Raw genomic sequence first — 72,089 nt, 5'->3', positions numbered from 1 at the left:
TTGGCAAAGAAGTAGTCAAACTTGCCCTCTTCACCGATGGCATGCATGGTACTGTACCCGGAAAACCCAAAAGACTCCACCCCAAGATCGTAGAACTCATACAGCAAATTCGGCAGCGTGGCAGGATCCTAAATCTATGCCAAGAAATCAGTCACCTCTCTATACGCCAACGATGACTCTGAAGAAAGAGAAATTAAGGAGTCGGTTCCAGTGACAACTGCACCCAAAAGCATGAGATACCCAGGAATACACCTAACCAAAGAGGTAAAGGATCTCTACCCGAAAAACCACGGAACACATCTGAAAGAAATTGAGGAGGACACTAAGAGATGGAAAACTATCCCATGCTCCTGGATTGGAAGAATTCATATATTGGGAAAATGTCAACGTGACTGACCCAGGGCAATTTACACATTGATTGCAATCCCTATCATCAAAAATACCAAAGGCTCCCTTCAGAGAGTCGCCACAAATCATCTGAAGATTAGTGTGGAATCAGACAAGACCCCGAATGCCCAGGGCAATATTAGAAAAGAAAACCACAGCTGGCGGCATCACAACGCCGGACTTCAGGTTGTGCTACAAAGCTGTGCTCATCAAGACAGTGTGCTACTAGCAGAAAAACAGACACACGGATCAATGGGACAGAAGAGAGAAATCCAGAAGTGGACCCTCAACTCTACGGTCAGGACCATATATTCGACCAAGCAGGAGAGACCATCCACTGCAAAAAAGACAGCCTCCTCACTAAAGGCTGCTGGGAACGTTGGACAGCCACATGCAAAAGAATGAAACTGGACCATTCTCTCACACCATACACAGAGATAAAGCTCAAAATGGATGAAAGATGTAAATGTGAGATGAGATTCCATCAAAACCCTAGGGGAGAACACAGGCAACGTCCTTCCCGAACTTGGCCACAGTAACTTCTTGCAAGATACACCCGTGAAGGCCAGAAAACAAAAGCAAAGATGAACTATTGGGACTTCATCGGGATGAGAAGCTTCCGCACAGCCAAAGAGACACTCAACAAAACCAACAGACAACCTCCAGAATGGGAGAAGCTACGTGCAAATGACCCGTCAGATAAAGGGCCAGCATCCACGATCTCTAAAGAACCCATTCAACTCAACAGCAGAGAAACCAACCATCCAATCCGGAAATGGGCAAAAGACACGAACCGAAATGGCACAGAGCAAGACGTCGACGTGGCCGACAAGCCCATGAGAAAATGCGCCGCATCACTGTTATTTCCATCAGGGAAACACACGTCAAAAGCACAACGAAATCCCACCTTACACCGGTGAGAATGGGGAACATTGGCCAGACAGGAAACCACAAATACTGGACAGGATGTGCAGAAAGGGGAACGATTTCAAAATTCAACAATTTCAGAGGTAGCCATATTCACCTGAAAGGGACCAAGGGGGAGGGGGGCATGCTGCCGGCCAGGCTGGGGAGCTTAGGGAGGGACCTGAGAGCGGGGAGGGGGTGGGGGGAGGAGGAACAGCCAAGGGCCTTGGGGGGCCTGGGGGGGCCCAGCAGCCCAGGCCCTCAAGCCACCGCCCCAAGGCCCTGCCCTGACATCGCAAGGTGCCTGCATCCTAACCCCTCTGAGCAGCCGCGGATGGGTTCGGCGGCACCTCCCCGAGCCCCGGTGGAGGGGCCCCACACCCTCCCTGAGCCTCTCCTGTGAGACCTGACCTGACACGTAGGAGGCCCCGCCGCCGCCCCCCTCCGAGAACAGGTGCCACCACTCCTCCCCCGCGCAGCCCTCTGCCCGGCACCCTGGCGGCCCAAAGGGTGTCCGCCGGGCTCGCCACGGGGGCGCCTCCATGCGGCCCCCAAGACTCACTGTCCCACTCCGGTCCCTCCCAGGCACCCGCCGCGCCACCAGCGAGGGCCAGATGCCTCTCGCACAGCCACCCCGGGGCCCGTCACGCCTCCCGGGGCCCACGCTGACCTGCGCGCCGGGGGCCGAGGCCTGCAGAGCCGCTGCCGCGAGCCCGGAGCGCGGGGAACCGCGGGGAACCGCGGGGAACCGCGGGGAACCGCGGGCCTGGACTGGGGGCGCGGCCGCGCAACCTCCGGCCGTGCCCAGGTCGCCGCATCTGCGCACAGCTCCTCCTGCGGCCACGTCCCGGCCCCCTTCAGGTCCCGCTCGGGCTCAGGCGCCTGGGCAAGCTCCCGCCCCGCCCCCGCCACGCCCCCCGCAGACCTGCCACACAGAGGCCCGCCCTCCGCGGAGCCTACAGGGGACCCGAGACCGCCTCTGCCTCCCCCCGCTAGTCTAGTCGGGGCGCCGGGGCCGAGGCCTTGCGCCCCGGCTCAGTCCCGAGGGACACCTGCTCACGGAGGCACGGAGCCTCTCTCTGGCTCTGTGTCTCCATCCCTGTCCCTCCGTCCCGGTCTCTGTCTCTCCCTCACTGTCTCCCTCGCTCTCCCTCCCGGTCTGGCCCTGTCTCCCTCCCAGTCTCTCTGCCTCTGCCCCCACCCCCATCTCTCTCTCTCTCCCTCGCCCTCCCAGTCTCCGTGTCCCTCCCAGTCTTTCTTCTCTTACTGCCTATCATGGCCTGTCCCTCGCTGTCTCTCTCTCCCTGTCTCTGTGCCTACCTTCTTGTCTCTCGGACTCTCACTTGTCTCCCTCCCTGTCTCATTCTCTCCATCCTGTCTCTGTCTCGCTGTCTCCTCCCTCCCTGTCTCTGACTCTCCCCTCCTGTCTCTCGGTCTCCCTCCCTGCACCTTGGTCTCTCCCCTCTGTCTCATCTCTCCCTCTCTGTCTCTTGGTCTGTCTGTCCCTCCCTGTCTCTGGATCCTTCCTTCCCTGTCCTGTGTCTCTCCCCCATCTCGATCTCTCACCCCCGTCGTCTAAGTCACTCCTCCCTGTCTCCATCTCTCTCTCCCTGCCTGTCTCTCGGTCTCCCCCTCGCTTTCTCTCCGTCTCCCTGCCCACCTCTATCTATCTCTCCCTCCCTGTCTCTGTCCATCCCTCCACTTCTGTCTCTCCTTCCCTGCCTCGGTCTCTCCATCCCTGTCTCTCGCCACCCGTCTCCATCTGTCCCTCCCTGTCTGTGTGTCTCCATCCCTGTCTCTCTCTCATCCTGTCTCTCGGCCTCTCCCTCACTGTATCTCGGTCTCCCTCCATGGCTCTGGCTCTCACTCCCTGTCTCTCTGTCTCCCCCTGCCTGTCTCTCTGTCTCCCCCTGCCTGTCTCTCGGTCTCTCCCTCCCTGTCTCTGGGTCTGTCCCTCCCTGTCTCTCGGTCTCCCTCCCTCTCTGTCTCTCCCACGGTGTCTAGATCTCACCCTCCTTCTCTCTGTGTCTCGGTCTCTCCCTCCCAGGCTCTCGGTGTCTCCCTACCTGTTTCCCTGCCTCTCCCTGCCTGTCTTTCTGTATCTCCCTCGCTGTCTCTGTCTCTCCATCCCTGTCTCTCTGACTCTCCTTCCCTGTGTCTGTGTCTGTCTCTCCCCGCTGCCCCATCTCAGTCTGTCCCCGCCCTGCCCCCCACCCCGTCTCCTCTCCCGCCCTCTCTCTGACTCTCGCTCCCTGTCTCGCCGACTCTCCCTTCCTGTGTCTCTGTCTCTCTTTGCGTCTCTGTCTCTCTGCCAGTCTCTGTGTGTCTCCCTTCGTGTCTCCCAGTCTCTCACTCCGTCTCGTTCTCTCCATCCTGTCTCTGTGTTCCCCTCTCTGTGTCTCAGTCTCCCTCCCTTTCTCTCTGACTCTTCCTCCCTGTCTCTCAGTGTATCCCTCCCGGGCTCTCGGTGTCTCTCTGTCTCTGTCTCTCCCTCCCTGTCTCTCTGACTCTCCTTCCATGTCTGGCTCTCTCCCTCCCTTCCTCATTCTTCCTCCTTGTCTCGGTCTCTCCCTCACCATCTCGCTGTCTCTCCCTCCCCATCCCTATCTCTCCCCCACTGTCTGTGTCCCCCTCCCTGTGTCTGTCCATCCCTCCAGTTCTGTCTCTCCTTCCCTCTCCACGTTAATGAAACAAAGGATGAGAACCGTAGGATTCTCTCAATAGATGCAGAAAAAGCATTTGACCAAATAGACCATCCTTTCATGATGGAAACCTTCTGCTGGGTACGCATACTGGGAAAAAAACCTCAATTATCATAAAACCCATGTACAAACGACCCAGAGAGGGAACGTGCTCTTCATTGGGAAAAACCTGGAGCTTTTCCCTTAAGGTCAGGAACACGACAGGGTGTCCACCCTCAGCACTCTCGTTCGGCAGAATAGTAGTGGTCCTCGCTTTCCCAGCGACATTCCGAAACAGAAAAAAAAGGCATCCGGATCGGCAAAGAAGTCAAACTCTCACTCTTCACAGAGGACATGACACTCTATGTGGGAAACCTCACACAATCACTAGACTAGATCGTACATAAGGGATCTATCCAACAAGACGACCTAACTAACGATCGTGGGTATCTATGCCCTGAATGTGGGAGTTGCCACGGATATCAATCAATCGCTAAGCAAAGTTAAGACATACTTAGATAATAATACCCTTTTACTTGGAGACTCGAATACGGCGCTTTCTGCAATTGACAGGTCTTCCAGGCACAGCATCTCCAAAGAAACAAGAGCACTAAAGGATACAGTGGACCAGGTGGATCTCACAGATATTTACAGAACTTTACATGCAAATGCAACTGAATTCACATTCTTCTCAATTGCACGTGGAACTTTGTCCAGAAGAGACCACATACTGGGTCACAAATCAGGTCATAATCGATACCAAAACTTTGGGATCGTCCCCTGCATATTTTCAGCCCATAATGCTCTGAAACTAGAGCTCAACCACAAGAAGTTTGCAAGGATTTCAAACACGTGCAGGTTAAGGACCATCCTGCTAAAAGGTGAAAGGGTCAACCAGGACATCAGAGAAGAATTAAGAAAATTCACGGAAACCAATGAGAACGAAGATACAACCAACCGTTCAGAATCTCTGGGATACAGCAAAAGCGGTCCCAAATAGGGGAAAGACATCGCAATACAAGCATCGATCCAAACACTGGAAAGAACTCAAACACGAAAACTAACCTGGCACCTAAAGGAGCTGGAGAAGGACCAACAAATGAAACCTTCACCCAGCAGAAGACGACGGTTAATAAAAATTCGAGCAGAACTCAATGAAATAGAGAGCAGAAGAACTGAGGAAACACATCCACAAAACCAGGTGGTGGACCTCTGAAAGAACCAATAAGAGAGAGAAAAACCATGAAGCCAGCCTTATTAAAAGAAGAGAGAAAAGACTCCAATTAACAAAAACACGAATGAGAAAGGAGAGATCACCACCACCACGTAGGAAATACAAGCGATCTGAAAAACTCATCCTGAGCAGCTATACGCCAATAAATTGGGCAATCGAGAAGAAACGAACGCATTTCCGGAAAACCACAAACTACCAAAAACGGAACAGGAAGACACAGAAAACCCCAACAGGTCAATATCCAGGGAGGAAATTAAAGCAGTCATCATCAAAGACCTCCCAGGACACAAAAGTCTAGGGCCGGGTGGCTTCCTGAAACACTGTGGAACACGTCGGAAAGAAACTGAGGAAGACACAAAGAGATGGAAAAGGGTTCCACGCTCCTGGGTTGGAAGAATTGATATTGGGGAAAATGTCAACGTGACCCAGGGCAATATACACAACTAATGCAATCCCTGTCAGAAATAGCACGGACTCTCTTCAGAGAGCTGGAGCAAGTCCTCTGAAGGCTGGTGTGGAATGCGAAAAGACCCCGAACGGCCACGGGAAGAGTCGCCAAGAAAACCACTGCGGGGGCAGCACAATGCCGGATTTCACGTTGTGCCACGAAGCTGTGACGGGCAAGACAGTGGGATACTGGCACAAAAACAGACACGCCGATCAATGGAACAGAAGAGAGCATCCAGAGGTGGACCCTCAACTCTATGGGCAACTAATATTCAGCCAGGCAGGAAAGACCATGCACGGGGAAAAAGAAAAGACAGTCTCTTCAATAAATGCTGCTGGGAACACTGGACAGCCACACGCAGAAGAATGAAACTGGACCATTCCTCTCACACCATACACAAGGATAAACTCAAAATGGATGAAGGATCTCAATTTTGCAAGACAAAATCCTAGGGCAGGACAAAGGCAACAACACCCTTCTTGAACTGGGCCACAGCAACTTCGTAGAAATGACATCAGCCACGAAGGCCAGAGAAACAAGAGCGAAGAAAAGGATTGCTGGGACTTCACCAAGATGAGCAGGTTCCACACAGCAAAAGAAACACCCGACAAAACTCAAAGCCAACCCACAGAGTGGGAGAAGACATGTGCAAATGACCCTGTCAGGTAAAGGGCCAGCATCCAAGATCTCTGAAGAACTTCTGCAACTCCACAGCAAAGAGACCAACGATCCAATCCGGAAGACGGGCAAGAGACATGAATGGAAATGTCACAGAGGAAGACTAGGCATGGCCGACAAGCACGTGAGACAATGCTCCGCATCACTGGCCGTCAGGGAGATATGGGTCAAAAGCACCACGAGATCCCACCTGACACACCAGCGACTGCGGTGAACGTTAACAAGATAGGAAGCAGCGAAGGTCGGCGAGGATGTGGCGAAAAGGGAACCCTCTTGCACTGCTGGTGGGAATGTGACCTGATGCAGCCACGCCTGGAAAACCGTGTGCAGGTGCCTCAGAGAGGTAACAACGGATCTGCCCTGCGATCCAGCATGGGGGTGCACTGGTGGAGATGTACCCCAAAGATACAGATGCGGGGAAACACCGGGACACGTGCACCCTGAGGTTTCGAGTTGCAATGCCCACGATAGCCACACTGCGGAAGGAGCCTCGGTGCCCATCGAAAGATGAATGGATAAGGAGGGCGAGTGGTCTCTGTACACGATGGAAGATTACTCAGCCATCAGAAACGACAAACACCCACCATTTGCTTCGATGTGGATGGAACCAGAGGGTATTATGGCTGAGTCAAAGAAAAAGAAGGCAGTCGGCGAAGGACAAACATTCTATGGTCTCGTTCTTTTGGGGAGTATGAAAAAAATAGTGAAAGGGAACAGAGGAGAAAGAAGAAAAAAAATGAGTGGGAGATGGCAGAAAAGGAGACAGAACAGGAGAGACTCCTAACCCTGGGAAATGAACAAGGGGTGGAAGAAAGGGAGGAACGCGGGGGGCGGGGTTGACTGGGTGACGGGCACAGAGGGGGGCACTTGATGCGATGAACACTGGGGGAGTTACACTCGATGTTGGCAAAATGACCTCCAATAAGAAAGAAACCTATAAACAAACACACAAACCTCCCAAGACACAAAAGTCCAGGGCCAGATGGCTTCCCAGGGGAATTCTATCCAGCGCTTCAAGAAGAAAGACTACCTATGCTACTAAAGCTGCTCCGAAAGATAGAAAGAGATGGAATACTTCCAAGCTCGTTCTTGGAGGCCAGCATCACCTTAACTCCAAAACCCAAGACCCCAAAAGGGGACAATGCTGGACCGATGTCCCTGATTAAGGCGGACGCACACCTTCTCCACAAGATATGAGCCAACAGGATCCGACGGGACATGATTAAGAAGTTACTCACCACGACCCAGTGGGGTTAATCGCCAGGGTGCAAGGCTGCTTCAGCACTCGGAGAACACTCGATGGGCTTCATCAGATCTGCAAGAGAGAAAACAAGAACCAGATGATCCTCTCAAGAGACGCAGAGGAAGCATTTGACAAAATACGGCATCCATGGCAGATCCAAACCCTTCAGAGTACAGGGATAGAGGGAACGTCCCTCAGCATCTTCAAATCCATCTACGAAAAGCCCGTGGCAAATTATCATCCACAATGTGGAAACACTGGGAGCCTTTCTTCGAACATCAGGAACGAGAGACAGGGATGTCCACCCTCACCACGTCTTCTCAACATACTACTAGACATCTCGGCCTCAGCAATCAAGCGACAGAAAAAATAAAAGGCATTCACATTGGCAAAGAAGTAGTCAAACTTGCCCTCTTCACCGATGGCATGCATGGTACTGTACCCGGAAAACCCAAAAGACTCCACCCCAAGATCGTAGAACTCATACAGCAAATTCGGCAGCGTGGCAGGATCCTAAATCTATGCCAAGAAATCAGTCACCTCTCTATACGCCAACGATGACTCTGAAGAAAGAGAAATTAAGGAGTCGGTTCCAGTGACAACTGCACCCAAAAGCATGAGATACCCAGGAATACACCTAACCAAAGAGGTAAAGGATCTCTACCCGAAAAACCACGGAACACATCTGAAAGAAATTGAGGAGGACACTAAGAGATGGAAAACTATCCCATGCTCCTGGATTGGAAGAATTCATATATTGGGAAAATGTCAACGTGACTGACCCAGGGCAATTTACACATTGATTGCAATCCCTATCATCAAAAATACCAAAGGCTCCCTTCAGAGAGTCGCCACAAATCATCTGAAGATTAGTGTGGAATCAGACAAGACCCCGAATGCCCAGGGCAATATTAGAAAAGAAAACCACAGCTGGCGGCATCACAACGCCGGACTTCAGGTTGTGCTACAAAGCTGTGCTCATCAAGACAGTGTGCTACTAGCAGAAAAACAGACACACGGATCAATGGGACAGAAGAGAGAAATCCAGAAGTGGACCCTCAACTCTACGGTCAGGACCATATATTCGACCAAGCAGGAGAGACCATCCACTGCAAAAAAGACAGCCTCCTCACTAAAGGCTGCTGGGAACGTTGGACAGCCACATGCAAAAGAATGAAACTGGACCATTCTCTCACACCATACACAGAGATAAAGCTCAAAATGGATGAAAGATGTAAATGTGAGATGAGATTCCATCAAAACCCTAGGGGAGAACACAGGCAACGTCCTTCCCGAACTTGGCCACAGTAACTTCTTGCAAGATACACCCGTGAAGGCCAGTAAACAAAAGCAAAGATGAACTATTGGGACTTCATCGGGATGAGAAGCTTCCGCACAGCCAAAGAGACACTCAACAAAACCAACAGACAACCTCCAGAATGGGAGAAGCTACGTGCAAATGACCCGTCAGATAAAGGGCCAGCATCCACGATCTCTAAAGAACCCATTCAACTCAACAGCAGAGAAACCAACCATCCAATCCGGAAATGGGCAAAAGACACGAACCGAAATGGCACAGAGCAAGACGTCGACGTGGCCGACAAGCCCATGAGAAAATGCGCCGCATCACTGTTATTTCCATCAGGGAAACACACGTCAAAAGCACAACGAAATCCCACCTTACACCGGTGAGAATGGGGAACATTGGCCAGACAGGAAACCACAAATACTGGACAGGATGTGCAGAAAGGGGAACGATTTCAAAATTCAACAATTTCAGAGGTAGCCATATTCACCTGAAAGGGACCAAGGGGGAGGGGGGCATGCTGCCGGCCAGGCTGGGGAGCTTAGGGAGGGACCTGAGAGCGGGGAGGGGGTGGGGGGAGGAGGAACAGCCAAGGGCCTTGGGGGGCCTGGGGGGGCCCAGCAGCCCAGGCCCTCAAGCCACCGCCCCAAGGCCCTGCCCTGACATCGCAAGGTGCCTGCATCCTAACCCCTCTGAGCAGCCGCGGATGGGTTCGGCGGCACCTCCCCGAGCCCCGGTGGAGGGGCCCCACACCCTCCCTGAGCCGCTCCTGTGAGACCTGACCTGACACATAGGAGGCCCCGCCGCCGCCCCCCTCCGAGAACAGGTGCCACCACTCCTCCCCCGCGCAGCCCTCTGCCCGGCACCCTGGCGGCCCAAAGGGTGTCCGCCGGGCTCGCCACGGGGGCGCCTCCATGCGGCCCCCAAGACTCACTGTCCCCCTCCGGTCCCTCCCAGGCACCCGCCGCGCCACCAGCGAGGGCCAGATGCCTCTCGCACAGCCACCCCGGGGCCCGTCACGCCTCCCGGGGCCCACGCTGACCTGCGCGCCGGGGGCCGAGGCCTGCAGAGCCGCTGCCGCGAGCCCGGAGCGCGGGGAACCGCGGGGAACCGCGGGGAACCGCGGGGAACCGCGGGCCTGGACTGGGGGCGCGGCCGCGCAACCTCCTGCCGTGCCCAGGTCGCCGCATCCGCGCACAGCTCCTCCTGCGGCCACGCCCCGGCCCCCTTCAGGTCACGCTCGGGCTCAGGCGCCTGGGCAAGCTCCCGCCCCGCCCCCGCCACGCCCCCCGCAAACCTGCCACACAGAGGCCCGCCCTCCGCGGAGCCTACAGGGGACCCGAGACCGCCTCTGCCTCCCCCTGCTAGTCTAGTCGGGGCGCCGGGGCCGAGGCCTTGCGCCCCGGCTCAGTCCCGAGGGACACCTGCTCACGGAGGCACGGAGCCTCTCTCTGGCTCTGTGTCTCCATCCCTGTCCCTCCGTCCCGGTCTCTGTCTCTCCCTCACTGTCTCCCTCGCTCTCCCTCCCGGTCTGGCCCTGTCTCCCTCCCAGTCTCTCTGCCTCTGCCCCCACCCCCATCTCTCTCTCTCTCCCTCGCCCTCCCAGTCTCTGTGTCCCTCCCAGTCTTTCTTCTCTTACTGCCTATCATGGCCTGTCCCTCGCTGTCTCTCTCTCCCTGTCTCTGTGCCTACCTTCTTGTCTCTCGGACTCTCACTTGTCTCCCTCCCTGTCTCATTCTCTCCATCCTGTCTCTGTCTCGCTGTCTCCTCCCTCCCTGTCTCTGACTCTCCCCTCCTGTCTCTCGGTCTCCCTCCCTGCACCTTGGTCTCTCCCCTCTGTCTCATCTCTCCCTCTCTGTCTCTTGGTCTGTCTGTCCCTCCCTGTCTCTGGATCCTTCCTTCCCTGTCCTGTGTCTCTCCCCCATCTCGATCTCTCACCCCCGTCGTCTCAGTCACTCCTCCCTGTCTCCATCTCCCTCTCCCTCCCTGTCTCTCGGTCTCCCCCGCGCTTTCTCTCCGTCTCCCTGCCCACCTCTATCTATCTCTCCCTCCCTGTCTCTGTCCATCCCTCCACTTCTGTCTCTCCTTCCCTGCCTCGGTCTCTCCATCCCTGTCTCTCGCCACCCGTCTCCATCTGTCCCTCCCTGTCTGTGTGTCTCCATCCCGGTCTCTCTCTCATCCTGTCTCTCGGCCTCTCCCTCACTGTATCTCGGTCTCCCTCCATGGCTCTGGCTCTCACTCCCTGTCTCTCTGTCTCCCCCTGCCTGTCTCTCGGTCTGTCCCTCCAGGTCTCTCGGTCTCTCCCTCCCTGTCTCTGGGTCTGTCCCTCCCTGTCTCTCGGTCTCCCTCCCTCTCTGTCTCTCCCACGGTGTCTAGATCTCACCCTCCTTCTCTCTGTGTCTCGGTCTCTCCCTCCCAGGCTCTCGGTGTCTCCCTACCTGTTTCCCTGCCTCTCCCTGCCTGTCTTTCTGTATCTCCCTCGCTGTCTCTGTCTCTCCATCCCTGTCTCTCTGACTCTCCTTCCCTGTGTCTGTGTCTGTCTCTCCCCGCTGCCCCATCTCAGTCTGTCCCCGCCCTGCCCCCCACCCCGTCTCCTCTCCCGCCCTCTCTCTGACTCTCGCTCCCTGTCTCGCCGACTCTCCCTTCCTGTGTCTCTGTCTCTCTTTGCGTCTCTGTCTCTCTGCCAGTCTCTGTGTGTCTCCCTTCGTGTCTCCCAGTCTCTCACTCCGTCTCGTTCTCTCCATCCTGTCTCTGTGTTCCCCTCTCTGTGTCTCAGTCTCCCTCCCTTTCTCTCTGACTCTTCCTCCCTGTCTCTCAGTGTATCCCTCCCGGGCTCTCGGTGTCTCTCTGTCTCTGTCTCTCCCTCCCTGTCTCTCTGACTCTCCTTCCATGTCTGGCTCTCTCCCTCCCTTCCTCATTCTTCCTCCTTGTCTCGGTCTCTCCCTCACCATCTCGCTGTCTCTCCCTCCCCATCCCTATCTCTCCCTCCCTGTCTTTGTCCCCCTCCCTGTGTCTGTCCATCCCTCCAGTTCTGTCTCTCCTTCCCTCTCCACGTTAATGAAACAAAGGATGAGAACCGTAGGATTCTCTCAATAGATGCAGAAAAAGCATTTTACCAAATAGACCATCCTTTCATGATGGAAACTTTCTGCTGGGTACGCATACAGGGAAAAAAACCTCAATTATCATAAAACCCAGGTACAAACACCCAGAGACGTAACGTGCTCTTCATTGGGAAAAACCTGGAGCTTTTCCCTTAAGGTCAGGAACACGACAGGGTGTCCACCCTCAGCACTCTCGTTCGGCAGAATAGTAGTGGTCCTCGCTTTCCCAGCGACATTCCGAAACAGAAAAAAAAGGCATCCGGATCGGCAAAGAAGTCAAACTCTCACTCTTCACAGAGGACATGACACTCTATGTGGGAAACCTCACACAATCACTAGACTAGATCGTACGTAAGGGATCTATCCAACAAGACGACCTAACTAACGATCGTGGGTATCTATGCCCTGAATGTGGGAGTTGCCACGGATATCAATCAATCGCTAAGCAAAGTTAAGACATACTTAGATAATAATACCCTTTTACTTGGAGACTCGAATACGGCGCTTTCTGCAATTGACAGGTCTTCCAGGCACAGCATCTCCAAAGAAACAAGAGCACTAAAGGATACAGTGGACCAGGTGGATCTCACAGATATTTACAGAACTTTACATGCAAATGGAACTGAATTCACATTCTTCTCAATTGCACGTGGAACTTTGTCCAGAAGAGACCACATACTGGGTCACAAATCAGGTCATAATCGATACCAAAACTTTGGGATCGTCCCCTGCATATTTTCAGCCCATAATGCTCTGAAACTAGAGCTCAACCACAAGAAGTTTGCAAGGATTTCAAACACGTGCAGGTTAAGGACCATCCTGCTAAAAGGTGAAAGGGTCAACCAGGACATCAGAGAAGAATTAAGAAAATTCACGGAAACCAATGAGAACGAAGATACAACCAACCGTTCAGAATCTCTGGGATACAGCAAAAGCGGTCCCAAATAGGGGAAAGACATCGCAATACAAGCATCGATCCAAACACTGGAAAGGAACTCAAATACGAAAACTAACCTGGCACCTAAAGGAGCTGGAGAAGGACCAGCAAATGAAACCTTCACCCAGCAGAAGACGACGGTTAATAAAAATTCGAGCAGAACTCAATGAAATAGAGAGCAGAAGAACTGAGGAAACACATCCACAAAACCAGGTGGTGGACCTCTGAAAGAACCAATAAGAGAGAGAAAAACCATGAAGCCAGCCTTATTAAAAGAAGAGAGAAAAGACTCCAATTAACAAAAACATGAATGAGAAAGGAGAGATCACCACCACCACGTAGGAAATACAAGCGATCTGAAAAACTCATCCTGAGCAGCTATACGCCAATAAATTGGGCAATCGAGAAGAAACGAACGCATTTCCGGAAAACCACAAACTACCAAAAACGGAACAGGAAGACACAGAAAACCCCAACAGGTCAATATCCAGGGAGGAAATTAAAGCAGTCATCATCAAAGACCTCCCAGGACACAAAAGTCTAGGGCCGGATGGCTTCCTGAAACACTGTGGAACACGTCGGAAAGAAACTGAGGAAGACACAAAGAGATGGAAAAGGGTTCCACGCTCCTGGGTTGGAAGAATTGATATTGGGGAAAATGTCAACGTGACCCAGGGCAATATACACAACTAATGCAATCCCTGTCAGAAATAGCACGGACTCTCTTCAGAGAGCTGGAGCAAGTCCTCTGAAGGCTGGTGTGGAATGCGAAAAGACCCCGAACGGCCACGGGAAGAGTCGCCAAGAAAACCACTGCGGGGGCAGCACAATGCCGGATTTCACGTTGTGCCACGAAGCTGTGACGGGCAAGACAGTGGGATACTGGCACAAAAACAGACACGCCAAAAAAAACAAAAAAAAAAATTAAAAAAAACAAAAAAAAAAAAAAAAAAAAAAAAAAACAGACACGCCGATCAATGGAACAGAAGAGAGCATCCAGAGGTGGACCCTCAACTCTATGGGCAACTAATATTCAGCCAGGCAGGAAAGACCATGCACGGGGAAAAAGAAAAGACAGTCTCTTCAATAAATGCTGCTGGGAACACTGGACAGCCACACGCAGAAGAATGAAACTGGACCATTCCTCTCACACCATACACAAGGATAAACTCAAAATGGATGAAGGATCTCAATTTTGCAAGACAAAATCCTAGGGCAGGACAAAGGCAACAACACCCTTCTTGAACTGGGCCACAGCAACTTCGTAGAAATGACATCAGCCACGAAGGCCAGAGAAACAAGAGCGAAGAAAAGGATTGCTGGGACTTCACCAAGATGAGCAGGTTCCACACAGCAAAAGAAACACCCGACAAAACTCAAAGCCAACCCACAGAGTGGGAGAAGACATGTGCAAATGACCCTGTCAGGTAAAGGGCCAGCATCCAAGATCTCTGAAGAACTTCTGCAACTCCACAGCAAAGAGACCAACGATCCAATCCGGACGACGGGCAAGAGACATGAATGGAAATGTCACAGAGGAAGACTAGGCATGGCCGACAAGCACGTGAGACAATGCTCCGCATCACTGGCCGTCAGGGAGATATGGGTCAAAAGCACCACGAGATCCCACCTGACACACCAGCGACTGCGGTGAACGTTAACAAGATAGGAAGCAGCGAAGGTCGGCGAGGATGTGGCGAAAAGGGAACCCTCTTGCACTGCTGGTGGGAATGTGACCTGATGCAGCCACGCCTGGAAAACCGTGTGCAGGTGCCTCAGAGAGGTAACAACGGATCTGCCCTGCGATCCAGCATGGGGGTGCACTGGTGGAGATGTACCCCAAAGATACAGATGCGGGGAAACACCGGGACACGTGCACCCTGAGGTTTCGAGTTGCAATGCCCACGATAGCCACACTGCGGAAGGAGCCTCGGTGCCCATCGAAAGATGAATGGATAAGGAGGGCGAGTGGTCTCTGTACACGATGGAAGATTACTCAGCCATCAGAAACGACAAACACCCACCATTTGCTTCGATGTGGATGGAACCAGAGGGTATTATGGCTGAGTCAAAGAAAAAGAAGGCAGTCGGCGAAGGACAAACATTCTATGGTCTCGTTCTTTTGGGGAGTATGAAAAAAATAGTGAAAGGGAACAGAGGAGAAAGAAGAAAAAAATGAGTGGGAGATGGCAGAAAAGGAGACAGAACAGGAGAGACTCCTAACCCTGGGAAATGAACAAGGGGTGGAAGAAAGGGAGGAACGCGGGGGGCGGGGTTGACTGGGTGACGGGCACAGAGGGGGGCACTTGATGCGATGAACACTGGGGGAGTTACACTCGATGTTGGCAAAATGACCTCCAATAAGAAAGAAACCTATAAACAAACACACAAACCTCCCAAGACACAAAAGTCCAGGGCCAGATGGCTTCCCAGGGGAACTCTATCCACCGCTTCAAGAAGAAAGACTACCTATGCTACTAAAGCTGCTCCGAAAGATAGAAAGAGATGGAATACTTCCAAGCTCGTTCTTGGAGGCCAGCATCACCTTAACTGCAAAACCCAAGACCCCAAAAGGGGACAATGCTGGACCGATGTCCCTGATTAAGGCGGACGCACACCTTCTCCACAAGATATGAGCCAACAGGATCCGACGGGACATGATTAAGAAGTTACTCACCACGACCCAGTGGGGTTAATCGCCAGGGTGCAAGGCTGCTTCAGCACTCGGAGAACACTCGATGGGCTTCATCAGATCTGCAAGAGAGAAAACAAGAACCAGATGATCCTCTCAAGAGACGCAGAGGAAGCATTTGACAAAATACGGCATCCATGGCAGATCCAAACCCTTCAGAGTACAGGGATAGAGGGAACGTCCCTCAGCATCTTCAAATCCATCTACGAAAAGCCCGTGGCAAATTATCATCCACAATGTGGAAACACTGGGAGCCTTTCTTCGAACATCAGGAACGAGAGACAGGGATGTCCACCCTCACCACGTCTTCTCAACATACTACTAGACATCTCGGCCTCAGCAATCAAGCGACAGAAAAAATAAAAGGCATTCACATTGGCAAAGAAGTAGGCAAACTTGCCCTCTTCACCGATGGCATGCATGGTACTGTACCCGGAAAACCCAAAAGACTCCACCCCAAGATCGTAGAACTCATACAGCAAATTCGGCAGCGTGGCAGGATCCTAAATCTATGCCAAGAAATCAGTCACCTCTCTATACGCCAACGATGACTCTGAAGAAAGAGAAATTAAGGAGTCGGTTCCAGTGACAACTGCACCCAAAAGCATGAGATACCCAGGAATACACCTAACCAAAGAGGTAAAGGATCTCTACCCGAAAAACCACGGAACACATCTGAAAGAAATTGAGGAGGACACTAAGAGATGGAAAACTATCCCCTGCTCCTGGATTGGAAGAATTCATATATTGGGAAAATGTCAACGTGACTGACCCAGGGCAATTTACACATTGATTGCAATCCCTATCATCAAAAATACCAAAGGCTCCCTTCAGAGAGTCGCCACAAATCATCTGAAGATTAGTGTGGAATCAGACAAGACCCCGAATGCCCAGGGCAATATTAGAAAAGAAAACCACAGCTGGCGGCATCACAACGCCGGACTTCAGGTTGTGCTACAAAGCTGTGCTCATCAAGACAGTGTGCTACTAGCAGAAAAACAGACACACGGATCAATGGGACAGAAGAGAGAAATCCAGAAGTGGACCCTCAACTCTACGGTCAGGACCATATATTCGACCAAGCAGGAGAGACCATCCACTGGAAAAAAGACAGCCTCCTCACTAAAGGCTGCTGGGAACGTTGGACAGCCACATGCAAAAGAATGAAACTGGACCATTCTCTCACACCATACACAGAGATAAAACTCAAAATGGATGAAAGATGTAAATGTGAGATGAGATTCCATCAAAACCCTAGGGGAGAACACAGGCAACGTCCTTCCCGAACTTGGCCACAGTAACTTCTTGCAAGATACACCCGTGAAGGCCAGAAAACAAAAGCAAAGATGAACTATTGGGACTTCATCGGGATGAGAAGCTTCCGCACAGCCAAAGAGACACTCAACAAAACCAACAGACAACCTCCAGAATGGGAGAAGCTACGTGCAAATGACCCGTCAGATAAAGGGCCAGCATCCACGATCTCTAAAGAACCCATTCAACTCAACAGCAGAGAAACCAACCATCCAATCCGGAAATGGGCAAAAGACACGAACCGAAATGGCACAGAGCAAGACGTCGACGTGGCCGACAAGCCCATGAGAAAATGCGCCGCATCACTGTTATTTCCATCAGGGAAACACACGTCAAAAGCACAACGAAATCCCACCTTACACCGGTGAGAATGGGGAACATTGGCCAGACAGGAAACCACAAATACTGGACAGGCTGTGCAGAAAGGGGAACGATTTCAAAATTCAACAATTTCAGAGGTAGCCATATTCACCTGAAAGGGACCAAGGGGGAGGGGGGCATGCTGCCGGCCAGGCTGGGGAGCTTAGGGAGGGACCTGAGAGCGGGGAGGGGGTGGGGGGAGGAGGAACAGCCAAGGGCCTTGGGGGGCCTGGGGGGGCCCAGCAGCCCAGGCCCTCAAGCCACCGCCCCAAGGCCCTGCCCTGACATCGCAAGGTGCCTGCATCCTAACCCCTCTGAGCAGCCGCGGATGGGTTCGGCGGCACCTCCCCGAGCCCCGGTGGAGGGGCCCCACACCCTCCCTGAGCCGCTCCTGTGAGACCTGACCTGACACGTAGGAGGCCCCGCCGCCGCCCCCCTCCGAGAACAGGTGCCACCACTCCTCCCCCGCGCAGCCCTCTGCCCGGCACCCTGGCGGCCCAAAGGGTGTCCGCCGGGCTCGCCACGGGGGCGCCTCCATGCGGCCCCCAAGACTCACTGTCCCCCTCCGGTCCCTCCCAGGCACCCGCCGCGCCACCAGCGAGGGCCAGATGCCTCTCGCACAGCCACCCCGGGGCCCGTCACGCCTCCCGGGGCCCACGCTGACCTGCGCGCCGGGGGCCGAGGCCTGCAGAGCCGCTGCCGCGAGCCCGGAGCGCGGGGAACCGCGGGGAACCGCGGGGAACCGCGGGGAACCGCGGGCCTGGACTGGGGGCGCGGCCGCGCAACCTCCTGCCGTGCCCAGGTCGCCGCATCTGCGCACAGCTCCTCCTGCGGCCACGCCCCGGCCCCCTTCAGGTCCCGCTCGGGCTCAGGCGCCTGGGCAAGCTCCCGCCCCGCCCCCGCCACGCCCCCCGCAGACCTGCCACACAGAGGCCCGCCCTCCGCGGAGCCTACAGGGGACCCGAGACCGCCTCTGCCTCCCCCCGCTAGTCTAGTCGGGGCGCCGGGGCCGAGGCCTTGCGCCCCGGCTCAGTCCCGAGGGACACCTGCTCACGGAGGCACGGAGCCTCTCTCTGGCTCTGTGTCTCCATCCCTGTCCCTCCGTCCCGGTCTCTGTCTCTCCCTCACTGTCTCCCTCGCTCTCCCTCCCGGTCTGGCCCTGTCTCCCTCCCAGTCTCTCTGCCTCTGCCCCCACCCCCATCTCTCTCTCTCTCCCTCGCCCTCCCAGTCTCCGTGTCCCTCCCAGTCTTTCTTCTCTTACTGCCTATCATGGCCTGTCCCTCGCTGTCTCTCTCTCCCTGTCTCTGTGCCTACCTTCTTGGCTCTCGGACTCTCACTTGTCTCCCTCCCTGTCTCATTCTCTCCATCCTGTCTCTGTCTCGCTGTCTCCTCCCTCCCTGTCTCTGACTCTCCCCTCCTGTCTCTCGGTCTCCCTCCCTGCACCTTGGTCTCTCCCCTCTGTCTCATCTCTCCCTCTCTGTCTCTTGGTCTGTCTGTCCCTCCCTGTCTCTGGATCCTTCCTTCCCTGTCCTGTGTCTCTCCCCCATCTCGATCTCTCACCCCCGTCGTCTCAGTCACTCCTCCCTGTCTCCATCTCTCTCTCCCTGCCTGTCTCTCGGTCTCCCCCTCGCTTTCTCTCCGTCTCCCTGCCCACCTCTATCTATCTCTCCCTCCCTGTCTCTGTCCATCCCTCCACTTCTGTCTCTCCTTCCCTGCCTCGGTCTCTCCATCCCTGTCTCTCGCCACCCGTCTCCATCTGTCCCTCCCTGTCTGTGTGTCTCCATCCCTGTCTCTCTCTCATCCTGTCTCTCGGCCTCTCCCTCACTGTATCTCGGTCTCCCTCCATGGCTCTGGCTCTCACTCCCTGTCTCTCTGTCTCCCCCTGCCTGTCTCTCTGTCTCCCCCTGCCTGTCTCTTGGTCTCTCCCTCCCTGTCTCTGGGTCTGTCCCTCCCTGTCTCTCGGTCTCCCTCCCTCTCTGTCTCTCCCACGGTGTCTAGATCTCACCCTCCTTCTCTCTGTGTCTCGGTCTCTCCCTCCCAGGCTCTCGGTGTCTCCCTACCTGTTTCCCTGCCTCTCCCTGCCTGTCTTTCTGTATCTCCCTCGCTGTCTCTGTCTCTCCATCCCTGTCTCTCTGACTCTCCTTCCCTGTGTCTGTGTCTGTCTCTCCCCGCTGCCCCATCTCAGTCTGTCCCCGCCCTGCCCCCCACCCCGTCTCCTCTCCCGCCCTCTCTCTGACTCTCGCTCCCTGTCTCGCCGACTCTCCCTTCCTGTGTCTCTGTCTCTCTTTGCGTCTCTGTCTCTCTGCCAGTCTCTGTGTGTCTCCCTTCGTGTCTCCCAGTCTCTCACTCCGTCTCGTTCTCTCCATCCTGTCTCTGTGTTCCCCTCTCTGTGTCTCAGTCTCCCTCCCTTTCTCTCTGACTCTTCCTCCCTGTCTCTCAGTGTATCCCTCCCGGGCTCTCGGTGTCTCTCTGTCTCTGTCTCTCCCTCCCTGTCTCTCTGACTCTCCTTCCATGTCTGGCTCTCTCCCTCCCTTCCTCATTCTTCCACCTTGTCTCGGTCTCTCCCTCACCATCTCTCTGTCTCTCCCTCCCCATCCCTATCTCTCCCTCCCTGTCTGTGTCCCCCTCCCTGTGTCTGTCCATCCCTCCAGTTCTGTCTCTCCTTCCCTCTCCACGTTAATGAAACAAAGGATGAGAACCGTAGGATTCTCTCAATAGATGCAGAAAAAGCATTTGACCAAATAGACCATCCTTTCATGATGGAAACCTTCTGCTGGGTACGTATACTGGGAAAAAAACCTCAATTATCATAAAACCCATGTACAAACGACCCAGAGAGGGAACGTGCTCTTCATTGGGAAAAACCTGGAGCTTTTCCCTTAAGGTCAGGAACACGACAGGGTGTCCACCCTCAACACTCTCGTTCGGCAGAATAGTAGTGGTCCTCGCTTTCCCAGCGACATTCCGAAACAGAAAAAAAAGGCATCCGGATCGGCAAAGAAGTCACACTCTCACTCTTCACAGAGGACATGACACTCTATGTGGGAAACCTCACACAATCACTAGACTAGATCGTACGTAAGGGATCTATCCAACAAGACGACCTAACTAACGATCGTGGGTATCTATGCCCTGAATGTGGGAGTTGCCACGGATATCAATCAATCGCTAAGCAAAGTTAAGACATACTTAGATAATAATACCCTTTTACTTGGAGACTCGAATACGGCGCTTTCTGCAATTGACAGGTCTTCCAGGCACAGCATCTCCAAAGAAACAAGAGCACTAAAGGATACAGTGGACCAGGTGGATCTCACAGATATTTACAGAACTTTACATGCAAATGCAACTGAATTCACATTCTTCTCAATTGCACGTGGAACTTTGTCCAGAAGAGACCACATACTGGGTCACAAATCAGGTCATAATCGATACCAAAACTTTGGGATCGTCCCCTGCATATTTTCAGCCCATAATGCTCTGAAACTAGAGCTCAACCACAAGAAGTTTGCAAGGATTTCAAACACGTGCAGGTTAAGGACCATCCTGCTAAAAGGTGAAAGGGTCAACCAGGACATTAGAGAAGAATTAAGAAAATTCACGGAAACCAATGAGAACGAAGATACGACCAACCGTTCAGAATCTCTGGGATACAGCAAAAGCGGTCCCAAATAGGGGAAAGACATCGCAATACAAGCATCGATCAAAACACTGGAAAGAACTCAAACACGAAAACTAACCTGGCACCTAAAGGAGCTGGAGAAGGACCAGCAAATGAAACCTTCACCCAGCAGAAGACGACGGTTAATAAAAATTCGAGCAGAACTCAATGAAATAGAGAGCAGAAGAACTGAGGAAACACATCCACAAAACCAGGTGGTGGACCTCTGAAAGAACCAATAAGAGAGAGAAAAACCATGAAGCCAGCCTTATTAAAAGAAGAGAGAAAAGACTCCAATTAACAAAAACACGAATGAGAAAGGAGAGATCACCACCACCACGTAGGAAATACAAGCGATCTGAAAAACTCATCCTGAGCAGCTATACGCCAATAAATTGGGCAATCGAGAAGAAACGAACGCATTTCCGGAAAACCACAAACTACCAAAAACGGAACAGGAAGACACAGAAAACCCCAACAGGTCAATATCCAGGGAGGAAATTAAAGCAGTCATCATCAAAGACCTCCCAGGACACAAAAGTCTAGGGCCGGGTGGCTTCCTGAAACACTGTGGAACACGTCGGAAAGAAACTGAGGAAGACACAAAGAGATGGAAAAGGGTTCCACGCTCCTGGGTTGGAAGAATTGATATTGGGGAAAATGTCAACGTGACCCAGGGCAATATACACAACTAATGCAATCCCTGTCAGAAATAGCACGGACTCTCTTCAGAGAGCTGGAGCAAGTCCTCTGAAGGCTGGTGTGGAATGCGAAAAGACCCCGAACGGCCACGGGAAGAGTCGCCAAGAAAACCACTGCGGGGGCAGCACAATGCCGGACTTCACGTTGTGCCACGAAGCTGTGACGGGCAAGACAGTGGGATACTGGCACAAAAACAGACACGCCGATCAATGGAACAGAAGAGAGCATCCAGAGGTGGACCCTCAACTCTATGGGCAACTAATATTCAGCCAGGCAGGAAAGACCATGCACGGGGAAAAAGAAAAGACAGTCTCTTCAATAAATGCTGCTGGGAACACTGGACAGCCACACGCAGAAGAATGAAACTGGACCATTCCTCTCACACCATACACAAGGATAAACTCAAAATGGATGAAGGATCTCAATTTTGCAAGACAAGAGTCCATCAAAATCCTAGGGCAGGACAAAGGCAACAACACCCTTCTTGAACTGGGCCACAGCAACTTCGTAGAAATGACATCAGCCACGAAGGCCAGAGAAACAAGAGCGAAGAAAAGGATTGCTGGGACTTCACCAAGATGAGCAGGTTCCACACAGCAAAAGAAACACCCGACAAAACTCAAAGCCAACCCACAGAGTGGGAGAAGACATGTGCAAATGACCCTGTCAGGTAAAGGGCCAGCATCCAAGATCTCTGAAGAACTTCTGCAACTCCACAGCAAAGAGACCAACGATCCAATCCGGACGACGGGCAAGAGACATGAATGGAAATGTCACAGAGGAAGACTAGGCATGGCCGACAAGCACGTGAGACAATGCTCCGCATCACTGGCCGTCAGGGAGATATGGGTCAAAAGCACCACGAGATCCCACCTGACACACCAGCGACTGCGGTGAACGTTAACAAGATAGGAAGCAGCGAAGGTCGGCGAGGATGTGGCGAAAAGGGAACCCTCTTGCACTGCTGGTGGGAATGTGACCTGATGCAGCCACGCCTGGAAAACCGTGTGCAGGTGCCTCAGAGAGGTAACAACGGATCTGCCCTGCGATCCAGCATGGGGGTGCACTGGTGGAGATGTACCCCAAAGATACAGATGCGGGGAAACACCGGGACACGTGCACCCTGAGGTTTCGAGTTGCAATGCCCACGATAGCCACACTGCGGAAGGAGCCTCGGTGCCCATCGAAAGATGAATGGATAAGGAGGGCGAGTGGTCTCTGTACACGATGGAAGATTACTCAGCCATCAGAAACGACAAACACCCACCATTTGCTTCGATGTGGATGGAACCAGAGGGTATTATGGCTGAGTCAAAGAAAAAGAAGGCATTCGGCGAAGGACAAACATTCTATGGTCTCGTTCTTTTGGGGAGTATGAAAAAAATAGTGAAAGGGAACAGAGGAGAAAGAAGAAAAAAATGAGTGGGAGATGGCAGAAAAGGAGACAGAACAGGAGAGACTCCTAACCCTGGGAAATGAACAAGGGGTGGAAGAAAGGGAGGAACGCGGGGGGCGGGGTTGACTGGGTGACGGGCACAGAGGGGGGCACTTGATGCGATGAACACTGGGGGAGTTACACTCGATGTTGGCAAAATGACCTCCAATAAGAAAGAAACCTATAAACAAACACACAAACCTCCCAAGACACAAAAGTCCAGGGCCAGATGGCTTCCCAGGGGAATTCTATCCAGCGCTTCAAGAAGAAAGACTACCTATGCTACTAAAGCTGCTCCGAAAGATAGAAAGAGATGGAATACTTCCAAGCTCGTTCTTGGAGGCCAGCATCACCTTAACTCCAAAACCCAAGACCCCAAAAGGGGACAATGCTGGACCGATGTCCCTGATTAAGGCGGACGCACACCTTCTCCACAAGATATGAGCCAACAGGATCCGACGGGACATGATTAAGAAGTTACTCACCACGACCCAGTGGGGTTAATCGCCAGGGTGCAAGGCTGCTTCAGCACTCGGAGAACACTCGATGGGCTTCATCAGATCTGCAAGAGAGAAAACAAGAACCAGATGATCCTCTCAAGAGACGCAGAGGAAGCATTTGACAAAATACGGCATCCATGGCAGATCCAAACCCTTCAGAGTACAGGGATAGAGGGAACGTCCCTCAGCATCTTCAAATCCATCTACGAAAAGCCCGTGGCAAATTATCATCCACAATGTGGAAACACTGGGAGCCTTTCTTCGAACATCAGGAACGAGAGACAGGGATGTCCACCCTCACCACGTCTTCTCAACATACTACTAGACATCTCGGCCTCAGCAATCAAGCGACAGAAAAAATAAAAGGCATTCACATTGGCAAAGAAGTAGTCAAACTTGCCCTCTTCACCGATGGCATGCATGGTACCGTACCCGGAAAACCCAAAAGACTCCACCCCAAGATCGTAGAACTCATACAGCAAATTCGGCAGCGTGGCAGGATCCTAAATCTATGCCAAGAAATCAGTCACCTCTCTATACGCCAACGATGACTCTGAAGAAAGAGAAATTAAGGAGTCGGTTCCAGTGACAACTGCACCCAAAAGCATGAGATACCCAGGAATACACCTAACCAAAGAGGTAAAGGATCTCTACCCGAAAAACCACGGAACACATCTGAAAGAAATTGAGGAGGACACTAAGAGATGGAAAACTATCCCCTGCTCCTGGATTGGAAGAATTCATATATTGGGAAAATGTCAACGTGACTGACCCAGGGCAATTTACACATTGATTGCAATCCCTATCATCAAAAATACCAAAGGCTCCCTTCAGAGAGTCGCCACAAATCATCTGAAGATTAGTGTGGAATCAGACAAGACCCCGAATGCCCAGGGCAATATTAGAAAAGAAAACCACAGCTGGCGGCATCACAACGCCGGACTTCAGGTTGTGCTACAAAGCTGTGCTCATCAAGACAGTGTGCTACTAGCAGAAAAACAGACACACGGATCAATGGGACAGAAGAGAGAAATCCAGAAGTGGACCCTCAACTCTACGGTCAGGACCATATATTCGACCAAGCAGGAGAGACCATCCACTGGAAAAAAGACAGCCTCCTCACTAAAGGCTGCTGGGAACGTTGGACAGCCACATGCAAAAGAATGAAACTGGACCATTCTCTCACACCATACACAGAGATAAAACTCAAAATGGATGAAAGATGTAAATGTGAGATGAGATTCCCTCAAAACCCTAGGGGAGAACACAGGCAACGTCCTTCCCGAACTTGGCCACAGTAACTTCTTGCAAGATACACCCGTGAAGGCCAGAAAACAAAAGCAAAGATGAACTATTGGGACTTCATCGGGATGAGAAGCTTCCGCACAGCCAAAGAGACACTCAACAAAACCAACAGACAACCTCCAGAATGGGAGAAGCTACGTGCAAATGACCCGTCAGATAAAGGGCCAGCATCCACGATCTCTAAAGAACCCATTCAACTCAACAGCAGAGAAACCAACCATCCAATCCGGAAATGGGCAAAAGACACGAACCGAAATGGCACAGAGCAAGACGTCGACGTGGCCGACAAGCCCATGAGAAAATGCGCCGCATCACTGTTATTTCCATCAGGGAAACACACGTCAAAAGCACAACGAAATCCCACCTTACACCGGTGAGAATGGGGAACATTGGCCAGACAGGAAACCACAAATACTGGACAGGATGTGCAGAAAGGGGAACGATTTCAAAATTCAACAATTTCAGAGGTAGCCATATTCACCTGAAAGGGACCAAGGGGGAGGGGGGCATGCTGCCGGCCAGGCTGGGGAGCTTAGGGAGGGACCTGAGAGCGGGGAGGGGGTGGGGGGAGGAGGAACAGCCAAGGGCCTTGGGGGGCCTGGGGGGGCCCAGCAGCCCAGGCCCTCAAGCCACCGCCCCAAGGCCCTGCCCTGACATCGCAAGGTGCCTGCATCCTAACCCCTCTGAGCAGCCGCGGATGGGTTCGGCGGCACCTCCCCGAGCCCCGGTGGAGGGGCCCCACACCCTCCCTGAGCCGCTCCTGTGAGACCTGACCTGACACGTAGGAGGCCCCGCCGCCGCCCCCCTCCGAGAACAGGTGCCACCACTCCTCCCCCGCGCAGCCCTCTGCCCGGCACCCTGGCGGCCCAAAGGGTGTCCGCCGGGCTCGCCACGGGGGCGCCTCCATGCGGCCCCCAAGACTCACTGTCCCCCTCCGGTCCCTCCCAGGCACCCGCCGCGCCACCAGCGAGGGCCAGATGCCTCTCGCACAGCCACCCCGGGGCCCGTCACGCCTCCCGGGGCCCACGCTGACCTGCGCGCCGGGGGCCGAGGCCTGCAGAGCCGCTGCCGCGAGCCCGGAGCGCGGGGAACCGCGGGGAACCGCGGGGAACCGCGGGCCTGGACTGGGGGCGCGGCCGCGCAACCTCCTGCCGTGCCCAGGTCGCCGCATCTGCGCACAGCTCCTCCTGCGGCCACGCCCCGGCCCCCTTCAGGTCACGCTCGGGCTCAGGCGCCTGGGCAAGCTCCCGCCCCGCCCCCGCCACGCCCCCCGCAGACCTGCCACACAGAGGCCCGCCCTCCGCGGAGCCTACAGGGGACCCGAGACCGCCTCTGCCTCCCCCCGCTAGTCTAGTCGGGGCGCCGGGGCCGAGGCCTTGCGCCCCGGCTCAGTCCCGAGGGACACCTGCTCACGGAGGCACGGAGCCTCTCTCTGGCTCTGTGTCTCCATCCCTGTCCCTCCGTCCCGGTCTCTGTCTCTCCCTCACTGTCTCCCTCGCTCTCCCTCCCGGTCTGGCCCTGTCTCCCTCCCAGTCTCTCTGCCTCTGCCCCCACCCCCATCTCTCTCTCTCTCCCTCGCCCTCCCAGTCTCTGTGTCCCTCCCAGTCTTTCTTCTCTTACTGCCTATCATGGCCTGTCCCTCGCTGTCTCTCTCTCCCTGTCTCTGTGCCTACCTTCTTGTCTCTCGGACTCTCACTTGTCTCCCTCCCTGTCTCATTCTCTCCATCCTGTCTCTGTCTCGCTGTCTCCTCCCTCCCTGTCTCTGACTCTCCCCTCCTGTCTCTCGGTCTCCCTCCCTGCACCTTGGTCTCTCCCCTCTGTCTCATCTCTCCCTCTCTGTCTCTTGGTCTGTCTGTCCCTCCCTGTCTCTGGATCCTTCCTTCCCTGTCCTGTGTCTCTCCCCCATCTCGATCTCTCACCCCCGTCGTCTCAGTCACTCCTCCCTGTCTCCATCTCTCTCTCCCTGCCTGTCTCTCGGACTCCCCCTCGCTTTCTCTCCGTCTCCCTGCCCACCTCTATCTATCTCTCCCTCCCTGTCTCTGTCCATCCCTCCACTTCTGTCTCTCCTTCCCTGCCTCGGTCTCTCCATCCCTGTCTCTCGCCACCCGTCTCCATCTGTCCCTCCCTGTCTGTGTGTCTCCATCCCTGTCTCTCTCTCATCCTGTCTCTCGGCCTCTCCCTCACTGTATCTCGGTCTCCCTCCATGGCTCTGGCTCTCACTCCCTGTCTCTCTGTCTCCCCCTGCCTGTCTCTCTGTCTCCCCCTGCCTGTCTCTTGGTCTCTCCCTCCCTGTCTCTGGGTCTGTCCCTCCCTGTCTCTCGGTCTCCCTCCCTCTCTGTCTCTCCCACGGTGTCTAGATCTCACCCTCCTTCTCTCTGTGTCTCGGTCTCTCCCTCCCAGGCTCTCGGTGTCTCCCTACCTGTTTCCCTGCCTCTCCCTGCCTGTCTTTCTGTATCTCCCTCGCTGTCTCTGTCTCTCCATCCCTGTCTCTCTGACTCTCCTTCCCTGTGTCTGTGTCTGTCTCTCCCCGCTGCCCCATCTCAGTCTGTCCCCGCCCTGCCCCCCACCCCGTCTCCTCTCCCGCCCTCTCTCTGACTCTCGCTCCCTGTCTCGCCGACTCTCCCTTCCTGTGTCTCTGTCTCTCTTTGCGTCTCTGTCTCTCTGCCAGTCTCTGTGTGTCTCCCTTCGTGTCTCCCAGTCTCTCACTCCGTCTCGTTCTCTCCATCCTGTCTCTGTGTTCCCCTCTCTGTGTCTCAGTCTCCCTCCCTTTCTCTCTGACTCTTCCTCCCTGTCTCTCAGTGTATCCCTCCCGGGCTCTCGGTGTCTCTCTGTCTCTGTCTCTCCCTCCCTGTCTCTCTGACTCTCCTTCCATGTCTGGCTCTCTCCCTCCCTTCCTCATTCTTCCTCCTTGTCTCGGTCTCTCCCTCACCATCTCGCTGTCTCTCCCTCCCCATCCCTATCTCTCCCTCCCTGTCTGTGTCCCCCTCCCTGTGTCTGTCCATCCCTCCAGTTCTGTCTCTCCTTCCCTCTCCACGTTAATGAAACAAAGGATGAGAACCGTAGGATTCTCTCAATAGATGCAGAAAAAGCATTTGACCAAATAGACCATCCTTTCATGATGGAAACCTTCTGCTGGGTACGCATACTGGGAAAAAAACCTCAATTATCATAAAACCCATGTACAAACGACCCAGAGAGGGAACGTGCTCTTCATTGGGAAAAACCTGGAGCTTTTCCTTAAGGTCAGGAACACGACAGGGTGTCCACCCTCAACACTCTCGTTCGGCAGAATAGTAGTGGTCCTCGCTTTCCCAGCGACATTCCGAAACAGAAAAAAAAGGCATCCGGATCGGCAAAGAAGTCAAACTCTCACTCTTCACAGAGGACATGACACTCTATGTGGGAAACCTCACACAATCACTAGACTAGATCGTACGTAAGGGATCTATCCAACAAGACGACCTAACTAACGATCGTGGGTATCTATGCCCTGAATGTGGGAGTTGCCACGGATATCAATCAATCGCTAAGCAAAGTTAAGACATACTTAGATAATAATACCCTTTTACTTGGAGACTCGAATACGGCGCTTTCTGCAATTGACAGGTCTTCCAGGCACAGCATCTCCAAAGAAACAAGAGCACTAAAGGATACAGTGGACCAGGTGGATCTCACAGATATTTACAGAACTTTACATGCAAATGCAACTGAATTCACATTCTTCTCAATTGCACGTGGAACTTTGTCCAGAAGAGACCACATACTGGGTCACAAATCAGGTCATAATCGATACCAAAACTTTGGGATCGTCCCCTGCATATTTTCAGCCCATAATGCTCTGAAACTAGAGCTCAACCACAAGAAGTTTGCAAGGATTTCAAACACGTGCAGGTTAAGGACCATCCTGCTAAAAGGTGAAAGGGTCAACCAGGACATCAGAGAAGAATTAAGAAAATTCACGGAAACCAATGAGAACGAAGATACAACCAACCGTTCAGAATCTCTGGGATACAGCAAAAGCGGTCCCAAATAGGGGAAAGACATCGCAATACAAGCATCAATCCAAACACTGGAAAGAACTCAAATACGAAAACTAACCTGGCACCTAAAGGAGCTGGAGAAGGACCAGCAAATGAAACCTTCACCCAGCAGAAGACGACGGTTAATAAAAATTCGAGCAGAACTCAATGAAATAGAGAGCAGAAGAACTGAGGAAACACATCCACAAAACCAGGTGGTGGACCTCTGAAAGAACCAATAAGAGAGAGAAAAACCATGAAGCCAGCCTTATTAAAAGAAGAGAGAAAAGACTCCAATTAACAAAAACACGAATGAGAAAGGAGAGATCACCACCACCACGTAGGAAATACAAGCGATCTGAAAAACTCATCCTGAGCAGCTATACGCCAATAAATTGGGCAATCGAGAAGAAACGAACGCATTTCCGGAAAACCACAAACTACCAAAAACGGAACAGGAAGACACAGAAAACCCCAACAGGTCAATATCCAGGGAGGAAATTAAAGCAGTCATCATCAAAGACCTCCCAGGACACAAAAGTCTAGGGCCGGGTGGCTTCCTGAAACACTGTGGAACACGTCGGAAAGAAACTGAGGAAGACACAAAGAGATGGAAAAGGGTTCCACGCTCCTGGGTTGGAAGAATTGATATTGGGGAAAATGTCAACGTGACCCAGGGCAATATACACAACTAATGCAATCCCTGTCAGAAATAGCACGGACTCTCTTCAGAGAGCTGAAGCAGGTCCTCTGAAGGCTGGTGTGGAATGCGAAAAGACCCCGAACGGCCACGGGAAGAGTCGCCAAGAAAACCACTGCGGGGGCAGCACAATGCCGGATTTCACGTTGTGCCACGAAGCTGTGACGGGCAAGACAGTGGGATACTGGCACAAAAACAGACACGCCGATCAATGGAACAGAAGAGAGCATCCAGAGGTGGACCCTCAACTCTATGGGCAACTAATATTCAGCCAGGCAGGAAAGACCATGCACGGGGAAAAAGAAAAGACAGTCTCTTCAATAAATGCTGCTGGGAACACTGGACAGCCACACGCAGAAGAATGAAACTGGACCATTCCTCTCACACCATACACAAGGATAAACTCAAAATGGATGAAGGATCTCAATTTTGCAAGACAAAATCCTAGGGCAGGACAAAGGCAACAACACCCTTCTTGAACTGGGCCACAGCAACTTCGTAGAAATGACATCAGCCACGAAGGCCAGAGAAACAAGAGCGAAGAAAAGGATTGCTGGGACTTCACCAAGATGAGCAGGTTCCACACAGCAAAAGAAACACCCGACAAAACTCAAAGCCAACCCACAGAGTGGGAGAAGACATGTGCAAATGACCCTGTCAGGTAAAGGGCCAGCATCCAAGATCTCTGAAGAACTTCTGCAACTCCACAGCAAAGAGACCAACGATCCAATCCGGAAGACGGGCAAGAGACATGAATGGAAATGTCACAGAGGAAGACTAGGCATGGCCGACAAGCACGTGAGACAATGCTCCGCATCACTGGCCGTCAGGGAGATATGGGTCAAAAGCACCACGAGATCCCACCTGACACACCAGCGACTGCGGTGAACGTTAACAAGATAGGAAACAGCGAAGGTCGGCGAGGATGTGGCGAAAAGGGAACCCTCTTGCACTGCTGGTGGGAATGTGACCTGATGCAGCCACGCCTGGAAAACCGTGTGCAGGTGCCTCAGAGAGGTAACAACGGATCTGCCCTGCGATCCAGCATGGGGGTGCACTGGTGGAGATGTACCCCAAAGATACAGATGCGGGGAAACACCGGGACACGTGCACCCTGAGGTTTCGAGTTGCAATGCCCACGATAGCCACACTGCGGAAGGAGCCTCGGTGCCCATCGAAAGATGAATGGATAAGGAGGGCGAGTGGTCTCTGTACACGATGGAAGATTACTCAGCCATCAGAAATGACAAACACCCACCATTTGCTTCGATGTGGATGGAACCAGAGGGTATTATGGCTGAGTCAAAGAAAAAGAAGGCAGTCGGCGAAGGACAAACATTCTATGGTCTCGTTCTTTTGGGGAGTATGAAAAAAATAGTGAAAGGGAACAGAGGAGAAAGAAGAAAAAAAATGAGTGGGAGATGGCAGAAAAGGAGACAGAACAGGAGAGACTCCTAACCCTGGGAAATGAACAAGGGGTGGAAGAAAGGGAGGAACGCGGGGGGCGGGGTTGACTGGGTGACGGGCACAGAGGGGGGCACTTGATGCGATGAACACTGGGGGAGTTACACTCGATGTTGGCAAAATGACCTCCAATAAGAAAGAAACCTATAAACAAACACACAAACCTCCCAAGACACAAAAGTCCAGGGCCAGATGGCTTCCCAGGGGAATTCTATCCAGCGCTTCAAGAAGAAAGACTACCTATGCTACTAAAGCTGCTCCGAAAGATAGAAAGAGATGGAATACTTCCAAGCTCGTTCTTGGAGGCCAGCATCACCTTAACTCCAAAACCCAAGACCCCAAAAGGGGACAATGCTGGACCGATGTCCCTGATTAAGGCGGACGCACACCTTCTCCACAAGATATGAGCCAACAGGATCCGACGGGACATGATTAAGAAGTTACTCACCACGACCCAGTGGGGTTAATCGCCAGGGTGCAAGGCTGCTTCAGCACTCGGAGAACACTCGATGGGCTTCATCAGATCTGCAAGAGAGAAAACAAGAACCAGATGATCCTCTCAAGAGACGCAGAGGAAGCATTTGACAAAATACGGCATCCATGGCAGATCCAAACCCTTCAGAGTACAGGGATAGAGGGAACGTCCCTCAGCATCTTCAAATCCATCTACGAAAAGCCAGTGGCAAATTATCATCCACAATGTGGAAACACTGGGAGCCTTTCTTCGAACATCAGGAACGAGAGACAGGGATGTCCACCCTCACCACGTCTTCTCAACATACTACTAGACATCTCGGCCTCAGCAATCAAGCGACAGAAAAAATAAAAGGCATTCACATTGGCAAAGAAGTAGTCAAACTTGCCCTCTTCACCGATGGCATGCATGGTACTGTACCCGGAAAACCCAAAAGACTCCACCCCAAGATCGTAGAACTCATACAGCAAATTCGGCAGCGTGGCAGGATCCTAAATCTATGCCAAGAAATCAGTCACCTCTCTATACGCCAACGATGACTCTGAAGAAAGAGAAATTAAGGAGTCGGTTCCAGTGACAACTGCACCCAAAAGCATGAGATACCCAGGAATACACCTAACCAAAGAGGTAAAGGATCTCTACCCGAAAAACCACGGAACACATCTGAAAGAAATTGAGGAGGACACTAAGAGATGGAAAACTATCCCCTGCTCCTGGATTGGAAGAATTCATATATTGGGAAAATGTCAACGTGACTGACCCAGGGCAATTTACACATTGATTGCAATCCCTATCATCAAAAATACCAAAGGCTCCCTTCAGAGAGTCGCCACAAATCATCTGAAGATTAGTGTGGAATCAGACAAGACCCCGAATGCCCAGGGCAATATTAGAAAAGAAAACCACAGCTGGCGGCATCACAACGCCGGACTTCAGGTTGTGCTACAAAGCTGTGCTCATCAAGACAGTGTGCTACTAGCAGAAAAACAGACACACGGATCAATGGGACAGAAGAGAGAAATCCAGAAGTGGACCCTCAACTCTACGGTCAGGACCATATATTCGACCAAGCAGGAGAGACCATCCACTGGAAAAAAGACAGCCTCCTCACTAAAGGCTGCTGGGAACGTTGGACAGCCACATGCAAAAGAATGAAACTGGACCATTCTCTCACACCATACACAGAGATAAAACTCAAAATGGATGAAAGATGTAAATGTGAGATGAGATTCCATCAAAACCCTAGGGGAGAACACAGGCAACGTCCTTCCCGAACTTGGCCACAGTAACTTCTTGCAAGATACACCCGTGAAGGCCAGAAAACAAAAGCAAAGATGAACTATTGGGACTTCATCGGGATGAGAAGCTTCCGCACAGCCAAAGAGACACTCAACAAAACCAACAGACAACCTCCAGAATGGGAGAAGCTACGTGCAAATGACCCGTCAGATAAAGGGCCAGCATCCACGATCTCTAAAGAACCCATTCAACTCAACAGCAGAGAAACCAACCATCCAATCCGGAAATGGGCAAAAGACACGAACCGAAATGGCACAGAGCAAGACGTCGACGTGGCCGACAAGCCCATGAGAAAATGCGCCGCATCACTGTTATTTCCATCAGGGAAACACACGTCAAAAGCACAACGAAATCCCACCTTACACCGGTGAGAATGGGGAACATTGGCCAGACAGGAAACCACAAATACTGGACAGGCTGTGCAGAAAGGGGAACGATTTCAAAATTCAACAATTTCAGAGGTAGCCATATTCACCTGAAAGGGACCAAGGGGGAGGGGGGCATGCTGCCGGCCAGGCTGGGGAGCTTAGGGAGGGACCTGAGAGCGGGGAGGGGGTGGGGGGAGGAGGAACAGCCAAGGGCCTTGGGGGGCCTGGGGGGGCCCAGCAGCCCAGGCCCTCAAGCCACCGCCCCAAGGCCCTGCCCTGACATCGCAAGGTGCCTGCATCCTAACCCCTCTGAGCAGCCGCGGATGGGTTCGGCGGCACCTCCCCGAGCCCCGGTGGAGGGGCCCCACACCCTCCCTGAGCCGCTCCTGTGAGACCTGACCTGACACGTAGGAGGCCCCGCCGCCGCCCCCCTCCGAGAACAGGTGCCACCACTCCTCCCCCGCGCAGCCCTCTGCCCGGCACCCTGGCGGCCCAAAGGGTGTCCGCCGGGCTCGCCACGGGGGCGCCTCCATGCGGCCCCCAAGACTCACTGTCCCCCTCCGGTCCCTCCCAGGCACCCGCCGCGCCACCAGCGAGGGCCAGATGCCTCTCGCACAGCCACCCCGGGGCCCGTCACGCCTCCCGGGGCCCACGCTGACCTGCGCGCCGGGGGCCGAGGCCTGCAGAGCCGCTGCCGCGAGCCCGGAGCGCGGGGAACCGCGGGGAACCGTGGGGAACCGCGGGGAACCGCGGGCCTGGACTGGGGGCGCGGCCGCGCAACCTCCTGCCGTGCCCAGGTCGCCGCATCTGCGCACAGCTCCTCCTGCGGCCACGCCCCGGCCCCCTTCAGGTCCCGCTCGGGCTCAGGCGCCTGGGCAAGCTCCCGCCCCGCCCCCGCCACGCCCCCCGCAGACCTGCCACACAGAGGCCCGCCCTCCGCGGAGCCTACAGGGGACCCGAGACCGCCTCTGCCTCCCCCCGCTAGTCTAGTCGGGGCGCCGGGGCCGAGGCCTTGCGCCCCGGCTCAGTCCCGAGGGACACCTGCTCACGGAGGCACGGAGCCTCTCTCTGGCTCTGTGTCTCCATCCCTGTCCCTCCGTCCCGGTCTCTGTCTCTCCCTCACTGTCTCCCTCGCTCTCCCTCCCGGTCTGGCCCTGTCTCCCTCCCAGTCTCTCTGCCTCTGCCCCCACCCCCATCTCTCTCTCTCTCCCTCGCCCTCCCAGTCTCCGTGTCCCTCCCAGTCTTTCTTCTCTTACTGCCTATCATGGCCTGTCCCTCGCTGTCTCTCTCTCCCTGTCTCTGTGCCTACCTTCTTGGCTCTCGGACTCTCACTTGTCTCCCTCCCTGTCTCATTCTCTCCATCCTGTCTCTGTCTCGCTGTCTCCTCCCTCCCTGTCTCTGACTCTCCCCTCCTGTCTCTCGGTCTCCCTCCCTGCACCTTGGTCTCTCCCCTCTGTCTCATCTCTCCCTCTCTGTCTCTTGGTCTGTCTGTCCCTCCCTGTCTCTGGATCCTTCCTTCCCTGTCCTGTGTCTCTCCCCCATCTCGATCTCTCACCCCCGTCGTCTCAGTCACTCCTCCCTGTCTCCATCTCTCTCTCCCTGCCTGTCTCTCGGTCTCCCCCTCGCTTTCTCTCCGTCTCCCTGCCCACCTCTATCTATCTCTCCCTCCCTGTCTCTGTCCATCCCTCCACTTCTGTCTCTCCTTCCCTGCCTCGGTCTCTCCATCCCTGTCTCTCGCCACCCGTCTCCATCTGTCCCTCCCTGTCTGTGTGTCTCCATCCCTGTCTCTCTCTCATCCTGTCTCTCGGCCTCTCCCTCACTGTATCTCGGTCTCCCTCCATGGCTCTGGCTCTCACTCCCTGTCTCTCTGTCTCCCCCTGCCTGTCTCTCTGTCTCCCCCTGCCTGTCTCTTGGTCTCTCCCTCCCTGTCTCTGGGTCTGTCCCTCCCTGTCTCTCGGTCTCCCTCCCTCTCTGTCTCTCCCACGGTGTCTAGATCTCACCCTCCTTCTCTCTGTGTCTCGGTCTCTCCCTCCCAGGCTCTCGGTGTCTCCCTACCTGTTTCCCTGCCTCTCCCTGCCTGTCTTTCTGTATCTCCCTCGCTGTCTCTGTCTCTCCATCCCTGTCTCTCTGACTCTCCTTCCCTGTGTCTGTGTCTGTCTCTCCCCGCTGCCCCATCTCAGTCTGTCCCCGCCCTGCCCCCCACCCCGTCTCCTCTCCCGCCCTCTCTCTGACTCTCGCTCCCTGTCTCGCCGACTCTCCCTTCCTGTGTCTCTGTCTCTCTTTGCGTCTCTGTCTCTCTGCCAGTCTCTGTGTGTCTCCCTTCGTGTCTCCCAGTCTCTCACTCCGTCTCGTTCTCTCCATCCTGTCTCTGTGTTCCCCTCTCTGTGTCTCAGTCTCCCTCCCTTTCTCTCTGACTCTTCCTCCCTGTCTCTCAGTGTATCCCTCCCGGGCTCTCGGTGTCTCTCTGTCTCTGTCTCTCCCTCCCTGTCTCTCTGACTCTCCTTCCATGTCTGGCTCTCTCCCTCCCTTCCTCATTCTTCCACCTTGTCTCGGTCTCTCCCTCACCATCTCTCTGTCTCTCCCTCCCCATCCCTATCTCTCCCTCCCTGTCTGTGTCCCCCTCCCTGTGTCTGTCCATCCCTCCAGTTCTGTCTCTCCTTCCCTCTCCACGTTAATGAAACAAAGGATGAGAACCGTAGGATTCTCTCAATAGATGCAGAAAAAGCATTTGACCAAATAGACCATCCTTTCATGATGGAAACCTTCTGCTGGGTACGTATACTGGGAAAAAAACCTCAATTATCATAAAACCCATGTACAAACGACCCAGAGAGGGAACGTGCTCTTCATTGGGAAAAACCTGGAGCTTTTCCCTTAAGGTCAGGAACACGACAGGGTGTCCACCCTCAACACTCTCGTTCGGCAGAATAGTAGTGGTCCTCGCTTTCCCAGCGACATTCCGAAACAGAAAAAAAAGGCATCCGGATCGGCAAAGAAGTCACACTCTCACTCTTCACAGAGGACATGACACTCTATGTGGGAAACCTCACACAATCACTAGACTAGATCGTACGTAAGGGATCTATCCAACAAGACGACCTAACTAACGATCGTGGGTATCTATGCCCTGAATGTGGGAGTTGCCACGGATATCAATCAATCGCTAAGCAAAGTTAAGACATACTTAGATAATAATACCCTTTTACTTGGAGACTCGAATACGGCGCTTTCTGCAATTGACAGGTCTTCCAGGCACAGCATCTCCAAAGAAACAAGAGCACTAAAGGATACAGTGGACCAGGTGGATCTCACAGATATTTACAGAACTTTACATGCAAATGCAACTGAATTCACATTCTTCTCAATTGCACGTGGAACTTTGTCCAGAAGAGACCACATACTGGGTCACAAATCAGGTCATAATCGATACCAAAACTTTGGGATCGTCCCCTGCATATTTTCAGCCCATAATGCTCTGAAACTAGAGCTCAACCACAAGAAGTTTGCAAGGATTTCAAACACGTGCAGGTTAAGGACCATCCTGCTAAAAGGTGAAAGGGTCAACCAGGACATTAGAGAAGAATTAAGAAAATTCACGGAAACCAATGAGAACGAAGATACGACCAACCGTTCAGAATCTCTGGGATACAGCAAAAGCGGTCCCAAATAGGGGAAAGACATCGCAATACAAGCATCGATCAAAACACTGGAAAGAACTCAAACACGAAAACTAACCTGGCACCTAAAGGAGCTGGAGAAGGACCAGCAAATGAAACCTTCACCCAGCAGAAGACGACGGTTAATAAAAATTCGAGCAGAACTCAATGAAATAGAGAGCAGAAGAACTGAGGAAACACATCCACAAAACCAGGTGGTGGACCTCTGAAAGAACCAATAAGAGAGAGAAAAACCATGAAGCCAGCCTTATTAAAAGAAGAGAGAAAAGACTCCAATTAACAAAAACACGAATGAGAAAGGAGAGATCACCACCACCACGTAGGAAATACAAGCGATCTGAAAAACTCATCCTGAGCAGCTATACGCCAATAAATTGGGCAATCGAGAAGAAACGAACGCATTTCCGGAAAACCACAAACTACCAAAAACGGAACAGGAAGACACAGAAAACCCCAACAGGTCAATATCCAGGGAGGAAATTAAAGCAGTCATCATCAAAGACCTCCCAGGACACAAAAGTCTAGGGCCGGGTGGCTTCCTGAAACACTGTGGAACACGTCGGAAAGAAACTGAGGAAGACACAAAGAGATGGAAAAGGGTTCCACGCTCCTGGGTTGGAAGAATTGATATTGGGGAAAATGTCAACGTGACCCAGGGCAATATACACAACTAATGCAATCCCTGTCAGAAATAGCACGGACTCTCTTCAGAGAGCTGGAGCAAGTCCTCTGAAGGCTGGTGTGGAATGCGAAAAGACCCCGAACGGCCACGGGAAGAGTCGCCAAGAAAACCACTGCGGGGGCAGCACAATGCCGGACTTCACGTTGTGCCACGAAGCTGTGACGGGCAAGACAGTGGGATACTGGCACAAAAACAGACACGCCGATCAATGGAACAGAAGAGAGCATCCAGAGGTGGACCCTCAACTCTCTGGGCAACTAATATTCAGCCAGGCAGGAAAGACCATGCACGGGGAAAAAGAAAAGACAGTCTCTTCAATAAATGCTGCTGGGAACACTGGACAGCCACACGCAGAAGAATGAAACTGGACCATTCCTCTCACACCATACACAAGGATAAACTCAAAATGGATGAAGGATCTCAATTTTGCAAGACAAGAGTCCATCAAAATCCTAGGGCAGGACAAAGGCAACAACACCCTTCTTGAACTGGGCCACAGCAACTTCGTAGAAATGACATCAGCCACGAAGGCCAGAGAAACAAGAGCGAAGAAAAGGATTGCTGGGACTTCACCAAGATGAGCAGGTTCCACACAGCAAAAGAAACACCCGACAAAACTCAAAGCCAACCCACAGAGTGGGAGAAGACATGTGCAAATGACCCTGTCAGGTAAAGGGCCAGCATCCAAGATCTCTGAAGAACTTCTGCAACTCCACAGCAAAGAGACCAACGATCCAATCCGGACGACGGGCAAGAGACATGAATGGAAATGTCACAGAGGAAGACTAGGCATGGCCGACAAGCACGTGAGACAATGCTCCGCATCACTGGCCGTCAGGGAGATATGGGTCAAAAGCACCACGAGATCCCACCTGACACACCAGCGACTGCGGTGAACGTTAACAAGATAGGAAGCAGCGAAGGTCGGCGAGGATGTGGCGAAAAGGGAACCCTCTTGCACTGCTGGTGGGAATGTGACCTGATGCAGCCACGCCTGGAAAACCGTGTGCAGGTGCCTCAGAGAGGTAACAACGGATCTGCCCTGCGATCCAGCATGGGGGTGCACTGGTGGAGATGTACCCCAAAGATACAGATGCGGGGAAACACCGGGACACGTGCACCCTGAGGTTTCGAGTTGCAATGCCCACGATAGCCACACTGCGGAAGGAGCCTCGGTGCCCATCGAAAGATGAATGGATAAGGAGGGCGAGTGGTCTCTGTACACGATGGAAGATTACTCAGCCATCAGAAACGACAAACACCCACCATTTGCTTCGATGTGGATGGAACCAGAGGGTATTATGGCTGAGTCAAAGAAAAAGAAGGCAGTCGGCGAAGGACAAACATTCTATGGTCTCGTTCTTTTGGGGAGTATGAAAAAAATAGTGAAAGGGAACAGAGGAGAAAGAAGAAAAAAATGAGTGGGAGATGGCAGAAAAGGAGACAGAACAGGAGAGACTCCTAACCCTGGGAAATGAACAAGGGGTGGAAGAAAGGGAGGAACGCGGGGGGCGGGGTTGACTGGGTGACGGGCACAGAGGGGGGCACTTGATGCGATGAACACTGGGGGAGTTACACTCGATGTTGGCAAAATGACCTCCAATAAGAAAGAAACCTATAAACAAACACACAAACCTCCCAAGACACAAAAGTCCAGGGCCAGATGGCTTCCCAGGGGAATTCTATCCAGCGCTTCAAGAAGAAAGACTACCTATGCTACTAAAGCTGCTCCGAAAGATAGAAAGAGATGGAATACTTCCAAGCTCGTTCTTGGAGGCCAGCATCACCTTAACTGCAAAACCCAAGACCCCAAAAGGGGACAATGCTGGACCGATGTCCCTGATTAAGGCGGACGCACACCTTCTCCACAAGATATGAGCCAACAGGATCCGACGGGACATGATTAAGAAGTTACTCACCACGACCCAGTGGGGTTAATCGCCAGGGTGCAAGGCTGCTTCAGCACTCGGAGAACACTCGATGGGCTTCATCAGATCTGCAAGAGAGAAAACAAGAACCAGATGATCCTCTCAAGAGACGCAGAGGAAGCATTTGACAAAATACGGCATCCATGGCAGATCCAAACCCTTCAGAGTACAGGGATAGAGGGAACGTCCCTCAGCATCTTCAAATCCATCTACGAAAAGCCCGTGGCAAATTATCATCCACAATGTGGAAACACTGGGAGCCTTTCTTCGAACATCAGGAACGAGAGACAGGGATGTCCACCCTCACCACGTCTTCTCAACATACTACTAGACATCTCGGCCTCAGCAATCAAGCGACAGAAAAAATAAAAGGCATTCACATTGGCAAAGAAGTAGGCAAACTTGCCCTCTTCACCGATGGCATGCATGGTACTGTACCCGGAAAACCCAAAAGACTCCACCCCAAGATCGTAGAACTCATACAGCAAATTCGGCAGCGTGGCAGGATCCTAAATCTATGCCAAGAAATCAGTCACCTCTCTATACGCCAACGATGACTCTGAAGAAAGAGAAATTAAGGAGTCGGTTCCAGTGACAACTGCACCCAAAAGCATGAGATACCCAGGAATACACCTAACCAAAGAGGTAAAGGATCTCTACCCGAAAAACCACGGAACACATCTGAAAGAAATTGAGGAGGACACTAAGAGATGGAAAACTATCCCCTGCTCCTGGATTGGAAGAATTCATATATTGGGAAAATGTCAACGTGACTGACCCAGGGCAATTTACACATTGATTGCAATCCCTATCATCAAAAATACCAAAGGCTCCCTTCAGAGAGTCGCCACAAATCATCTGAAGATTAGTGTGGAATCAGACAAGACCCCGAATGCCCAGGGCAATATTAGAAAAGAAAACCACAGCTGGCGGCATCACAACGCCGGACTTCAGGTTGTGCTACAAAGCTGTGCTCATCAAGACAGTGTGCTACTAGCAGAAAAACAGACACACGGATCAATGGGACAGAAGAGAGAAATCCAGAAGTGGACCCTCAACTCTACGGTCAGGACCATATATTCGACCAAGCAGGAGAGACCATCCACTGGAAAAAAGACAGCCTCCTCACTAAAGGCTGCTGGGAACGTTGGACAGCCACATGCAAAAGAATGAAACTGGACCATTCTCTCACACCATACACAGAGATAAAACTCAAAATGGATGAAAGATGTAAATGTGAGATGAGATTCCCTCAAAACCCTAGGGGAGAACACAGGCAACGTCCTTCCCGAACTTGGCCACAGTAACTTCTTGCAAGATACACCCGTGAAGGCCAGAAAACAAAAGCAAAGATGAACTATTGGGACTTCATCGGGATGAGAAGCTTCCGCACAGCCAAAGAGACACTCAACAAAACCAACAGACAACCTCCAGAATGGGAGAAGCTACGTGCAAATGACCCGTCAGATAAAGGGCCAGCATCCACGATCTCTAAAGAACCCATTCAACTCAACAGCAGAGAAACCAACCATCCAATCCGGAAATGGGCAAAAGACACGAACCGAAATGGCACAGAGCAAGACGTCGACGTGGCCGACAAGCCCATGAGAAAATGCGCCGCATCACTGTTATTTCCATCAGGGAAACACACGTCAAAAGCACAACGAAATCCCACCTTACACCGGTGAGAATGGGGAACATTGGCCAGACAGGAAACCACAAATACTGGACAGGATGTGCAGAAAGGGGAACGATTTCAAAATTCAACAATTTCAGAGGTAGCCATATTCACCTGAAAGGGACCAAGGGGGAGGGGGGCATGCTGCCGGCCAGGCTGGGGAGCTTAGGGAGGGACCTGAGAGCGGGGAGGGGGTGGGGGGAGGAGGAACAGCCAAGGGCCTTGGGGGGCCTGGGGGGGCCCAGCAGCCCAGGCCCTCAAGCCACCGCCCCAAGGCCCTGCCCTGACATCGCAAGGTGCCTGCATCCTAACCCCTCTGAGCAGCCGCGGATGGGTTCGGCGGCACCTCCCCGAGCCCCGGTGGAGGGGCCCCACACCCTCCCTGAGCCGCTCCTGTGAGACCTGACCTGACACGTAGGAGGCCCCGCCGCCGCCCCCCTCCGAGAACAGGTGCCACCACTCCTCCCCCGCGCAGCCCTCTGCCCGGCACCCTGGCGGCCCAAAGGGTGTCCGCCGGGCTCGCCACGGGGGCGCCTCCATGCGGCCCCCAAGACTCACTGTCCCCCTCCGGTCCCTCCCAGGCACCCGCCGCGCCACCAGCGAGGGCCAGATGCCTCTCGCACAGCCACCCCGGGGCCCGTCACGCCTCCCGGGGCCCACGCTGACCTGCGCGCCGGGGGCCGAGGCCTGCAGAGCCGCTGCCGCGAGCCCGGAGCGCGGGGAACCGCGGGGAACCGCGGGGAACCGCGGGGAACCGCGGGCCTGGACTGGGGGCGCGGCCGCGCAACCTCCTGCCGTGCCCAGGTCGCCGCATCTGCGCACAGCTCCTCCTGCGGCCACGCCCCGGCCCCCTTCAGGTCACGCTCGGGCTCAGGCGCCTGGGCAAGCTCCCGCCCCGCCCCCGCCACGCCCCCCGCAGACCTGCCACACAGAGGCCCGCCCTCCGCGGAGCCTACAGGGGACCCGAGACCGCCTCTGCCTCCCCCCGCTAGTCTAGTCGGGGCGCCGGGGCCGAGGCCTTGCGCCCCGGCTCAGTCCCGAGGGACACCTGCTCACGGAGGCACGGAGCCTCTCTCTGGCTCTGTGTCTCCATCCCTGTCCCTCCGTCCCGGTCTCTGTCTCTCCCTCACTGTCTCCCTCGCTCTCCCTCCCGGTCTGGCCCTGTCTCCCTCCCAGTCTCTCTGCCTCTGCCCCCACCCCCATCTCTCTCTCTCTCCCTCGCCCTCCCAGTCTCTGTGTCCCTCCCAGTCTTTCTTCTCTTACTGCCTATCATGGCCTGTCCCTCGCTGTCTCTCTCTCCCTGTCTCTGTGCCTACCTTCTTGGCTCTCGGACTCTCACTTGTCTCCCTCCCTGTCTCATTCTCTCCATCCTGTCTCTGTCTCGCTGTCTCCTCCCTCCCTGTCTCTGACTCTCCCCTCCTGTCTCTCGGTCTCCCTCCCTGCACCTTGGTCTCTCCCCTCTGTCTCATCTCTCCCTCTCTGTCTCTTGGTCTGTCTGTCCCTCCCTGTCTCTGGATCCTTCCTTCCCTGTCCTGTGTCTCTCCCCCATCTCGATCTCTCACCCCCGTCGTCTCAGTCACTCCTCCCTGTCTCCATCTCTCTCTCCCTGCCTGTCTCTCGGTCTCCCCCTCGCTTTCTCTCCGTCTCCCTGCCCACCTCTATCTATCTCTCCCTCCCTGTCTCTGTCCATCCCTCCACTTCTGTCTCTCCTTCCCTGCCTCGGTCTCTCCATCCCTGTCTCTCGCCACCCGTCTCCATCTGTCCCTCCCTGTCTGTGTGTCTCCATCCCTGTCTCTCTCTCATCCTGTCTCTCGGCCTCTCCCTCACTGTATCTCGGTCTCCCTCCATGGCTCTGGCTCTCACTCCCTGTCTCTCTGTCTCCCCCTGCCTGTCTCTCTGTCTCCCCCTGCCTGTCTCTTGGTCTCTCCCTCCCTGTCTCTGGGTCTGTCCCTCCCTGTCTCTCGGTCTCCCTCCCTCTCTGTCTCTCCCACGGTGTCTAGATCTCACCCTCCTTCTCTCTGTGTCTCGGTCTCTCCCTCCCAGGCTCTCGGTGTCTCCCTACCTGTTTCCCTGCCTCTCCCTGCCTGTCTTTCTGTATCTCCCTCGCTGTCTCTGTCTCTCCATCCCTGTCTCTCTGACTCTCCTTCCCTGTGTCTGTGTCTGTCTCTCCCCGCTGCCCCATCTCAGTCTGTCCCCGCCCTGCCCCCCACCCCGTCTCCTCTCCCGCCCTCTCTCTGACTCTCGCTCCCTGTCTCGCCGACTCTCCCTTCCTGTGTCTCTGTCTCTCTTTGCGTCTCTGTCTCTCTGCCAGTCTCTGTGTGTCTCCCTTCGTGTCTCCCAGTCTCTCACTCCGTCTCGTTCTCTCCATCCTGTCTCTGTGTTCCCCTCTCTGTGTCTCAGTCTCCCTCCCTTTCTCTCTGACTCTTCCTCCCTGTCTCTCAGTGTATCCCTCCCGGGCTCTCGGTGTCTCTCTGTCTCTGTCTCTCCCTCCCTGTCTCTCTGACTCTCCTTCCATGTCTGGCTCTCTCCCTCCCTTCCTCATTCTTCCACCTTGTCTCGGTCTCTCCCTCACCATCTCTCTGTCTCTCCCTCCCCATCCCTATCTCTCCCTCCCTGTCTGTGTCCCCCTCCCTGTGTCTGTCCATCCCTCCAGTTCTGTCTCTCCTTCCCTCTCCACGTTAATGAAACAAAGGATGAGAACCGTAGGATTCTCTCAATAGATGCAGAAAAAGCATTTGACCAAATAGACCATCCTTTCATGATGGAAACCTTCTGCTGGGTACGCATACTGGGAAAAAAACCTCAATTATCATAAAACCCATGTACAAACGACCCAGAGAGGGAACGTGCTCTTCATTGGGAAAAACCTGGAGCTTTTCCCTTAAGGTCAGGAACACGACAGGGTGTCCACCCTCAACACTCTCGTTCGGCAGAATAGTAGTGGTCCTCGCTTTCCCAGCGACATTCCGAAACAGAAAAAAAAGGCATCCGGATCGGCAAAGAAGTCACACTCTCACTCTTCACAGAGGACATGACACTCTATGTGGGAAACCTCACACAATCACTAGACTAGATCGTACGTAAGGGATCTATCCAACAAGACGACCTAACTAACGATCGTGGGTATCTATGCCCTGAATGTGGGAGTTGCCACGGATATCAATCAATCGCTAAGCAAAGTTAAGACATACTTAGATAATAATACCCTTTTACTTGGAGACTCGAATACGGCGCTTTCTGCAATTGACAGGTCTTCCAGGCACAGCATCTCCAAAGAAACAAGAGCACTAAAGGATACAGTGGACCAGGTGGATCTCACAGATATTTACAGAACTTTACATGCAAATGCAACTGAATTCACATTCTTCTCAATTGCACGTGGAACTTTGTCCAGAAGAGACCACATACTGGGTCACAAATCAGGTCATAATCGATACCAAAACTTTGGGATCGTCCCCTGCATATTTTCAGCCCATAATGCTCTGAAACTAGAGCTCAACCACAAGAAGTTTGCAAGGATTTCAAACACGTGCAGGTTAAGGACCATCCTGCTAAAAGGTGAAAGGGTCAACCAGGACATTAGAGAAGAATTAAGAAAATTCACGGAAACCAATGAGAACGAAGATACGACCAACCGTTCAGAATCTCTGGGATACAGCAAAAGCGGTCCCAAATAGGGGAAAGACATCGCAATACAAGCATCGATCAAAACACTGGAAAGAACTCAAACACGAAAACTAACCTGGCACCTAAAGGAGCTGGAGAAGGACCAGCAAATGAAACCTTCACCCAGCAGAAGACGACGGTTAATAAAAATTCGAGCAGAACTCAATGAAATAGAGAGCAGAAGAACTGAGGAAACACATCCACAAAACCAGGTGGTGGACCTCTGAAAGAACCAATAAGAGAGAGAAAAACCATGAAGCCAGCCTTATTAAAAGAAGAGAGAAAAGACTCCAATTAACAAAAACACGAATGAGAAAGGAGAGATCACCACCACCACGTAGGAAATACAAGCGATCTGAAAAACTCATCCTGAGCAGCTATACGCCAATAAATTGGGCAATCGAGAAGAAACGAACGCATTTCCGGAAAACCACAAACTACCAAAAACGGAACAGGAAGACACAGAAAACCCCAACAGGTCAATATCCAGGGAGGAAATTAAAGCAGTCATCATCAAAGACCTCCCAGGACACAAAAGTCTAGGGCCGGGTGGCTTCCTGAAACACTGTGGAACACGTCGGAAAGAAACTGAGGAAGACACAAAGAGATGGAAAAGGGTTCCACGCTCCTGGGTTGGAAGAATTGATATTGGGGAAAATGTCAACGTGACCCAGGGCAATATACACAACTAATGCAATCCCTGTCAGAAATAGCACGGACTCTCTTCAGAGAGCTGGAGCAAGTCCTCTGAAGGCTGGTGTGGAATGCGAAAAGACCCCGAACGGCCACGGGAAGAGTCGCCAAGAAAACCACTGCGGGGGCAGCACAATGCCGGATTTCACGTTGTGCCACGAAGCTGTGACGGGCAAGACAGTGGGATACTGGCACAAAAACAGACACGCCGATCAATGGAACAGAAGAGAGCATCCAGAGGTGGACCCTCAACTCTCTGGGCAACTAATATTCAGCCAGGCAGGAAAGACCATGCACGGGGAAAAAGAAAAGACAGTCTCTTCAATAAATGCTGCTGGGAACACTGGACAGCCACACGCAGAAGAATGAAACTGGACCATTCCTCTCACACCATACACAAGGATAAACTCAAAATGGATGAAGGATCTCAATTTTGCAAGACAAAATCCTAGGGCAGGACAAAGGCAACAACACCCTTCTTGAACTGGGCCACAGCAACTTCGTAGAAATGACATCAGCCACGAAGGCCAGAGAAACAAGAGCGAAGAAAAGGATTGCTGGGACTTCACCAAGATGAGCAGGTTCCACACAGCAAAAGAAACACTCGACAAAACTCAAAGCCAACCCACAGAGTGGGAGAAGACATGTGCAAATGACCCTGTCAGGTAAAGGGCCAGCATCCAAGATCTCTGAAGAACTTCTGCAACTCCACAGCAAAGAGACCAACGATCCAATCCGGAAGACGGGCAAGAGACATGAATGGAAATGTCACAGAGGAAGACTAGGCATGGCCGACAAGCACGTGAGACAATGCTCCGCATCACTGGCCGTCAGGGAGATATGGGTCAAAAGCACCACGAGATCCCACCTGACACACCAGCGACTGCGGTGAACGTTAACAAGATAGGAAACAGCGAAGGTCGGCGAGGATGTGGCGAAAAGGGAACCCTCTTGCACTGCTGGTGGGAATGTGACCTGATGCAGCCACGCCTGGAAAACCGTGTGCAGGTGCCTCAGAGAGGTAACAACGGATCTGCCCTGCGATCCAGCATGGGGGTGCACTGGTGGAGATGTACCCCAAAGATACAGATGCGGGGAAACACCGGGACACGTGCACCCTGAGGTTTCGAGTTGCAATGCCCACGATAGCCACACTGCGGAAGGAGCCTCGGTGCCCATCGAAAGATGAATGGATAAGGAGGGCGAGTGGTCTCTGTACACGATGGAAGATTACTCAGCCATCAGAAACGACAAACACCCACCATTTGCTTCGATGTGGATGGAACCAGAGGGTATTATGGCTGAGTCAAAGAAAAAGAAGGCAGTCGGCGAAGGACAAACATTCTATGGTCTCGTTCTTTTGGGGAGTATGAAAAAAATAGTGAAAGGGAACAGAGGAGAAAGAAGAAAAAAATGAGTGGGAGATGGCAGAAAAGGAGACAGAACAGGAGAGACTCCTAACCCTGGGAAATGAACAAGGGGTGGAAGAAAGGGAGGAACGCGGGGGGCGGGGTTGACTGGGTGACGGGCACAGAGGGGGGCACTTGATGCGATGAACACTGGGGGAGTTACACTCGATGTTGGCAAAATGACCTCCAATAAGAAAGAAACCTATAAACAAACACACAAACCTCCCAAGACACAAAAGTCCAGGGCCAGATGGCTTCCCAGGGGAATTCTATCCAGCGCTTCAAGAAGAAAGACTACCTATGCTACTAAAGCTGCTCCGAAAGATAGAAAGAGATGGAATACTTCCAAGCTCGTTCTTGGAGGCCAGCATCACCTTAACTCCAAAACCCAAGACCCCAAAAGGGGACAATGCTGGACCGATGTCCCTGATTAAGGCGGACGCACACCTTCTCCACAAGGTATGAGCCAACAGGATCCGACGGGACATGATTAAGAAGTTACTCACCACGACCCAGTGGGGTTAATCGCCAGGGTGCAAGGCTGCTTCAGCACTCGGAGAACACTCGATGGGCTTCATCAGATCTGCAAGAGAGAAAACAAGAACCAGATGATCCTCTCAAGAGACGCAGAGGAAGCATTTGACAAAATACGGCATCCATGGCAGATCCAAACCCTTCAGAGTACAGGGATAGAGGGAACGTCCCTCAGCATCTTCAAATCCATCTACGAAAAGCCCGTGGCAAATTATCATCCACAATGTGGAAACACTGGGAGCCTTTCTTCGAACATCAGGAACGAGAGACAGGGATGTCCACCCTCACCACGTCTTCTCAACATACTTCTAGACATCTCGGCCTCAGCAATCAAGCGACAGAAAAAATAAAAGGCATTCACATTGGCAAAGAAGTAGTCAAACTTGCCCTCTTCACCGATGGCATGCATGGTACTGTACCCGGAAAACCCAAAAGACTCCACCCCAAGATCGTAGAACTCATACAGCAAATTCGGCAGCGTGGCAGGATCCTAAATCTATGCCAAGAAATCAGTCACCTCTCTATACGCCAACGATGACTCTGAAGAAAGAGAAATTAAGGAGTCGGTTCCAGTGACAACTGCACCCAAAAGCATGAGATACCCAGGAATACACCTAACCAAAGAGGTAAAGGATCTCTACCCGAAAAACCACGGAACAATCTGAAAGAAATTGAGGAGGACACTAAGAGATGGAAAACTATCCCATGCTCCTGGATTGGAAGAATTCATATATTGGGAAAATGTCAACGTGACTGACCCAGGGCAATTTACACATTGATTGCAATCCCTATCATCAAAAATACCAAAGGCTCCCTTCAGAGAGTCGCCACAAATCATCTGAAGATTAGTGTGGAATCAGACAAGACCCCGAATGCCCAGGGCAATATTAGAAAAGAAAACCACAGCTGGCGGCATCACAACGCCGGACTTCAGGTTGTGCTACAAGGCTGTGCTCATCAAGACAGTGTGCTACTAGCAGAAAAACAGACACACGGATCAATGGGACAGAAGAGAGAAATCCAGAAGTGGACCCTCAACTCTACGGTCAGGACCATATATTCGACCAAGCAGGAGAGACCATCCACTGGAAAAAAGACAGCCTCCTCACTAAAGGCTGCTGGGAACGTTGGACAGCCACATGCAAAAGAATGAAACTGGACCATTCTCTCACACCATACACAGAGATAAAACTCAAAATGGATGAAAGATGTAAATGTGAGATGAGATTCCATCAAAACCCTAGGGGAGAACACAGGCAACGTCCTTCCCGAACTTGGCCACAGTAACTTCTTGCAAGATACACCCGTGAAGGCCAGAAAACAAAAGCAAAGATGAACTATTGGGACTTCATCGGGATGAGAAGCTTCCGCACAGCCAAAGAGACACTCAACAAAACCAACAGACAACCTCCAGAATGGGAGAAGCTACGTGCAAATGACCCGTCAGATAAAGGGCCAGCATCCACGATCTCTAAAGAACCCATTCAACTCAACAGCAGAGAAACCAACCATCCAATCCGGAAATGGGCAAAAGACACGAACCGAAATGGCACAGAGCAAGACGTCGACGTGGCCGACAAGCCCATGAGAAAATGCGCCGCATCACTGTTATTTCCATCAGGGAAACACACGTCAAAAGCACAACGAAATCCCACCTTACACCGGTGAGAATGGGGAACATTGGCCAGACAGGAAACCACAAATACTGGACAGGCTGTGCAGAAAGGGGAACGATTTCAAAATTCAACAATTTCAGAGGTAGCCATATTCACCTGAAAGGGACCAAGGGGGAGGGGGGCATGCTGCCGGCCAGGCTGGGGAGCTTAGGGAGGGACCTGAGAGCGGGGAGGGGGTGGGGGGAGGAGGAACAGCCAAGGGCCTTGGGGGGCCTGGGGGGGCCCAGCAGCCCAGGCCCTCAAGCCACCGCCCCAAGGCCCTGCCCTGACATCGCAAGGTGCCTGCATCCTAACCCCTCTGAGCAGCCGCGGATGGGTTCGGCGGCACCTCCCCGAGCCCCGGTGGAGGGGCCCCACACCCTCCCTGAGCCGCTCCTGTGAGACCTGACCTGACACGTAGGAGGCCCCGCCGCCGCCCCCCTCCGAGAACAGGTGCCACCACTCCTCCCCCGCGCAGCCCTCTGCCCGGCACCCTGGCGGCCCAAAGGGTGTCCGCCGGGCTCGCCACGGGGGCGCCTCCATGCGGCCCCCAAGACTCACTGTCCCCCTCCGGTCCCTCCCAGGCACCCGCCGCGCCACCAGCGAGGGCCAGATGCCTCTCGCACAGCCACCCCGGGGCCCGTCACGCCTCCCGGGGCCCACGCTGACCTGCGCGCCGGGGGCCGAGGCCTGCAGAGCCGCTGCCGCGAGCCCGGAGCGCGGGGAACCGCGGGGAACCGCGGGGAACCGCGGGGAACCGCGGGCCTGGACTGGGGGCGCGGCCGCGCAACCTCCTGCCGTGCCCAGGTCGCCGCATCTGCGCACAGCTCCTCCTGCGGCCACGCCCCGGCCCCCTTCAGGTCCCGCTCGGGCTCAGGCGCCTGGGCAAGCTCCCGCCCCGCCCCCGCCACGCCCCCCGCAGACCTGCCACACAGAGGCCCGCCCTCCGCGGAGCCTACAGGGGACCCGAGACCGCCTCTGCCTCCCCCCGCTAGTCTAGTCGGGGCGCCGGGGCCGAGGCCTTGCGCCCCGGCTCAGTCCCGAGGGACACCTGCTCACGGAGGCACGGAGCCTCTCTCTGGCTCTGTGTCTCCATCCCTGTCCCTCCGTCCCGGTCTCTGTCTCTCCCTCACTGTCTCCCTCGCTCTCCCTCCCGGTCTGGCCCTGTCTCCCTCCCAGTCTCTCTGCCTCTGCCCCCACCCCCATCTCTCTCTCTCTCCCTCGCCCTCCCAGTCTCTGTGTCCCTCCCAGTCTTTCTTCTCTTACTGCCTATCATGGCCTGTCCCTCGCTGTCTCTCTCTCCCTGTCTCTGTGCCTACCTTCTTGGCTCTCGGACTCTCACTTGTCTCCCTCCCTGTCTCATTCTCTCCATCCTGTCTCTGTCTCGCTGTCTCCTCCCTCCCTGTCTCTGACTCTCCCCTCCTGTCTCTCGGTCTCCCTCCCTGCACCTTGGTCTCTCCCCTCTGTCTCATCTCTCCCTCTCTGTCTCTTGGTCTGTCTGTCCCTCCCTGTCTCTGGATCCTTCCTTCCCTGTCCTGTGTCTCTCCCCCATCTCGATCTCTCACCCCCGTCGTCTCAGTCACTCCTCCCTGTCTCCATCTCTCTCTCCCTGCCTGTCTCTCGGTCTCCCCCTCGCTTTCTCTCCGTCTCCCTGCCCACCTCTATCTATCTCTCCCTCCCTGTCTCTGTCCATCCCTCCACTTCTGTCTCTCCTTCCCTGCCTCGGTCTCTCCATCCCTGTCTCTCGCCACCCGTCTCCATCTGTCCCTCCCTGTCTGTGTGTCTCCATCCCTGTCTCTCTCTCATCCTGTCTCTCGGCCTCTCCCTCACTGTATCTCGGTCTCCCTCCATGGCTCTGGCTCTCACTCCCTGTCTCTCTGTCTCCCCCTGCCTGTCTCTCTGTCTCCCCCTGCCTGTCTCTTGGTCTCTCCCTCCCTGTCTCTGGGTCTGTCCCTCCCTGTCTCTCGGTCTCCCTCCCTCTCTGTCTCTCCCACGGTGTCTAGATCTCACCCTCCTTCTCTCTGTGTCTCGGTCTCTCCCTCCCAGGCTCTCGGTGTCTCCCTACCTGTTTCCCTGCCTCTCCCTGCCTGTCTTTCTGTATCTCCCTCGCTGTCTCTGTCTCTCCATCCCTGTCTCTCTGACTCTCCTTCCCTGTGTCTGTGTCTGTCTCTCCCCGCTGCCCCATCTCAGTCTGTCCCCGCCCTGCCCCCAACCCCGTCTCCTCTCCCGCCCTCTCTCTGACTCTCGCTCCCTGTCTCGCCAACTCTCCCTTCCTGTGTCTCTGTCTCTCTTCGCGTCTCTGTCTCTCTGCCAGTCTCTTTGTGTCTCCCTTCGTGTCTCCCAGTCTCTCACTCCGTCTCGTTCTCTCCATCCTGTCTCTGTGTTCCCCTCTCTGTGTCTCAGTCTCCCTCCCTTTCTCTCTGACTCTTCCTCCCTGTCTCTCAGTGTATCCCTCCCGGGCTCTCGGTGTCTCTCTGTCTCTGTCTCTCCCTCCCTGTCTCTCTGACTCTCCTTCCATGTCTGGCTCTCTCCCTCCCTTCCTCATTCTTCCTCCTTGTCTCGGTCTCTCCCTCACCATCTCGCTGTCTCTCCCTCCCCATCCCTATCTCTCTCTCCCTGTCTGTGTCCCCCTCCCTGTGTCTGTCCATCCCTCCAGTTCTGTCTCTCCTTCCCTCTCCACGTTAATGAAACAAAGGATGAGAACCGTAGGATTCTCTCAATAGATGCAGAAAAAGCATTTGACCAAATAGACCATCCTTTCATGATGGAAACCTTCTGCTGGGTACGCATACTGGGAAAAAAACCTCAATTATCATAAAACCCATGTACAAACGACCCAGAGAGGGAACGTGCTCTTCATTGGGAAAAACCTGGAGCTTTTCCCTTAAGGTCAGGAACACGACAGGGTGTCCACCCTCAACACTCTCGTTCGGCAGAAATAGTAGTGGTCCTCGCTTTCCCAGCGACATTCCGAAACAGAAAAAAAAGGCATCCGGATCGGCAAAGAAGTCACACTCTCACTCTTCACAGAGGACATGACACTCTATGTGGGAAACCTCACACAATCACTAGACTAGATCGTACGTAAGGGATCTATCCAACAAGACGACCTAACTAACGATCGTGGGTATCTATGCCCTGAATGTGGGAGTTGCCACGGATATCAATCAATCGCTAAGCAAAGTTAAGACATACTTAGATAATAATACCCTTTTACTTGGAGACTCGAATACGGCGCTTTCTGCAATTGACAGGTCTTCCAGGCACAGCATCTCCAAAGAAACAAGAGCACTAAAGGATACAGTGGACCAGGTGGATCTCACAGATATTTACAGAACTTTACATGCAAATGCAACTGAATTCACATTCTTCTCAATTGCACGTGGAACTTTGTCCAGAAGAGACCACATACTGGGTCACAAATCAGGTCATAATCGATACCAAAACTTTGGGATCGTCCCCTGCATATTTTCAGCCCATAATGCTCTGAAACTAGAGCTCAACCACAAGAAGTTTGCAAGGATTTCAAACACGTGCAGGTTAAGGACCATCCTGCTAAAAGGTGAAAGGGTCAACCAGGACATCAGAGAAGAATTAAGAAAATTCACGGAAACCAATGAGAACGAAGATACAACCAACCGTTCAGAATCTCTGGGATACAGCAAAAGCGGTCCCAAATAGGGGAAAGACATCGCAATACAAGCATCAATCCAAACACTGGAAAGAACTCAAATACGAAAACTAACCTGGCACCTAAAGGAGCTGGAGAAGGACCAGCAAATGAAACCTTCACCCAGCAGAAGACGACGGTTAATAAAAATTCGAGCAGAACTCAATGAAATAGAGAGCAGAAGAACTGAGGAAACACATCCACAAAACCAGGTGGTGGACCTCTGAAAGAACCAATAAGAGAGAGAAAATCCATGAAGCCAGCCTTATTAAAAGAAGAGAGAAAAGACTCCAATTAACAAAAACATGAATGAGAAAGGAGAGATCACCACCACCACGTAGGAAATACAAGCGATCTGAAAAACTCATCCTGAGCAGCTATACGCCAATAAATTGGGCAATCGAGAAGAAACGAACGCATTTCCGGAAAACCACAAACTACCAAAAACGGAACAGGAAGACACAGAAAACACCAACAGGTCAATATCCAGGGAGGAAATTAAAGCAGTCATCATCAAAGACCTCCCAGGACACAAAAGTCTAGGGCCGGGTGGCTTCCCGAAACACTGTGGAACACGTCGGAAAGAAACTGAGGAAGACACAAAGAGATGGAAAAGGGTTCCACGCTCCTGGGTTGGAAGAATTGATATTGGGGAAAATGTCAACGTGACCCAGGGCAATATACACAACTAATGCAATCCCTGTCAGAAATAGCACGGACTCTCTTCAGAGAGCTGGAGCAAGTCCTCTGAAGGCTGGTGTGGAATGCGAAAAGACCCCGAACGGCCACGGGAAGAGTCGCCAAGAAAACCACTGCGGGGGCAGCACAATGCCGGATTTCACGTTGTGCCACGAAGCTGTGACGGGCAAGACAGTGGGATACTGGCACAAAAACAGACACGCCGATCAATGGAACAGAAGAGAGCATCCAGAGGTGGACCCTCAACTCTCTGGGCAACTAATATTCAGCCAGGCAGGAAAGACCATGCACGGGGAAAAAGAAAAGACAGTCTCTTCAATAAATGCTGCTGGGAACACTGGACAGCCACACGCAGAAGAATGAAACTGGACCATTCCTCTCACACCATACACAAGGATAAACTCAAAATGGATGAAGGATCTCAATTTTGCAAGACAAGAGTCCATCAAAATCCTAGGGCAGGACAAAGGCAACAACACCCTTCTTGAACTAGGCCACAGCAACTTCGTAGCAATGACATCAGCCACGAAGGCCAGAGAAACAAGAGCGAAGAAAAGGATTGCTGGGACTTCACCAAGATGAGCAGGTTCCACACAGCAAAAGAAACACTCGACAAAACTCAAAGCCAACCCACAGAGTGGGAGAAGACATGTGCAAATGACCCTGTCAGGTAAAGGGCCAGTATCCAAGATCTCTGAAGAACTTCTGCAACTCCACAGCAAAGAGACCAACGATCCAATCCGGAAGACGGGCAAGAGACATGAATGGAAATGTCACAGAGGAAGACTAGGCATGGCCGACAAGCAAGTGAGACAATGCTCCGCATCACTGGCCGTCAGGGAGATATGGGTCAAAAGCACCACGAGATCCCACCTGACACACCAGCGACTGCGGTGAACGTTAACAAGATAGGAAACAGCGAAGGTCGGCGAGGATGTGGCGAAAAGGGAACCCTCTTGCACTGCTGGTGGGAATGTGACCTGATGCAGCCACGCCTGGAAAACCGTGTGCAGGTGCCTCAGAGAGGTAACAACGGATCTGCCCTGCGATCCAGCATGGGGGTGCACTGGTGGAGATGTACCCCAAAGATACAGATGCGGGGAAACACCGGGACACGTGCACCCTGAGGTTTCGAGTTGCAATGCCCACGATAGCCACACTGCGGAAGGAGCCTCGGTGCCCATCGAAAGATGAATGGATAAGGAGGGCGAGTGGTCTCTGTACACGATGGAAGATTACTCAGCCATCAGAAACGACAAACACCCACCATTTGCTTCGATGTGGATGGAACCAGAGGGTATTATGGCTGAGTCAAAGAAAAAGAAGGCAGTCGGCGAAGGACAAACATTCTATGGTCTCGTTCTTTTGGGGAGTATGAAAAAAATAGTGAAAGGGAACAGAGGAGAAAGAAGAAAAAAATGAGTGGGAGATGGCAGAAAAGGAGACAGAACAGGAGAGACTCCTAACCCTGGGAAATGAACAAGGGGTGGAAGAAAGGGAGGAACGCGGGGGGCGGGGTTGACTGGGTGACGGGCACAGAGGGGGGCACTTGATGCGATGAACACTGGGGGAGTTACACTCGATGTTGGCAAAATGACCTCCAATAAGAAAGAAACCTATAAACAAACACACAAACCTCCCAAGACACAAAAGTCCAGGGCCAGATGGCTTCCCAGGGGAATTCTATCCAGCGCTTCAAGAAGAAAGACTACCTATGCTACTAAAAAGCTGCTCCGAAAGATAGAAAGAGATGGAATACTTCCAAGCTCGTTCTTGGAGGCCAGCATCACCTTAACTGCAAAACCCAAGACCCCAAAAGGGGACAATGCTGGACCGATGTCCCTGATTAAGGCGGACGCACACCTTCTCCACAAGATATGAGCCAACAGGATCCGACGGGACATGATTAAGAAGTTACTCACCACGACCCAGTGGGGTTAATCGCCAGGGTGCAAGGCTGCTTCAGCACTCGGAGAACACTCGATGGGCTTCATCAGATCTGCAAGAGAGAAAACAAGAACCAGATGATCCTCTCAAGAGACGCAGAGGAAGCATTTGACAAAATACGGCATCCATGGCAGATCCAAACCCTTCAGAGTACAGGGATAGAGGGAACGTCCCTCAGCATCTTCAAATCCATCTACGAAAAGCCCGTGGCAAATTATCATCCACAATGTGGAAACACTGGGAGCCTTTCTTCGAACATCAGGAACGAGAGACAGGGATGTCCACCCTCACCACGTCTTCTCAACATACTTCTAGACATCTCGGCCTCAGCAATCAAGCGACAGAAAAAATAAAAGGCATTCACATTGGCAAAGAAGTAGTCAAACTTGCCCTCTTCACCGATGGCATGCATGGTACTGTACCCGGAAAACCCAAAAGACTCCACCCCAAGATCGTAGAACTCATACAGCAAATTCGGCAGCGTGGCAGGATCCTAAATCTATGCCAAGAAATCAGTCACCTCTCTATACGCCAACGATGACTCTGAAGAAAGAGAAATTAAGGAGTCGGTTCCAGTGACAACTGCACCCAAAAACATGAGATACCCAGGAATACACCTAACCAAAGAGGTAAAGGATCTCTACCCGAAAAACCACGGAACACATCTGAAAGAAATTGAGGAGGACACTAAGAGATGGAAAACTATCCCATGCTCCTGGACTGGAAGAATTCATATATTGGGAAAATGTCAACGTGACTGACCCAGGGCAATTTACACATTGATTGCAATCCCTATCATCAAAAATACCAAACGCTCCCTTCAGAGAGTTGCCACAAATCATCTGAAGATTAGTGTGGAATCAGACAAGACCCCGAATGCCCAGGGCAATATTAGAAAAGAAAACCACAGCTGGCGGCATCACAACGCCGGACTTCAGGTTGTGCTACAAAGCTGTGCTCATCAAGACAGTGTGCTACTAGCAGAAAAACAGACACACGGATCAATGGGACAGAAGAGAGAAATCCAGAAGTGGACCCTCAACTCTACGGTCAGGACCATATATTCGACCAAGCAGGAGAGACCATCCACTGGAAAAAAGACAGCCTCCTCACTAAAGGCTGCTGGGAACGTTGGACAGCCACATGCAAAAGAATGAAACTGGACCATTCTCTCACACCATACACAGAGATAAAACTCAAAATGGATGAAAGATGTAAATGTGAGATGAGATTCCCTCAAAACCCTAGGGGAGAACACAGGCAACGTCCTTCCCGAACTTGGCCACAGTAACTTCTTGCAAGATACACCCGTGAAGGCCAGAAAACAAAAGCAAAGATGAACTATTGGGACTTCATCGGGATGAGAAGCTTCCGCACAGCCAAAGAGACACTCAACAAAACCAACAGACAACCTCCAGAATGGGAGAAGCTACGTGCAAATGACCCGTCAGATAAAGGGCCAGCATCCACGATCTCTAAAGAACCCATTCAACTCAACAGCAGAGAAACCAACCATCCAATCCGGAAATGGGCAAAAGACACGAACCGAAATGGCACAGAGCAAGACGTCGACGTGGCCGACAAGCCCATGAGAAAATGCGCCGCATCACTGTTATTTCCATCAGGGAAACACACGTCAAAAGCACAACGAAATCCCACCTTACACCGGTGAGAATGGGGAACATTGGCCAGACAGGAAACCACAAATACTGGACAGGCTGTGCAGAAAGGGGAACGATTTCAAAATTCAACAATTTCAGAGGTAGCCATATTCACCTGAAAGGGACCAAGGGGGAGGGGGGCATGCTGCCGGCCAGGCTGGGGAGCTTAGGGAGGGACCTGAGAGCGGGGAGGGGGTGGGGGGAGGAGGAACAGCCAAGGGCCTTGGGGGGCCTGGGGGGGCCCAGCAGCCCAGGCCCTCAAGCCACCGCCCCAAGGCCCTGCCCTGACATCGCAAGGTGCCTGCATCCTAACCCCTCTGAGCAGCCGCGGATGGGTTCGGCGGCACCTCCCCGAGCCCCGGTGGAGGGGCCCCACACCCTCCCTGAGCCGCTCCTGTGAGACCTGACCTGACACGTAGGAGGCCCCGCCGCCGCCCCCCTCCGAGAACAGGTGCCACCACTCCTCCCCCGCGCAGCCCTCTGCCCGGCACCCTGGCGGCCCAAAGGGTGTCCGCCGGGCTCGCCACGGGGGCGCCTCCATGCGGCCCCCAAGACTCACTGTCCCCCTCCGGTCCCTCCCAGGCACCCGCCGCGCCACCAGCGAGGGCCAGATGCCTCTCGCACAGCCACCCCGGGGCCCGTCACGCCTCCCGGGGCCCACGCTGACCTGCGCGCCGGGGGCCGAGGCCTGCAGAGCCGCTGCCGCGAGCCCGGAGCGCGGGGAACCGCGGGGAACCGCGGGGAACCGCGGGCCTGGACTGGGGGCGCGGCCGCGCAACCTCCTGCCGTGCCCAGGTCGCCGCATCTGCGCACAGCTCCTCCTGCGGCCACGCCCCGGCCCCCTTCAGGTCACGCTCGGGCTCAGGCGCCTGGGCAAGCTCCCGCCCCGCCCCCGCCACGCCCCCCGCAGACCTGCCACACAGAGGCCCGCCCTCCGCGGAGCCTACAGGGGACCCGAGACCGCCTCTGCCTCCCCCCGCTAGTCTAGTCGGGGCGCCGGGGCCAAGGCTAAGAATGCATTTAACCAAGGAGGTAAAAAACCTATACTCTGAAAACAATAAAACACTGATGAATGAAACTGAAAACAAAACAAATGGAATGATAGGCCCTGCTTATGGATCAGAGGAATTAATATTTTCAAAATGTCCTTACTAACCAAAGCAATCTACAGATGTAACACAATCCAAATCAAAATACAAATAGTACTCTTCACAGAAGGCAAACAAATAATGCTAAAATTTATATGGGACCACAGAACATCCCAAATAGCCAATGTAATTTTTTTTCCTGGTTTGGAAGATCCATTTTTAATTTTATATTTAAATTAAATTAATTGGAAGAGGCAAGATGGCAAAAGGGGAGGGATCTTCCTTTCATCTCGTCCCCTTATTTAGCTAGATAACTCTCAAATCATCCTGAAAACTATGTATTCAACCTGAGATGTAAGGAAAGAATGGCTGGAACAATACAAATAGAAAAGTGAGGGGATCCCTGGGTGGCTCAGTGGTTTGGCGCCTGCCTTTGGCCCAGGGCGCGATCCTGGAGTCCCGGGATCGAGTCCCACATTGGGCTCCTGTCATGGAGCTTGCTTCTCCCTCTCACTATGTCTCTGCCTCTCTCTCTCTCTCTCTCTCATAAGTAAATAAATAAATCTTAAAAAAACAAATAAAAAAGTGACCATTTTTTGCAAGGTAGGAGTGTGGAGAAGAGAAACGGAGGGGCCATGCTGGAAGATAAATAGTGTGGGGGTGTGGAGGAGCCTATGTAAGCTGGTACTGGAAAGTGATGTGACCCTGGAGCTCAAAATTGTGACCTTTAGAAATATGCTCCTGTGAGAGACTTCCCTGCCTGAAAGATACTCAGTGGTGAAGTGGGGGCAGAATTAAAGGTGGGACAGTGGGGTATCAATATCCCTGGAAGTGCAGAAAGAACAGGAGTGTCTCAGCTGGCAGGAATTACAAGCATTGCTGCAGGGAAACAGCTTTAAATGACTGAACCAGGGAGGGGACCCTCAGCTTGTTTTGCCCTAAACAAGGAACCAAGGCTGGCTTGGGTGACTGCTCTGGGTGTTGGGCCCCTGAAAAGGATGGGAACGCAGCAACCCTCCGTCTTCTTTCAGGAAAGGCAGAGCGGGTGCACACTCAACCAGATGAACACTCTGTGAACACTCCTGCAATGGACAGAAACAGGATGACCCTCTCCTTCCTCTAGGAGGGGGCGTGCAGTTGCATGCACTAGCGGGGGGAGCTCTCCCTGCCAGAGCCCTGCAAATCACACAAATCAGTGTCCCTCCATCTTCCCCCTGGAGGATGTGAGTGGGTGGGCACCATAGCAGTCTGTAGAGTTTGGCACACACCACGATCTTTCAGCTCTGGGGTTGGAGATGGGGGCCAGTCATTTTTATTTCCACCCTCTGAAGTGGTGTGGAAAGCCTTCAGGGAACAAAAGCCACACACAGCAAACAGCTTATACTGAGCCCAGCTCCCTGGAAAGGGGTGGGCAACTCTGCCCAGGCACAGACACCTGAGAACCAGCACAGCACACCTCCCAGACCCCAGAATACTGGCTGAAACAACACGGGAACAGCAAGTTTACTGACCAACCAGGACTGGAAAACTCCAGTGGGAGGGTAAAATAATATACAGAAAGAACTCAAGGTTTTCTCTTATGATTTGTTGGTCTTTCAGTTCAAAATTTTACTTTTTTTCTTTTTTCCCATTTCAACTAGTTTTTTTAATCCACTTTTTCTTTTTAAATCTTTTTTTAAACTTTCATATTTTACAATTACATGTTACAGATATGTTTTTCATTTTTGGCTTCCTTTGACTCTATTCAATTTCGTTTTTATAAAATATATGTAATATATATAATAAATATATATTTATAAAATATATATATATATATTTGTTTGTTTTCTTTATAACTTTAGAATTTAGTATCTTCTAACATATAGACCAAAATACACAGGACCAAGTGGATCACCCTGTTTTTTCCACTGTGAGGTTATATTCTCTCCTCCCCTTTTTTCTTTTCTTTTCTTTTTTTTTTTTTTTGTGTGTGTGTGTGTGTGTGTGTGTGTTTCTTTGTCTTTTTTCTTTTTCTTTCCTGGTTCCTAACCTCTTCAGATTCTTCTAGTGTGTATTTTGCTTGGGTCATTGTTGAAAATTTTAGTTCTGTTGACTCATACAGCCATTTTTCCCTGGACAAAATGACTAGAAGGAGGAATTCACAACAAAAGTAAGAACAAGAGGGAATATTCTCTGCCACAGATCTAATGGATATGAATTTAAGTAAAATATCAGATGGAATTCAGGATAACAATTATAAAGTGATTAGCTGGACTTCAAAAAAAGCATAAAAGACTCTAGAGATTCTCTTACTGCAGAAATGAGATCTAATAAGGCCAAATTTTAAAATACTCTGTGATGCAGTCTAAACTGGTTGCTCTAACAGCTAGGGTAAATAAGGCAGAAGAGAGAAAAAGTGACATAGAAGACAAGTTGATGGAAGAAAGTTAGCTGAAGAAAAGAGAGAAAAACAACTAATAGCCCATGAGGAGAGGCTCCTCATGGGCATAAATAATGCTATTTAAAAAAACAAAGATCTGAATTATTGGAATTCCTGACACACAGCGCGTGGGAATGAGGGGGAGGCAGGGGATATATTTGAGACAATCATAACTGAGAACTTTCCTAATCTGGGGAAGGAAACAGGCATTCATATCCAAAAGGTAGAGAGGACCCCTCCTAAAATCAATAAAAATAGATCAACACCCTGACATAGAATAATGAAGCTTGAGAATTTCAGAGATAAAGGGAAAATCCTGAAAGCAGGTCCAGAAAGAGATTCCTAACATACAGAGGGAGAAATATCAGATTGACAACAGACTTCTCCACAGAGACCTGGCAGTCCAGAACGGGCTGGCATGATATATTCAGTATACCAAATGAGAAAAACATGCAGCCAAGAATACTGAATCCAGCAAGGTTGTCATTCAGAATGGAAGGAGAGATGAAGAGCTTCCAAGACAGACAGAAACTGAAAGAATATGTGACCACAAAGCCAGCCCTGAAAGTAATATTAAGGGGGATTCTGTAAGCAAAGAGAGACCAAGAGTAACACAGACCAGAAAGAAACGGAGATAATCTGCAGAAACAGGGATTGTACAGGTAATACAATGGCACTAAATTCATATCTTTCAATAGTTACTCTAAACATGAATGGGCTACATGCTCCAGTTAAAAGATACAGGGTATCCAGATTAGATTTAAAAAAAAAAGCAAGACCATCCATAAGCTCTTTAAGAGAGACTCATTTTAGACCTAAATGTATCTGTAGACTGAAAATGAGGGGGTGAAGAACCATGTATCATGCAAATGGATATCAAAAGAAAGCTGGAATATCAATCGTCGTATCAGATAAATTAGATTTTATTTATTTATTTTTAAGATTGATTTATTTATTTATTTATTTATTTATTTATTTACTCAGAGAGAGAGAGAGAGAGAGGCAGAGACACAGGCAGAGGGAGAAGCAGGCTCCACGCAGGAAGCCTGACATGGGACTCGATCCCAGGTCTCCAGGATCACACCCCAGGCTGCAGGCAGCGCTAAACCACTGCACCGCCGGGGCTCCCAATAAATTAGGTTTTAAACCAAAGACTGTACGAAGAGATATAAAGGGGCGCTATATCATACTTAAAAGGTCTATACAACAAGAAGATCTAACAATTGTAAATATTTATGCTCCTAATTGGGAGCAGCCAATTATATTAACCAATTAATAACCAAAGTAAAGAAACACATGTAAGAAACATCAATCTCCTTTTTCTTAAGTACTACAGCAAACACTAGTGATTTGGTTTTTGACACAGACAAGATACGTTTATCTCCACTACAATAAGCAGGAAGATACAAGGCTCATATACTAGCATAGGAACTAGGACCCTGAATATATGACTTCCTACCCATGTCTAGTAAATAAAGCAATAGCTACCTAACATCTTGAGGTTCTGTGGGAAAATGAGAGCTGCAGAGATTATTAATAATCTTGCATTTCTAAGAGGAAATGTAATAAGCTCATTTTTCCTTAAGAGTTCTTCATCTAAACCATCAGAGACTCCTATAAACAAGCCAAATCCTCTGATTTGTCACTGAGGAAAAATAATGTGGTTTTTTTTTTTGGAAAAAGAAATGTTTAAGAATTTTGCTACTCAAGCAATAGGGAAGATTATAAAGAAGAAACAAAAAGCACCTGAAACCTATAATTGTTAATATTTTGGTGACTATCCTTGCCCAAATATCCCCATTTATTCATTAATTCAGTAAATGATTTTTCAGTGCCTACTGTGTGCCATGGGACACAAAGCCTATGTCCTCAAGATGTTTATATTCTAGTCATATGCCAGGTGGTAATAGATGCTCTAAAGAAAAGTAAAGAAGGGTATTAGTATCAGAGATGTTATTTTGGGTAGGGTTGTCAGGAAAATCCTTTTTAAAGAGTGACATTTAAGCAGAAGTATGGAGGAGAGGGCAGGAAGATGGAGATGGCAAAGGGGATTGCAAAAGTACGAAAGTTGTGAGGTGACATGGCATTCGGCACATCCAAGGAATAGTGAAGACAAGTGTAGCTGGAGTGTCCTGAGGGAAGGGAGAGAATGACCTGAGATTAGAGAAGCTACAGGGGCCAGATTCTACTCTGAGTGAGATGGAAAGTACTATCATGTACTATCATGTACTCAGAGAGTACTATCCTGACAGTACTCATCAGAGAAGGATCTGATTTAGCTTTTCAAATAATCACTCGGGCTGTGTGCAGAGTGCCGCATGAAGGCAAGCATGGAAGAGGGAAATGAGAAAGAAGATTCTAAAGGGAATCCAGGGGAAGAGCTGATGTTTGGACTTGGGTGGGAGCGGTGGAAGTAGTATATACACAGACCTATACATAGACATATATGTCAATTATTATTATTTTTTTATATGTCAATTATTTTACATGAATGGGACCATGTATATGCTGAATGTGTTCTTTAAACTTTTCTTGTGTACTCCTTTTTCTTTTATTTTCCTGTTCCCTAGTCCTCCGTCCCACGCTCCACACTCCTCCCTTCCAGTAACCAATGTAAGAAGCCAGCCATTTATGCAACCTTTCACATTTCTCTCCATTTCAGAAATCATCCATGGAGGACTGTTGTTTAATGTCTTGCTTTATGAAAACTGAACTATATTATCTTATTTTACTGTGTGAATTGCTAATACCTTTGCTTACTTTTCTATTTGGTTAGTTGTCTTTTTCTTACTTGGTAGGCACATTATAAGTATTGATTCTTTTTTGTGTTTTGTTTTCCTTTATCATATGAATTCCATAACCCTGACCTCCAAGCTCCTATGTGATCACCTCCTCCCTAGAATGACCTAGAACCCTAGATGGTAGAAGCTTCCTGGGGCTACTGATCTCTGGTTATTCTAACGCTCCCTTCTTTGTCTTCTCATCATTCCCATCACTGAGTAAACCAATTCCCTACTTTAAATTTCCTATATTTTCTTGGTTGAGCCCCGATACTCTTCAATAGTATTTATCCTGTGCCTCGATCAGAGGAAAAGCTAAAATATTTTTTTAAGCAATGATTATCATGGACGGCCTCCCACACTTCAGCAAATTAGTGGGAACTGTTCATTCTTACTTATTCAACACCCCATGCATCATAATCAACCAAACAGTGTTGACTGAGTATCACTCAATCACCACCTCGAAAAATACAGTGTCAAGTTTCCCCATCACCACAATGCTGGTACCATCTTCTTAGGGGCCAAAAGGCAGACCACCCCAGGATGGATAGCTACTTTGAGTTAAAATGCAATCAAAATGTAGAAGATTCAGGAAAAGTTCATCTCCCCCACAACTGACTAAAAATACTTTAGATAGACACCCTGCTCCAGGAAGAGAGCTATCATCAGAGCTAACTACAGTACACTACAAACTAGATACCATAGACAGGAAAGAACATAGCAGGGCCTGTTTGATCAAAGTCCTTTCTGTCCCACTGTTTCTGAGTGATAAACAACAGTTTACCAAACATCAATCCTCTTATGTCTTCCTGAGAATTGCATTCCTTCCCTTTGAAGTACCAGATCCCTATCTCTTTTTTCTTAGTTCAGAATGACTTATATATACCTCCCTTGGTTTGACTATCTTTGGTATTTCCGACTGTGTGGATTCTCCATATGTAGGAAATTAAATTTTATTTTCTTCTATTAATCTGTCTCATGTCAAGTTGATTTTAACCCACCTAGAATAACCTACTAGGGAACAGAAAATTCTTGCTCCATAACACCTCATTAATAGATTCTGAGGATTCCAGATTTAGTTCAAAATTTCTCTGTCCTCCTTCATTGCCATTCAGAAACATTTTTTCACCTAGGACTCTACTGAACATATTGGTTATTAAGGTTTTTTTTTTCTCCTTTGACCTTCATGGTTTCTACCACCCAAACTCAACTGTCAACATTTATTAAGTGACTGAGCAAGTATCTAGTGAGAGTCCAATATCTGCCAAGTACTATGCAAAACACAAGCCAGGTCCACCAAGAGATAGTACTTCAGGGATCTCAGCAATTTGGCAATTATAATGCAATGTGATAAAGGATATTTTGAGATGACTGATGTCTCAGTCATAAAGCAAAAACGGCAGAATTTTGAGATGACTCCCTAGATCCCCTACCCTTGGTCTACACACACAGTATGATCCCTTCCCGCTTAAGTATGGGCAGAATTTGTGAATATGATGGGAAAGTCACTTCCATGGTGATTTAATGTTACATAAGCTCCTATTTTAGCAGATTCCCTGCTGGCCCTGAAGTGCCACAACACCGTGTTGTAGAGGGCCACATGGTAAGGACTTGAGTTGAGAGTAGGTCCCAACCTACAGCTATGAAAGAAATAGGAACTTCAGTTCGACAGCTGCAAGGAAACAAATTCTTCCAACAAGCTAAGGAAGCCTGGAAGCCTAATTTCCCTGGTCAAGTCTCCAGATGAAGACACAGCTGGCCAACATCCTGATCTTAGCCTTAGTTCCTGAGCAGAGTGTCCAGGATACCTAAGGCACAAAAACTGTGAGAAAAGAAATTTTGTTGTTTTAAGCTGCTACATTTGTGGTGATTTGTTACAAAGCACTACATAAAGAAAACAAACTTCACAGGGGTAAGAGGAGGATATTAGTAGTACACACAGGAAAAGACCTAACCAGTCTATGGTCAGGGATGGCTTTTTCAGAAAGACCTAACACTGAGACCTGAAGACTTTGGGAGTTAGTTTAAGCAAACAGGAGGGGAATGGGGAGGGGATGGATAGAGAGGTATTCCAGATAGAGAATCCAGGAAGTGTGGTGGGGTAGAGGGAGGGGGAGAAAGAGGGAAAGAGGGAGAAAGAGAAACACAGACCATAAACTCTTCTTTGAACCTCTGGTAGTTTGCTAATTACCTTGAATCTAAACCATACTTAAACCACATTCTTTAGGACTCTTCACACTAGGTTTTTACCCTGCCCAACCACTCCCATCCCATTCTATGCTTTAGCCCAAAACCTTCATTGGTGCTAGGAAAGATCTGTGCATTTATTTTGCAACTCCTATCCCAGAAATTGCCATATTAAATATCCTAGGTGCAGAAAACAGCTTCTTTGACTCAACAACAGGTCTGCCTCATGTGTTTCACATAACAAGTGCTTTATCATCTCCAGGATGCTATCATATAGTACTTCCTTAGTCTCTACCCAAGACCCCATGCCTCACTCCCAACAACAGTGCACTTTGTAATACCCGTGTGCACCTCTGTTCACAGTATCCCTGGCTACATAGTCTCTTCTTCGACTTTTCCAAGGTTAGGGCCATGTCCGGTTGATGCTTTGTCTTGTTTTCGCGTGTTATCATATCGTTAACTGCTGCCTGGCTGCTTTACTTTCTTGTGAGAAAGCCTTAATGACATCTGAGCTATTCAAAGAAGAATGAAAGCTCTCACCCAGAGCCCCCAGACCACTCTTCAGATCTTCCTTTTTCATGGGGTATTTTTATGGTTTGGAGATATGGACAATGGGCTAGGAATTCATTTGTTTTGTTATCAGTCAAGTGTAAGTATAGCTAAGTTTTCCTGAGTGTGTATGACATGCCCAGCATTGTGTAAAATATTTTCCATGGATTACCTTGTCCCGTGCTCACAGCAGACCTACAGATATGTGTAGTAATATTTTCCTCACTATAGAGACAGGGTAACTAAAGCCTGGTAGGTAGCAAAGCAGGGATGCCAGCTTCAGCACACTGTTTGTCTAGAGCCCAGGGGTTCAACCACTATTCCATGATGTTTCTTCAGTCTCAACCTGATCATTACCCCCTCCCAGAGGTCAGCCATGATCACAGAGGCAACCAAATAATGTTGGGACTAGGAAGCTGTCCCCTCCCCAGAGGGTTATATATTCTGCAACAGAGCTGGGACCTGAATTGAGACTGCTTGGATTTTTCCACAGTTCTGCCATTGATCAACTTTGTGATCTTAATCCCTTAGCCTCAGTTACTTCATCTGTAAAATGGAGTCCATAATAACCATCTCACAGGGTAGCCATAAGAATTCAATAAGATGATGCACATAAAGTGTTTATTCCCAGAACTGGCAGTTTGTAAGCACTCAGGAAAAATGTGATTACTATTATTCTGGTCCTCAAGGGAAGTAAAGCAGATACAAACACTTCACTTAATGCACTTCCTACTGGTTGAAAAAGCAAAATCCCTCGAATCAGGCATTTCTTTCTTTTTTTAATTTATTTATTCATGAGAGACAGAGAGGAAGACAGAGGCAGAAGCAGGCTCCATGCAGGAAGCCTGACGCAGGACTCAATCCCAGGTCTCCAGGATCACACCCTGGGCTGAAGGTAGATGCTCAACCGCTGAGCCACCCAGGGATCCCCCTAAGCACATATGGTGAAAATTGAAATGTTCCTTTGAAACACTATCTTAACATTATTTAAATTATTAATAATAGCCAGAGGGAAGGCAGACTATAAATGAGTATCATTATGTTTCTGATTTTGAATGGTGAACATTAAATTACATTGTTGTAAACTGAAATATTTCAGTTGATTCCCAAATTCCCAATAACTCTTCAATAGGGTAAAGAGGATGGTGTTTAAGAGAGAGGCTCAAAAAGCAGCTGCAAACCCAATATATCAGAGAGGAACAGTATATTCAGGACAGGAGGTGGGACTGGCTCTTTCACTATTTTCACTGTAGCTAATGAAAGGTAAACCCCAAAATGTTCAGAGCTCTAGGACTTTTCAGATAAACACTGGAAATGGTGAGTATGATTCATGTCCAGATTGATTTACTGAAAAATACAGATGTGGAGAGAAAATTTCAGCATTTTAATCTTTGCTAAATATGGTCTCCTTGAAATACAGTGGGGAAGGTCTCAACTGCAAGCCAAGAGATGTGGGCTCCAGTGCTGGCTCCTCCTTAACTAGCTGTGTGGTCTTGGCAAGCTGCACCATCTCACTAGGCTTAGCATCCTTATCTTTAAAAAAGAGAAGATGAGGAGCCCTGACTGCAGGACCCGACACACTCCCTCTAGCTTGAATATTCAATGGAATAAAGGACTTAGTATCTTTATTTATTTTTGGTGTTTCTTATTTTTAAAGTGGATGATCACCTTTGAAAGCATAAATCTTAAATAAAATAAAATATGGATTTGAGGCACCTTAGAAAGGCATCTTGATGGCCACTGGCTGGAAAAAAATAGATTGCAACCAGCAGCTGGGGTCAATACAAAATTAAATGACACAGCAAGAGTATTCAAATATTTTCCAAGGCATAGAAGGCATAGAAATAGACCTTTCAGAATTTTCATTTTTAAAATCATAACTATTTCAAAAGGTGCACGGTTAGTAACCATGTAAAAAATAATGTGTAGCATGTTATAAATAAAACATATCTTACATGGAAACCTCAATTATAGAAAGTAAAGGCTACTTATGAATTATTTTCAGACATTCAAGTTAAACTATAATTGATAACAGCCCAAATTTCCAATTAACTTATGTTTCAAAATAGTATACCATTTTTAAAATAGGCTTCAATGTAGTCATACTTCTGTAATTCCTCTGGATATTCTTGCTTCAGAGAGCTGTGCAGGGATCCCTGGGTGGCGCAGCGGTTTAGCGCCTGCCTTTGGCCCAGGGCGCGATCCTGGAGACCTGGGATCGAATCCCACGTCGGGCTCCCGGTGCATGGAGCCTGCTTCTCCCTCTGCCTGTGTCTCTGACTCTCTCTCTCTCTCTCTGTGTGTGACTATCATAAATAAATAAAAAATAAAAAATAAAAAAAAAATTTTAGACAGAGAGCTGTGCAAATCCAGAGAAACAGACTAACCCTTCATACCCCAGTTTCACACATGAAATGGGAATATTAACAGCAATGCCGTACACAGTCCCTCAAACCTTCAGAGAAGAGTAATATGTTCCACTAAGCTAGACTGGAAGCCGGCATTGGAAGGACTTGTCAATGGTCTAGTGGAAAGCCATTTCAAAACTGATGAAATAGCATTTCCCTTGGTAACTCATGGGAATTTTACTGGTATCCTACAAAATCTCTGACTCCTGGTTTATGAATCAAATTTTTATTTTCTGTTGCTGTTGACAGTGTTATGTCTTTTGTTTTACTTTTGTTTTGGTCTTCCTTCTCCCAGAAACTATGATTTATGAGCAGATGTGTTAGTTTGCAAGCATATCTTGAAGCTATAACTTTCTTACCACTTTCTTTCTGTCAGAAGATGATCTAATCCTTGAGTCAAACTGTATTACAAACACCTAATCTTATTCTGGTCCTGATGAAATCAAACACTTCGGAAATATGTCTCAAGTCCTTAGATCTGTCCTCTCTGCATTCCTCAAGATACATAAACTAAATTGCCAAACTTCTACCAAGAGAGTTGGTAAACAAGAGAAGAAAGGTAGTCAACAAGTGAGAGGGTAAGCAAATCAAAGAGAGTCTACACAAGGAGAACACACAGACACAAGCACATGCATATGTACACATGGATACTTACCTATGTTTTGTTTGTTTTTTTTTTACCAAATGCCACATTTAGGAAGTATCAGGAAATTATATATAGGTTATATCCATGGTACATATGGGATTACTATTCTGCAGTTACCCTCAGTAAATGGTAATTGTGTGTCTTCTAGGTGGTCTTGACAAAACTGATCTCTGAATGGAAGGAGCTGTCTTCCAACATGGGTGATCTGCTGCTTTGGAGCTTTTACTTTGATTGCTCTGAGAAGTTTAATAGTCATTTAGTCAACCCTCAAGTACTCACTGAGCAAGCTCTAACTAAATACATTGTGATTTGAGTGCTGAGATTAGTGAGATATTGCTCCAGGGAAATTGAGGTTTTGAGTGTTTCTAGGGCAACAGTTCATCTCTCCCAGCAGCAAGTCTGTTGATAATAAAGGGATGGGAATATTGAAACCCTTTTAAATTAAAGAAACACCATATTTGAAGATTAAAGTCAATGGAGAGATGCAAGCAAACATACACTAATGATAGAAAGAAATACGCTGTTTAAGTAATGACATAGTTACTCAGAACAGAAATTGAGAAAAATTCACTTGATTAAATGTTTGGGTAATTTTGGTTTGGTTTTGCCCATTACTTTCTGAGGTTTTTCAATAGAGTTTCATTATTGATCTGCCTATAGCTACCTAGGCTAGCTCTGTTGCTAGCCCTGATAGCATCAGAGAGGAGTCTGGGGGCAGAGCTGTAAAGTATTTAAGCAAATATATAGAACAAAGGCAACTATTTCTTTGCCTTTCTTTTTTCTGTTTCGTATCATTCCACCATTCTTCTTAGAATTAATTTGCTCTCTATTATTTAATCTCCATTATTGGTAAGCCTAGAAAACAGACATTCTTCTTTAAAAGAATATTCTCAATTATAGTATTTTCTCTTTTGAAGTCTGCAAAGGCTCAGATCAGGAACCAGCAATCTCTTAGAAATGAGTGTCCTTTTTCTACTTTTTACTCATATTCCTGGTGATCAGGGGGTAGAGAAGTGGAAGACACAAGTAGCTTTGATGTCCTTAAAGGGAGGACAAAGGAAGTCTTTCCATCTTCAGGAATCCTGTTGCTTAATGCTAATATGAGTAGAGAAGATCAAATTGTTACAACTTACATAATATTTCATTAATTGATGATACTTCAGAGAGAAGCAGATATTCAAAAGGCTTTACAGAATAAAGAGGGATGCTACAGAAGGAAATCTGGGAAGAAAATTAAAGGCAACAAAATCACATAACCTATCAGCCACCAGATTAGTAATCTCCCTGGATGGGTAGTTTGTTTGTTGGTTTACTGCTTGTTTTGGTGGGAAGGGTTTAGACTATAGAGATTATGGTTTTAAGTGCCCCATATATTCAATTCAAGTAAAAAGGATAAGCTCATTTAACACTTGTCCTTGAGCCTTCAATGATAAGAAAGTTCTCAGGAAGTTTGTATCCAGGAGAAAATATAGATTCAAAGGTTTCACGGTAGGGAGAGTACTTAGTACTTTAGTATATCAGTTTACCCTACCTTCTTTTTAACAAATTTACATTGTAGGTACATCATGATCTCCTTCTAACATCCACCAAGAGGCAAACCTTTTTTTTTTTTTTCACCAAAGTAGCTACAGATACAGAAGTGCTTTATTTTAATAGGGTAATTTGAAAAACAGTTCCCTAAAGAATCAGAGTTTAATCTTTATATACATAGAAAAAGTGAATGGAAATTTCCAAACAGTACATTGTGTGACTGGTGACCTCTGTAACATGTATATGCTTGTTTTTCTCTTTAGAACAAATGTGTTACTTTAATATCTACTCACTAATGAGACCTGTCAATGTTTCCAACTGACAAACAGCCAATGCAGAAGGATTAGGAAGAGCACGGATTAAGAATTTCCTTGGAGGCAGAAAGAAAAATTATCATGCATGGTGTGGTTAAAAGCAACCCTTCTGGAGCCTTAAGTTTTCGGGAAAGGGAGAGTCCCCAGGGCTTTACAAAATAAATTTTAAAAAATCAAAGCCCTCCACTTGCTTTACCTATCTGAGTACCTAGGCCTCTTAAAGCCAAGGAAACAGAAATATCATTTTCTAAATTTTCTCTGATCCAATCACTCTTTTTAGAACCTCATTTTTTCTTCATTGTTCTAGAGCATTGCCATTATGCTTCTCCTGTATTTGAGCAAACAAGAACATATGAGAGAGGACTAGGCAAGTTAAAAACTATAAGTCTGTCTATCTATCTATCTATCTATCTATCTATCTATCTATCTATCTATCTATTTTTACTTAACTTCAATTTGCCAATATATAGTACATCATTAGTTTCATATGTAGTTTTTTTTTATTGGTGTTCAATTTACTAACATACAGAATAACCCCCAGTGCCCGTCACCCATTCACTCCCACCCCCGCCCTCCTCCCCTTCTACCACCCCTAGTTCGTTTCCCAGAGTTAGCAGTCTTTACGTTCTATCTCCCTTTCTGATATTGCCCACACATTTCTTCTCCCTTCCCTTATATTCCCTTTCAGTATTATTTATATTCCCCAAATGAATGAGAACATATAATGTTTGTCCTTCTCCGACTGACTGACTTCACTCAGCATAATACCCTCCAGTTCCATCCACGTTGAAGCAAATGGTGGGTATTTGTCATTTCTAATAGCTGAGTAATATTCCATTGTATACATAAACCACATCTTCTTTATCCATTCATCTTTCGTTGGACACCGAGGCTCCTTCCACAGTTTGGCTATCGTGGCTATTGCTGCTATAAACATCGGGGTGCAGGTGTCCCGGCGTTTCATTGCATTCATATGTAGTTTTTAATAATTCACAGTTGCATATAACCCCCAGTGCTCATACAACCCCTTTAAAAAAAGATGACAACTCAG

The sequence above is a fragment of the Canis lupus genome, chromosome 20 (assembly GCF_048164855.1).
Source record: "Canis lupus baileyi chromosome 20, mCanLup2.hap1, whole genome shotgun sequence".
NCBI lineage: Eukaryota > Metazoa > Chordata > Mammalia > Carnivora > Canidae > Canis > Canis lupus.
The sequence above is the reverse complement of the archived record's forward strand: the minus strand, read 5'-3'. Positions refer to the sequence as shown.